General features: G+C 55.9%; 2 protein-coding genes across 9 annotated transcripts; one reads left to right on the top strand and one right to left on the bottom strand.

The window, feature by feature from the left end:
* Positions 1-365: 365 nt before the first annotated feature.
* On the bottom strand, positions 366-35,189 carry ABLIM3 (actin binding LIM protein family member 3). Of its 8 annotated transcripts, none has more exons than XM_029052967.2 (23): positions 34,836-35,189; positions 25,016-25,153; positions 22,310-22,493; positions 21,829-21,941; positions 19,495-19,621; positions 19,112-19,205; positions 17,420-17,507; positions 15,440-15,498; positions 14,730-14,801; positions 13,752-13,931; positions 13,080-13,109; positions 12,325-12,454; positions 11,570-11,668; positions 9,615-9,665; positions 8,507-8,626; positions 8,085-8,149; positions 7,134-7,281; positions 6,842-6,871; positions 6,148-6,206; positions 4,555-4,615; positions 4,036-4,043; positions 3,113-3,193; positions 366-1,619 (listed from the first exon to the last, which is right to left on the bottom strand). In XM_029052967.2, the coding sequence occupies exons 1-23, from the start codon at positions 34,846-34,848 to the stop codon at positions 1,506-1,508; spliced, it is 2,064 nt and encodes a 687-aa protein (XP_028908800.1). In that variant the 5' UTR covers positions 34,849-35,189; the 3' UTR covers positions 366-1,505. The 8 variants fall into 8 exon arrangements, with proteins under 8 accessions (XP_028908800.1, XP_028908802.1, XP_028908799.1 ...); XM_029052969.2 differs by lacking the exon at positions 34,836-35,189 and adding an exon at positions 34,668-34,761 and having other exon boundaries at positions 13,776-13,931; XM_029052966.2 differs by lacking the exon at positions 34,836-35,189 and adding an exon at positions 34,668-34,761.
* Positions 35,190-51,181: 15,992 nt separating this feature from the next.
* On the top strand, positions 51,182-66,715 carry SH3TC2 (SH3 domain and tetratricopeptide repeats 2). The gene is made up of 16 exons (XM_039910564.1): positions 51,182-51,310; positions 51,532-51,601; positions 51,832-51,990; positions 53,325-53,476; positions 54,257-54,362; positions 54,844-54,987; positions 55,929-56,130; positions 57,682-58,134; positions 58,285-58,862; positions 59,323-61,002; positions 61,465-61,645; positions 62,126-62,276; positions 62,765-62,887; positions 64,144-64,294; positions 64,924-65,120; positions 65,884-66,715. Exons 1-16 carry the CDS (start codon positions 51,182-51,184, stop codon positions 66,073-66,075), a joined length of 4,668 nt encoding a protein of 1,555 aa, XP_039766498.1. The 3' UTR covers positions 66,076-66,715.
* The last annotated feature ends 2,571 nt before the right edge of the window (positions 66,716-69,286 follow it).

Genomic DNA, 69,286 nt, shown 5'->3' on the forward strand with positions numbered 1-69,286 from the left:
GGGAAGCGGAAGGATCCAGCCAACAGATAATTTATCTGTGTCCTGCCCCCGCCCTGCGCCGCCCCCCAGGACCCTCCTCCCCTTCCCTGCGCCTTGTAACCAGGGTGACCCTCCCCCAGCTCCAGCCCAGCAGCCACCCTGGCTCCTTGGAGCCCGAGATACATCGTGAATTTGCGACCCGTCCCAACCTCGACGAGGCCACAGCCCAGCCTGGCCGGGCTCGCCAAGCTTCGCTGCCCCCGGGAAGCTTTCCAGTTTCCGCTCGGAGGCCCGAGGCGTCTCCCTGCCGCCCCCCACAACCGGAGAGACAGGGGGACCCTTCGAGATGCAGTCCCGCGATATGGTGAAAACCCAGGAATCAGGAGGACGTGGGTGGCTTTTTTTTTTTATTTTTCCAAAGCGCTTTTCACATGACACACATCGTCTGTTCTCCTCACAACAGCCTTGTAAGGTAGAGAGAGGTGGGTCCGAACATCCCAATTCTAAAGATGGGGAAACTGAGGCCCGGAGAGGGGAGGTGGCTGGCTGGGGGAGGAACCTGGCCTCAATCCGTGTTCCGAGCCCGAGGCTGTTTCCGCCACACCATGCTCCTTGTGAAATTCCGAGGGCGGAGGCCGGGGCCTAACCAGCAAAGGTAACAGTGACTGTTCCATCCGGGCCTCAGTTTCCCTGGCATCGGTCTTGTGGGGGTGGGGGCGGGAGCAGAGGGGGAGGGCTGAGTCGGCCCGCCCAGAGGCTGGACGGGAGGGCTGGTGGCCGGCCTGGACAGTGGCTTCGGCCCTTGGTGTTCTAGGCACGTAGGTCGGGCGTTGGGGGGTGGGCGACCCTCCTGGGGCGGGGAAGAGATGTGCCCGGGCCCGGGGGCCGGGGGCCGGGGGCAGGGCCAGGGGCCGGCAGTGGGGCTGGTTTGATTGCACTTGTGGTGGTGGGGGGAGGCCTACACCAGCCTGAAAACCCCAGCAGTTTGAGTCTGCTGGGACCTCAGGCAGGCTCTCCCCCATCTGGGTCCGGCCTGGGGGGGGGGGGCAGCAGCTAGGGGAGCCCCCTCTCCCACCCCCCTTCCCCGTTCCGGAGGGCTCCAGGGGGGGCGGGGAAAGTGGAGACGTCGGGGTTGGGGGACAGGCTCCCTTGAGAGGAAGAGACTGCTCATAGTAGACCCCAAGGAGGGGCGGGAGTAAGATTTGGTATAAAAAAAGACGCTCGTGCGGGGAGGGCGACTCCTAACCCTATCCCCCTCACCCCACCACCTCCCCCTTGCACTGGGCAAAGGGGGGAGGGAGGCGGGGGAGGCAGCGGGGGAGGGGTTCAGGTACCCCCCACCCTCTGCGGGCTGCGGCCCCTATTGCACATGAGAGTTCATTCAGGGCTTCAGGAGAGAGGTCCTTCTAGACTCTATAGGTTTGTAGGTAGCTCTCTCTCATACATATATTTATCTATCTAGCTATCTGTCTATAGATAGCATACTCTATTTCTATAACCTTCCAGGGGGCCAGAAGGCCGAGACTCTAGAACAGCCGGGCTTGTTTCTTCAATTCGTTCCTCTTCCAGAGAGCCAGCCGGTCAAACTCGGACATGGCCATGCCGAAGATGTGGCGGAATTCCTCCGGGGACAGGTGGCGCTGGAAGGCAGGGGGAGGGCAGGTTGAGGGCAGGTTGAGGAGAGCTGGAGGGCGAGGACCAGCAGGGGAAGAGGGAGAGGGAGGGAGGGGGGACTCAGGCCCTGGGAATGAGGTGGGGGCAGAGGGTCCAGCAAGAAGGCAGGGGATGTGGAAGGAGGGGGCGAGGGAGGAGCTCCATCTTGGGTCGGGGGTCCGTTCTCCAGGGCCGGGGATCATCATAATTTTCATCCCATCTTTGTCAACAGGGTTTATTGATAGCCCACTGGGTACAAAATCTACCCTCCGTGGTGTTTCCAAGTACGAAGGACTGTATATATATATATACAGGTGTATATATATATACCTAAGAGCCCCGGATCATACATATAGGAACCAGGGCTCTGTATATATACATATATGTGATCCAGAGTTTTGATTTGGGTACATATTTGGGACGGAACTCTGTAATAATAATAATGATGACAATAATAATACTTACTGAGACTGTGAGCCCCACTTGGGACAGGGACTGTGTCCAACTCGATCTGCTTTTATCCACCCCAGGGCTTAGAACACTTCCTGGCTCATAGTAAGCACTTAACAAGTACGATTATTCTTTGTCAACCCATACCACTAATAATAATGATAATAATTACGGTATTCGTTAAGTGCACACTCTGTGCCATGCACTGTAGTAAGCGCTGCAGTAGATTTAATATAGTCAGGTCGGACACGGTCCCCATCCCACATGATGTTGGTATTTGTTAAGCACTTACCATGTGCAGAGCACTGTTCTAAGCGCTGGGGGAGATACAGGGTAATCAGGCTGTCCCACGTGAGGCTCACAGTCTTAAGGGTTCACAGTCTACGGGAGAGGGACTTGCAGGTGTTTTATTTTTTACATTTCACAGATGAGGAAACTGAGGTACAGAAAAGTTAAGCTCTTTGCCCAGGCCGAACAGCGGACAGTGGAGCTGGGATTGGGATGCAAATCCTCTGGCTCCCAAACCCAGGCTCTTTCCACTGGGGAACACTGCTTCCATAGAGGGGACTTACTATGTAAAGAGCACTGGGCTGGGGTCCTGCTTTGTATAGACTATTTTGGGCACCTACTGTGGAGGAGCTCTGTACTGGGTGCCCTCCATGTATAGAATTTTCTGCTGGGCACCTACTTTGTGCAGCGTGCTGATCTGGACTCCTGCTGCTTGCAGGGCGCTGTACTGGACGCCTGCCGTGAGCAGGGCATTGTACTGGGTTTCTACTGTGCGCACTCTTCAGCATTTGGAAGAGTAGGCGCTGCCCCTAGATTTCCCTTCCCTCATTCCTCACTGCCCCTGGACCTTTCTCGGTTTAACTGCGGCCCTAGGGGTGGGCCGAGAGGCTGGGATAGAGGGGCCCTTGGGGGCTCTAAGTGGTCGCCCCCTCCTCCTCCTTTGACTTCAGCAGGGTCAGAAATGCCCCATCTCTTCCCCGGAACCCATGTGAAGGGGGAGAAATGCCCCTCGCCCTCTTACCTCCAACCGGGTCCGGTCCACGTCCTTGGGCAGCTGATTGCGTCCCCTGGTGGTCACCAGCAGCAGTTCGTAGGGGTAGATCTAAGGGGCAACGGGATCGTGGAAAGGGCCAGTAACGCTGGCGAAGGAGGCGGCAAGCCAGGGGGCGAGTGATTGGGAGCAAGGTCAGGGGTTGTGTATGGGGGGAGGAGGTGGGGGGGGGAAGAGGCTGAGCAGCAAGATCGAGGTGCCCGGCCCTCCCCTCCGACCCTCTCACCCTGGGGTACTCATCAGGGGTCCCTGCTAATAATAATAACGGTATTGGTTAAGCGCTTACTACGTTCCAGGCACTTCACTAAGGGCTGGGGTGGATACAAGCAAATTGGGCTGGACACAAGTCCTCGTCCCACGCGGGGCTCAGAGTCTCGATCCCCATTTTACAAAAGAGGTAACGGAGGCACAGAGAGGTGTAGTGACTTGCCCAAGGTCACAAAGTAGACAAGTGGCTGAGCCGGAATTAGAACCCGTGACCTTCTGATTCCCCGTCCTCTATCCACTATGTCAGGCTGCTTCATCATCACTATATAAGAGCTTGCTATTAAGGGGTAGGTACAAGATAATTAGGTCAAACACAGTCTCTGTCCCCAATGGGGCTCTCAATCTGAAGGAAGAGTCAGAGGGTGGAGGGTCCTGGACAAGAGCGGTTGAGATCCCCCCCCCCCCATCTGACCCCGTGAGTTGGCGTCCAAGGGGTTGGGGGAAGGGGTTTGGGTGGTCCCTGACAGGGTGACTCTGGATCAGCAGAGACTGGGGGCCACGGGACAGGGCTGGAGGAGGAGAGAGGGAGAGCGAGGGAAGGGGATGGAGGTGGAAGAGGAGGAAAGGGGAGGGAAGGGGAGAGGAAAGGGGAGAGAAGGGGAAGGGAGGAAGGGGTGGGATCTTACCTTGTACTCTAAGAGACGGCAGAGAGAAAGACAGACAGACACACACCACACACGTGAAGACCAATCAGTTGTGTTTCCTTTTTCCTCCCTTCACCTTCCCAAGCCTTGACCCCCTCCTCACGGGGTGCTGTTCCAGTGGCTTCTGTCCCTGGGAGGAGCTGCCCACCCGGGGCCTCCTCGGGGTCGAGAAAGGGGTGGGGGCAAACCGGTGGGTGGAGACCAACTCCCACCCTCCGACGTCCCCAGCAACTCAGAAGAGGGGTCCCGGAGTGGTGCGTGGGTGGAGTGGGAAAAGTGTAGACATTCCAAGCGCTTAGTTCAGTGCTCTGCACATAGTAAGCGCTCAATAAATACTACTGAATGAATGAATGTAGACGGCAAAGGGTAGGGAGTGTGGACAAGGCCGCCCCTCGATGACCGGTCCCCACCCTTTCCCACCGACTCCACCCCGACTACATACAAGAAGGTCCAGAGCTCTCGGGGGGAGAAGGGAGGAGTCTGTAGGAGACCCCCACTCACCACGCATGCCCCAGTTGACTGCGTTCATGCTGTCGTAGTGGAAGAGCTCCGAGCTGGGCGCCTGGAAAGGAGACGTATTTAGGATTTGAGAGCCCCCCTCTCCTCCCGCCCCTCCTAAACCTATGACCCTCCCCCGCACCTCCACTCTGGGCTGAAACAGGATTTCAACCTACCAGTGGGAGGAATTGGGGGAGGTGACTCGCTGAACCCCTTGAGGGGCTCACGGGCGATCATCATCATCATAATTATGGTATTTGTTAAACGCTTCCTACGTGCCAAGCATTCTTCTAAGCGTTAAGGTAGATACAAGGTAATCAGGTTGTTCCTCATGGGGCTCATCACTGTAGACAGCACCACCATCCTTCCCGTTTCACAAGTCCGTAACTTTGGCGTTATCCTTGACTCTTCTCTCTCCTTCGTACTCAATCTATCATTAAATCCTGTCGGTACAACTAATCACTGCATTGCTAAAATGCGTTCTTTCTTCCCCATCCAAACGGCTACCATGTTAATCCAAACATTTATCCTATCCCGCCTTGATTACCGTTTCTGCCTCCTCGCTGACCCGCCAGCCCTCCTGTCTCTCCCCACTCCAGTACACACTTCACTCTGCTGCTCGGATCATTTTTCTACAAAAACGTTCAGTACTTATTTCCCCACTCCTCAAGAACCTCCAGTGGTTGCCCATCCACCTCGGCATCAAACTGATGTTCCTTACCACCGGCTTTATAGCACTCAAATCATCTCGCCACCCCCCTCCTACCTCACCTCACTACTCTCCTCCCCTTCAACCCAGACCCTTCACTTTGCTGCTCTAATGCCAGCCTACTCGCTGTGCTTCGATCTGGTCTTTCTTGCCACTGACCTCTTGCCCACGTCCAGTCTGGCCTGGAACGCTCTCTCTTTTCATATCTGACAAACAATGACTCTCCCCACCTTCTCAAAGCCTTACTGAAGCCACGTCTGCTCCAAGAGGCCTTCCCTAAGCCCTCATTTCCTCTTTTCCCACTCCCTTCTGCGTCACCCTGACTTGCTCCCTATATTTATCACTAACCCCCAAAGCCCCCAGCACTTTCATGCATAGCTGTAGTTATTTATATTAATGTCTGCCTCCCCCTCTAGATTGTAAGCTCACTGTGGGCAGGGAATGTGTCTGTCATATTGTTGTGTTGTACTCTCCCAAGCGCTTAGTACAGTGCTCTACACATTAAGCGCTCAATAAATATGGTTGATTGATTGATTTCTCTCTATTCTGGATTTACTCTCCTACCCCTTAGAGTCGGCCTAGTGGCGGGAGCATGGGCTTGGGAGTCAGAGGACATGGGTTCTAATTGTAGCTCTGCCACATGCCTGCTGTGAGGCCTGGGACAAGTCACTTCACTTCTCTGTGCCTCAGTTACCTCATCTGTAAAATGGGGATTAACTGTGAGCCTCACGTGGGACAACCTGATTACCCTGTATCTACCCCAGCGCTTAGAACAGTGCTCTGCACACAGTAAGCGCTTAACAAATACCAACATTATTATTAGTAGTAGTATTGAATGAATGAATGAATGATGCGGAGAAACGTCGCCCCCTGGTGGCGACACTTACTCGGTGCAGCCCGTTCCTCCGGTAAGCAGGCAGGGAGGCGGATTTGGAGATGAAGGGATCTGGAGAAGAGGAGAAGCCGACGGCGTCACCGCGGGCCCCGAGACCGAGACCCCACTCGTCTGAGAGAGCGGCGAAGCCCTGGGCCGTGAGCGCCGAGGGGAGGAAGAGACCAAATCTTCTCCCTCCAGTGACTCAGCTGAGACCATCCCAAACCCCTGACTCTGTCCCAGGGACCCAGCACAAGACCACCCAACACCCCAGACTCTCCCTTCTCTCCCCAGGGGTCCAGTGTGGACCATTCAACACCCCCGACTCTGTCTTCTCCATCCCTGACTCCCAGTGGACCCAGCACGGACCATCCCACACCACTGACTCTCCCCTCTCCATCCCTGACTCTCCTTCAGTGTCCCAGGATGGACCATCCAACACCCCTGATTCTCTCCTCCCAGTGACGCAGAATGGACCATCCAACACTCCTAACTCTTTTTTCTCCATTCACGACTCTCCCCCAGTGACCCAGCTTGGCGAGCGGGGCCCCCAGAGAAAAGGGGTCCCGGGGGTGGGCGAGGATGGGGGGCTCTCCTGGTCCCGCGGACGTGCCGCCGACCGGCTCTCGGCCTCTGATGCCACGGGTGTTGGTGCGTGGTTTGGGGAGGGGGCTGGGCGGAGGGAGGGGCAGGGGAGACTCACGAACCGCTGTCCGCCAGGTAGTGAGATCGAGGCGCTGCGAAGAGACGGAGGTGGGGGCTCAGTGGGGGCAGCAGCGGCTGCTCAGAGCCCACCCAACGGGGCAGAGATTCTCGCTCTCTCCCTCGCCCCGTCTCCCCCATCCTTTCCTTGTCCAAATCGGAGTCCTCCGGCCGGCTCGCCCCAGGGAGGGTCCGTGGTGTCGCTGGTCGCACCGGGCTCTGTAACCATCCCGCCCCTCCTCCCCCCAAACTGGCCGAGGTCATCGGTGACCCCGCCGGCCTCCGGGGCGTCCTTACAGCCGTTGAGAGACGCCTCGTAGCTGGTCGGGTACAGGGCCTCTCGGCTGCTGGTGGAGCTGCGTGGCGGGGTCCAGGGGTCGGCGTACGAATGGGATCGCGCCTTCATCTCCTCCTTCAGGATCAACCGGCCAATTCCGCTCTGAATCTGGGTCACGGGCAATATCCCCCTTCAAATGCAAGGTCCTCGAGGCCGGGGCCCTCATTCTTCGTCCGCATGTTTCTGAGGGACTACCACCTCGCTTTGCACACCAGGGGCGCCCAGTACAGTGCTCTGCACGCAGCAGGCGCCCCGTGCATTCTGTGATGACGATAAGACAGATGATGGGGGAAGGGAAGGGGTCCGGACAGGGGGACCAGTGCAGGGAGGGGCTGGACCCTCGCCCGGCTGGAGGGTCTCCCTCCCTAGTAATAATGATGATATTTGTTAAGCGCTAACTACGTGCCCAGCATTGTTCTAAGCGCTGGGGTAATTATAATAATGTTGGTATTTGTTAAGCGCTTATTATGTGCAGAGCACTGTTCTAAGCGCTGGGGTAGATACAGGGTAATCAGGTTGTCCCACGTGAGGCTCACAGTTAACCCCATTTTACAGATGAGGTAACTGAGGCACAGAGACGTTAAGTGACTTGCCCACAGTCACACAGCTGACAGGTGGCAGAGTTGGGAGTCGAACCCACGTCCTCTGACTCCCAAGCCCGGGCTCTTGCCACTAGGCAATGCTGCTTCTCTTCGTCTCTAGACTGTGAGCTCGTTGTGGGCAGGAATTTGTTTGATGTTATATTCTTCTCTCCCAGGCGCTTAGTACAGTGCTTTGCGCACAGTAAGGGCTCAATAAATACAATTAATAATAATAATAATGATGATAGTAGAGTCTGTCTCCCGACCCTGCTGGGGGCTCTGAGAAGGCGGGGCCCGGGACGGGGTCTCGGCAGGCGCGGGGTCGCTCACTTTGTGCAGGCTCCGGTCGTAGTCGTCCTCTTCTCCCCCGGCAGAGAATCGCCGTGCCCGGGGCACTGCCAGGAGACAAGACCGCTCAGTCCCGGGGTGGGCAGAATGTAGAATATACTTGGTAACAGAGCTTTGGCACAGAAGATGCTGGTGACATTTGTGCGTTTGTGAGAATGCAGAGAGGTGATTTGGAAGGATTAGGATTGTGTTGTGTGGGCAGTGTGTGTGTGTGTGCATGTGAGATGCTGAGGGGTGATTCGGAGGGATTGTGATTGAGTTTGTGTGCACGGCATGGTGGTGTGTGTGTGTGTGTGTTTGTGTGTATCTCTCTGTATGTGTGTGTGTGTGCTTGTGTGCACGCGGGTGCGAGGAGCTGGAGCTGGGACAATCCCGCCTCCTCCCCTCCTTGGGACCCTCCTCACCTTTGGGCGACCCGTGGTGCGTCCAGAAGTCAGACTCGGAGTGGCAGTAGGGGTCGGGGGAACCGGCGGGGAGGAACTCGGAGGCCTGCCGGATGTCCTCGCTGGTTTTGCTCTTCGTGGCTGCGGGCGAGCGGGTGCCTGCAAGGGGCCCCCGGTGGCATTGGGAACAGAACTGCCCCCTCGTCCGCGGGCGATGACCGCTCCGTCCAGGCGACGGGACACCGGAGAGGCGCCCGGAGATTTGGAGGAGGGGAGCGGGAGGGGACGATGCCTTTTGGGTTCCCCTCCCGGCGACCCCCGGGGAGAAAATGCCATAGCAATTCCAGAACCCGGCGGGCCATAAGGACTTGGGGACCCCCATCTCCCGACCCCATCGTCCCTCGCAGCTGACACCTAGGACCACCCGCCTCATTTGTAAAATGGGGATCAAGATTGTGAGCCTCATGAGGAACATGAACTGTGTCCAATGTGATTACCTTATATCTACTCCAGCGCTTAGGACAGTGCCTGACACATAGTAAGCGCTTAACAAATACCACAGTTATTATCCCGCCTCTAGTACAGTGCCTGGCACATTGTAAGCGCTTAGCAAATACCATAATTATTATTACTTACGGGGATGCGCCGGGGAGGGCCGGCCGGGGCAGCGGGGACACCGCCAGAAAGAGAAAGGAGACACGAAGTTAGCTCGTCCCCAGGACATCAAGGCGTTTCTGCTCCCTTCCCTCGACCACCCTCTCTATTGGGGGAGGAGGGCGAGACAAGTGGTGGGGACCCCTCCCCCCGCCCCCACCGGTCCCCTCCCTCCTCCATTCCAGGGATCTCCCACCAAATTTGCTCCCTGGGTTTGGACAAACACCCTCTCCTACCTCCCATCAGCTCCCTAATCCTGGCATCTTGGCTAGAGTGCCAGAGTAGGCACTCGATCAATACTGATTGATTAACTGAGAGGCCGCACTGGCTTGCCCCTACACTACTCTGTGGACACCCAAAGAACCCCCCAAAAAAGGGGACAATCTGGGGGTCCTGCAGCCTCTTCCCTCGCCCCGATCCCCATAGACTTCAACAAGACCCCCTTCCTCCTCCCCCAGCCGCGGACCGCCCATACCATGCCGTTTGTAGATGGGAGGTCGCCGATAAATGCTACTCTCTCCTGCGGCTACCCGTGGGTCGGGCGGGGGAACGTGAGTGGCCAGAGCGAAGAGGTGGACAGTGGATAAAGTGAGAGGGTGGTCAGTTTCTTGGACCCCTACCGTCCCCCACCCATCACTTGGGCCGCCCGGTCCCTCTGTCTCAGACACCCAGCTGGCTTCTAATGAAACTTCCAAACTGGATCCCTCGAGGTTGCTGGGGGGCGGGCCGTCTCGGGGCCGGGGTGTGAAGTGAGCATGCTTAGCACATTCCCCAGGCAAAGATGGGGTTAGTATTGAAGCATGTGCCACCACAAGCTCGCCACAAGCTCTCTGAAGTGTCCCCAACCCCACCTGGCCCAGACTCCCAGAGAATGCTGAAGCCCCACTGAGGCCAGGTTCAGGGTTTGCCAGCTTTCCTGGCCCATCCCTCATTCATTTCAGACCCCTGGGCCCCTGAAGGGAGGTGGGAGCAGGGAACCACCAGAAGCAGCCCTGTACTTCCATAAACTGTAAGCTTGTTGTGGGCAGGGAGCGGGTCTACCCACTCAGTGGTGTTGGACTCTCCCAAGTGCTCTGCACACGGTAAGCACTCAATAAATTCCACCGATAGATTGATTGAACTTGGAGGTGTACTAAGTTCTTAGAAGAATACAATGCAACAGAATTGGCAGGCACATTCCCTGCCCATTAATGAACTTACTGTCTAGAAGGGGAGACAGACATTAATATGAATAATTTATAATATATAATCTAAAGATACAGACATAAGTGCTGTGGATGGTATCGATCTGCCTCCAGCTTGACAAGTGGGCAGACAAGGGGCTGGTTGTCTGAAGAACCGGGTTCTTGCCCCAGTTCTGCCACTGCCTTGCTGTGTGACCTTGGGGGAGGTACTTAACCTCACTGCATCGCTTTGAGCCCCACTTCCAGACTCTCCTAAGGCCATGGAAAGAAAATAAGCCCCAGGAAACCTGGGTCTACATCCCAACTCTGTCTCCATCCTCCTGTGTGATCTCGGGCAGGTGACTTAAGCTCTCTGAGCCTCAGTTTCTGAGCCTTGGTTTCCTCATCTGTAAAATGGGGAGGCTAACTCTTGGCTTCCGTTACTCCTCAGGGATATTGTGAAGATGAAATAGATGAGAAATCACATGGGGAAAAATGAAGAGTGCATTTCAGGGACGAACTCCTCAAGCCTTCAGCCCAGTGCTGCGTTAGCACTCGCTCACACGGAGGAGAAGGCAGAAAAGAAAGGGGGCAGGGGAGAGGGCAGGAAGGAAAAGGGGATGGGAACAGGGAAGAAGAGAAGGCACTGTGGTCCCCTGCCAGACCAATGATTCACTCTGGTTCCCCTTCCTGTCTCTGTCGCTGACGATCCCCCGTAGATCCCTAAAAGCAGGGAGCACGTCTCCTACCCCTACTTTACACTCTCCAAACAGCCTTGGAAAGTACTCTCCAAATAGTAGGTGCTCAACAATACTGTTACTACTAGGAGAAGCCCAATACGGTGCACTGCACACCATAGGCCCCCACCGTAGCGCTCCGCATACAGCGGGCGCTCAGTATAGTGCCCTGCAAAAAGGAGAGGCCCAGTACACTATTAGGACCTCAATCAATTGCGAGGATGGGGGTGGTGACGATGATGGGGGTTGGTGATGGAAATGCTTGCCTGACTTTCAGCCTGGGCTGTGGGGAGGGGCCGTCCCAGAGAAGCTGGGGCCTCCCACCCTCCCGGCAAAAAGCAGATGGGAGCAGGGAGGAACGCAGCAGCGAGATGCCTGGGACACGCGGGGCGGTCCACGCCCATGGACCTGTGCACGGGTGGACACTGAATGGGGTGGGGGGAGAGGGGAGGGGACGGTTCATGCCACAAACACTCGCATGCGGCGGCCGAGCGGCCCGGGGTTGGGGGCGAGGGGGGCGCGGAGCCTACCTGGGATGTGGAAGTGCTTGGGGGCCTGGTAGGCGGTGGGCGTGGGGGAGCGCACGTCCAACTGGCTATGGAAGGGGGAGCTCCTCCCACTCTCGGACCCTGCAGCGCGGACCAACAGGGGGGCGGGCCGGCAGGGGGGCAGGGTGGGGCGGGAGTGACATGAGAGAGACCAGGCGTGAAGGAGGAGGGGTGTGGGAGGAGAGGGACCAGGGCAGAGGGGCCGGGGTCAGGAGGGACCAGGAGCAGAAGGGGCGGGGCCGGGGCCGGGGGGCTAGGCCAGCAGGGGACAGGGGCAGAGGGCGCAGGGCCAGGAGGGGACAGGGGCAGAGGGGGCGAGGCGGGGGAGGGACCAGGGTCAGAAGCAGGGGCCGTTAGATGCCAGCTGGGGTTAGTGAGGCATCCAAGCAGCGGACTGAGCCGAAGATGAATTGGGAGCGGAAGAAAGGGGGTCCTGGGAGCTGGGGCTGAGTCAGGGCATCGTCCCCCGCCCAACAACCCCGGGGTGTCTATGGGGGTGGAAGCCCCTCTTCCGCCCCTCCCCGTGCATACTGCCGAGAAGAGCCACCTGCCAGAGGATTCCCTAGCGGTTCCCCACGTTGCTGGTTCCCTAGATCGGACCTCAGCTCAGCAAAGGGGCAGAGGTGAGGAGGAGGAGCAGGGCTTTGGTCTTGGGCCCTCGGAATGGCGGTGGCCAAGGCCTCGCCGCGGTCTCCCTCTGCTCCTCGGGGGGCCCATGGGGCTCCCGCTGTCCTCACCCGAGCGGTAGTAGTGGTGAGGCGAGCGGGGGGTGGTGGGGGACATTCCGTGCCGACTGTAAGTGGGGGAGTCGATGTAGCCTGGGCTGGAAGCGCGTCTCTGCCGCAGGTCCAAGCCCTCGTGAATGTCCTGCACCGGGAGGGCAGAGGAGGGGCGAAATCGGGGGGAGACGAGGGGCGGGTTGGGGGGGAGACGAGGGGCGGGATGGAGAAGAGGCGTGGGTTGGAAGGAGAAGAGGGGCGGGATGGAGAAAGAGGAGGGGCGAGATGGGGGGAGAGAAGGGGGTGAGAAGAGGGGTGAGATGTGGGGGGGAGTGAGAGAGGCGGGGCGAGATGGGGAGAGGAAGGGAGGATCGTGGAGATGAGGGGAGAGGAAGGGGAAGGAGAGGCAGGATGGGGGAGAGAGGAGAGAAGCGGAATGGGAAGGATAGGGGGTGGGATTAGAGGGGGAGGGAAGCTGCATCAGATGATGGCAGGGCCCGTGGCAGGGCCCTGCCGTCAGAATCTGGGAAATCTATTCCTGCAAGACCCTTCTCATTCGAGGGTACAGCGCTCACGGCGTAAGTGTCCAGTACAGTGCTCTGAGCCCAGTAGATGCCAAGTCCAGTGTTCTGCACACAGCCGTTGCCCCATACTGTGCTCTACACACCGTAGTTGTGCACTCAGTAAAGGATTTAGTGATTGACCCATGGTGGCATAAGGTAGAACAGATAACCCTCCCCATACACACACACAGGACGGAATATTCCCATTACCTGGGAATATGGAGACAGCGTTCCCAGCGACTGAAGAACCATGGAAAAGAGCAGACAGACAGAAACCAAGGCAGAGACAGAATCAGCGGCAGAGAGGAGTGGGAGAGCGAGATTATAAAATCAATGGGGAGAGGTGCATGGCGGAGCCCTGCCCTATATCACACTGCTGAATCTCTGGCACCCAACCCCCACCCACCTCAGCCCTCAGTCCCTCCCATTCCAGCTCATCTGAGCTATAGGCTGCCAATCAGAGAGAGGCCAGGGTTACTCGTCTGCAAGACTCAAAGTGCCAATGCCAGAAACTGCCAGTTATATATTGGCTAGAGCTATGAGATGTCAATCATAGATTGGCAGGAAAACCGCCAATCATAGAGGTGCCAGGGTTATAGCCTGGCAGGCCCAGAGGAGCTAGGCCTGTGGTCTGGTTAATCAAGAGGTGCTGGGGCAATGGCTTGATTTACCCGGAGGTGGCAAAAACAGGATCTGGCAGAACCAGAAGTGCCAGAGCTATGAACTGTCTGTTTCACAAGGCACCATGGTTCCAAGCCTATCAATTCCAGGCTAACAGCGGCAAGGCCTGGCACAAATAAAACACGGATCAAACTCCCAGTGGGCTCCCCAGCCTCCAGTGCCCACAGAGCAGAACCAGTTGCTGGCCTGCCCTGGGCAGACCTGTGCTCCCACTCCGCCTGGTACCTCCCCACAGCTCCAGCGGGCCAGCATCTCGTCTGAGGTGTAGCGAGGATAGGGCTCGTAGGAGGAGAGGTCGGGGTGCTGGACCTCGTAGAGGGCCTTGACCTTGGGCAGGGCCGCCAGGTCTCTGTAATTAAGGATCTCGTGGTCCACCTTAGCCTGAGGGGGGTGGGGCGGAGGCGGAGAAGCAGAGTGGGAAAGAGGGAAAGGACAGAGGGACGATGAGGCAGAGAAAGGCCCGCCCCCAGCCCCCCTCCCCTCCCCCCCAGAGGCAAAGTATCAGCCCAGAAAGGAAGGAAATAGCGTAAATCCGGGCAGTGGAGGGGCTAAATCGGTCAGAATCACTGAACTTGGGTTGCCTTTAGATAGGACATTAGGTGTCCACACTGTAGCTGACTTGGGGTGTTGCTGCACCCTCTGCATTTTGTGAGCTCCTTGAGGGCAGGGAGTATGTGACTTACCCTCCTGCTCCTCTATTGGTAAATCACTTTTGTTTGTGTCTCCCCCATTAAATTGTAAGCCCTTAGGGAGCAGGGAATACGTACTCTCTCAAATGCTTAACACAGTGCTTAGCACACTGTAGAGTCACAGTACAGCATTCTGAACACCTTAGGGGCCCAGCACAGAGCTGTGCACATGTTAGGCATGCAGCACAGAACTCTGACACATTAGGACCCTTGAAAAGAGCTCTGCATTCAGGAGGCACTTAGTACAGCACCCTGCACATAGGAAGCATTCAACAAATAACACTGTTTGATTGCACAGAGAAGGAACAGTTCTCCCCCCACCCCCTGCCCCTGGGCTGACTGGCAGAATGGAAGAAGAGGGGGATGGGGCCGATGAGATGGGGATCAGTTGACCTTCGCCTCACCCAAATTGACAGTCTGTGTCAAACACCCCAGAGCCCAGCACCTCCCTGAGCCGCCCCCACCCCTGGCCCTGAGCGGGAATACGTACACAGATGACACGGTTGGGAGAGCCAATGCTGGACCCTGGTGGGGAGATGGATGTCTCGGACATTCTCCTGAGCTGTGAGGAAAGAGGGAGGGAGAAGCAGAGTGGCTTGAGAAGCATCATGGTCTAGTGGAGAGAACAAGGACTTGGGAGTCAGAAGGACCTGGGTTCTAAATTTGGCGGCTGTGTGACCTCGGGCAAGTCGCTTCACTTAACCTGTGCCTCAGTTACCTCATCTGTAAAATGGGGATTAAGATGATGAGCCCCATATGGGACATGGATTGGGTCCAACCCAACTAGTACAGTGCCTGGCACATAGTTAATGCCTGGCACATAGTAAGCACTTAACAAATACCATTTTTTCTAAAAAAGCAGGCATCCAACGAACTTGCTTGACACCCCATGGCCGGGCTCCTGGTCGCAAAGTGACCCTCAAATGCTGTTGCTGCTATTTCTGCATGGTTGGTCACTGGACACCCCCCCCAGCTGGCCACATTAACTGAGGCATCCTTGAGTACAGGGATCATATACACCATAGCACTGTATTCTCCCAAGTGCATTACCATGCTTTGCACAGAGAAAGGACTGGATCAATAGAACTGATCGATTAATAGATTAATAGATAAAAGCTTGGGACTGCTTACTCCAGCCAACTCTGGCCCTCTGAATCTCCGGGGCCCCTGGCCTGGGGAGCCCCCAGAAGCCCTGCTCACCTTTAGCTTCTTCTCTGCCCGGGCAGCCTGCTTACAGGTAGGGTGCCAGACCTCGGAGCCTGAAAGCAAGAAAGAAGAGCAAAGAGTTGGAGAGCTCTGGCCCCTTCACCGAGCTCAAATCTGGATGGTTGGGGTGCGATAAGGACCCTGAGTCCTGCCCTGCCCATGTAGAGGGCAGCTGAATGCCAGGCCCAGCAGAAGGAGAGTAGAGCCAGGCCTCTCCAGGCTGCTACAGTGTCCATCCGATCCTAAGCGAAGGCCACAAGATCAGCTCTGGTCCCCGTCAACGACCAACCTCCAATGGAGGCATTAGGATACTGACAGGGACCGTTTGCCTCTGTCCTCCTCCACCCGCTCCAACCCTCATGGCTGGGGATGGACTATCCCACACCGCTGACTCTCCCCTCTCCATCCTCTACTCTCCCCCCGTGATCCAGCACAGACTATGCAACACACCCTACTCTCCCCTCTCCATCCCAGACTCTCACCCAGTCAACCAGGACTGTCCATGTAACAACACTGACTCTTTCCCAGTGACCCCAGCCTGGACCATCCTACACCCCTGATTCTCCCCCAGGGACCCATCAGGGACGCACTTCCTTGCCAAACTCCCCTGGAGCCGCTGGTGCTCCCGGGGCCACGGCTCCCTGTGGAAACAGATTCCTTGTGCTCGGCCCCGCTGGGGGAGGAAGTGTTTCCTGCTGTTTGTTCTGAGTCTGACCCATCATCCAGCCTCAGTGGGGCACCCCTCTCTTTGGAGGATGGGTCTGGGGGAAGAGGAGAATTTGGGGAATAGCAGTTCCATGATGAATGAAGGGTGAAATGCCCCCTCACGCCACTTCTCGTGTCTCTGGAGCCAGGATGGCTCCCGCTGGGGCCCGGGAACAGTGCCAAGGCTGGGGGCGGCCTGGCTCCTCCCCGTTAGAGCCATAACCCCGCGGGAGGAGCCCACCCTACCATCTGGCGGGCGCGGGCGGTGAGGAGGGGGCTCAGCCTGCAATTACATCCCCCTTCCCCGAGTAATTATAGCGGACGCAGGGTAGAGCCCTCCCTAATTACACGGGAGGGTGTGCTGGGAGTTGCTTTTCCCCCTGCGTCTCTGCCGGGAACGCACCACCTCCACGCAGCTCTCCCTGGTTAAGTGGGAGGGGGCGGGGGGGGGCGGCAAGGGCCGCAGCTTCTAATGCTCGCAGTGCTGTACCAAGTTGTCAACCTTCAAAACGCTTTAGATGTAGCAGGGCAGAGGATTGGGGCTGTTGGGGGAGTGGACGGGGCTGGCGTGATGGGCAGAGCTGTCAAGGAGGAGATGGAACGAGGAGGGGGGGAGGGGCTGACTGAATTCTCCAGAAGCCTCCTTTGTCCCTGACCTTGGAGTAGGGGTTCTGCTTATTAGCATCTCCTGCACCCCCGAGAAAGGCCTCCCAGAGCTGATACTGGGATGGCGATTTTGAGGCACCACGGTCTAGCAGTAACAGCTGCTAGAGAACTGAGAGCTGGGAACCTTGGGTTTCTAGGCCCAGCTCTGCCATGGATCTACTGTGTAACTTCAGGCAAGACACTTGGACGGTCTGGGCCCATTTCTTACTCTCTAAAACTGGGGTTAAATACCTCTTCTCTCCCCTTAATCTATGAGCCCCATGTGAAACAGGGAGTGTGTTCAACCTGATTAACCTGTATCTACTCCGGCGCTTCGTAAAGTGCTTGGGGACACAGTGAGACCTTAACCAATACTATTATTATTATTGTTATTATTCTAATTATTAACAAATAGCATCATCATTATTATCCCTGTTCTCCTCTCTTGGACAGTGGACCCCATGTGGCACAGGAACTGTGTCTGACCTGATTGTCCTATGTCTCTCCAAGCAATGAGCACATAATAAGCAGCTAGTAAATTTTAAAATTATGATTGTTCCGCTTCTGCCAGGATAGCCACCCTTTGATGTGGCTGAGTGACGTGGTCGTCCCTACCCCACCTACCTGTCAAGTACATTTCCTCGCCTTCGGTGAACATCTGCTGGCAGCGGACACATCTGGCACAGCCTGGGTGATAATGCTTCCCTCCAGCCTGGAAGGGGGAGAAAAGAGGTGACAGGATCATCGCCAGTCTGGCTGCGGGCCTAAACTACCACCTGCCACCCTACACTGTCCAGACATGGGGGCATCGCCAACTGGCTGGGTCGTGGGAGGAGCAGTGCCACAGGGCACTCAGTGGGTCCAGACACAGAACATCATCACAGGGCTCAGCGCTGAAAGCGGCAGAGAGGTGTGGGCGGGAGGGAAAAGGGTGAGCAGAGAAAGCAGAGGATGGGCAGGGTCACCCCTGGGGGTCAGCCCCATGGCCCTTCCGGCCCAGGACTCAATCAAGCAACCAATGGCATCGACTGAGTTCTTACTGTGTACAGAGCACTGCACTAACCACTTGGGAGAGGACGTTACAGTGGAGTTGGTAGATTAAATCCCTGCTCTCAGGAAATTTGGGAAGCATCACAGCTTAGCAGAAAGAGCACTTGCCTGGGAGTCAGGAACATGGGTTCTAATCCTGGCCAAGTAAGGTGCTCTGCACCCAGAGGCACTTTTCTTTCTAGGAATTGGCAAAGCGTCCTCGGGGGCACCCCGGGAGATCAAACCTTATGCTTCTAAGGCAGTTTTGAGTTTGCTCCTTGCGTGGCTCTTGCCCCTGCCCCCCGCCTCCGGCTCCCCCACGGAGAAATTCTCTTCAGCGCCGTCAGTCACGGACGGCCAAACTTTGAAAATAGCAACGTACTATTTTCCTCGGCGCGTGGGGGTTGGGAGCCGCACGTGCCGACCAGGGGAACAGGCTTAATTGAGGCCTTGTTTCCTCTCTGACGTCTGGGATCGTTTCGATTACAGACTCCCGTTCCGCAACCCGGGTCGGTGAGGCCAGGCAAAACTGAGTCCTGGCTCCCTGCCGCAAGCCAGTGTCGCTCCGGGGGCTTCCCGGCACCCCACTCCCTCCCACCTAGATGAATCCAGGGGTAGGCCGTGAGATAAGCAGGAGATAAGGTGGGACAGGGAAGGTCCTTCCTGGAATTTTCCCTGCCGGAGCCCGGGAAGGAGGGCGGGAGCTCCCCGGGCTCAGCCGGGCACCAGGGCGGAATCCGGGTAAGTCCGGGGTGGCAAGGCCACGCTTCCTCTTTCTGCGGCAACCGCAGGACCAGTAGTGCCGAGGGAAGCGTTGCCATGGTAACAAAAGGGAGGGGCGCGCGAAAGGAGGATGGACGGGGGTCACTGAGGCTGGAAGCATCCTAGCCGGGGGGGCCCGGGAGCCGGGGCGACACCGCTCGCGTGCCAGGGATCGGGGCTGGGTAGCGGGGAGGGGCTGGCACTAGTAATTATTATTATTATTGTAGCATTTGTTCAGCGCTTACTATGTGCCAAGCACTGTTCTAAGCACTGAGATAGATACAAGGTAATTAGGTTGTCCCACAGTCTTAACCCCCATTTTACAGATGACGTAACTGAGGCACAGAGAAGTTAAACTAGTCTTCACAGCAGACTAGTGGCGGAGCTGGGATTAGAACGCAGGTCTCCCGACTCCCAAACTCATGATCTTGCCACTAAACCACGCTGCTTCTCTATCTCACCCAATCTACCAACACTCGGGTCTCCAGCTCCCGACCCCCAGCCCCAACCCCGACCCCCACCCACCTCCAGGACGCGGCCGCTGATGTAACGGCTGCAGGTTTCGCACTTGATGCCGAACTGGGCGTGATAATCGGCCTCGCAGTAGGGGACGCCGTCCCTGCCGGGGTCGACCGTCAGTCCATCCGTCCGTCGGTCGGCTCCACGGTCAGTAGGGTAGCCGCCGAGCATCCCGGGGGTGAGGGGAGGGAGAACGCAGTGCTCAAAGCGTACACGTGCGCGTACACACCCACCGCCCCCTCCCCCGGGAAGGGGAGAAGAGCTTGGGCTCGGGGGGGTTGCTCTGGGAGGGGTCCTGGGGGAAGGCCTATCCGGAGGCGAGAGAGGCATGCCCCATCCCCCCAACTCCGGGACAGTGGGGGCTCCCGGGGTCGCACGAGGACCCTCACTTGCTGATGTATTCTCCGGTCAGGATGACCCCACAGGTCTGGCACTTGAAGCAGCTGACGTGCCATTGTTTGTCCAACGCCAGCAGGGACTGTCCGTGCTTGATTTCCTCCGAGCAACCGGCACAGTCTGGAGAGCCAAGAAGATGCCCCCCCATTGCTGAGCCAACGCCCCTCGCCACCCTCTCCCCCAAGATGGTGCAGTCCAGACAGCCAAGGAGACCCTCCTCCACCGCTGAACCAGCTCCCCGCCACAACTGGTGCAGTCCGGAGATCCAAGACCCCCCCCCCCAAAAAACAAACACTTCAGCCAGCTTCCCCCCACAACTAGAACGAGCTGGAGAGCCAAGGAGATGCCCCCCCACTGCTAAACCAGTTCCCTCCTAGTTGGTGCATTCTGGGGAGACCCCCCATGCCCACTACTGAGCCAGACCCCTCCCCCAACAGCCATGCAGTCTGGGGAGACAAGGGAACTCCCCCTAAACCCTTCCCATCTCCACTGCCCCCTCCAAACTCTAGACTGTTAACTCGTTGTGGGCAGGGAATGTGTCTCTTTACTGGTATTTTGTACTCTCCCAAGAGCTTGGTACAGTGCTCTACACACAGTAAGCACTCAATAAATAAGATTGAATGAACAGGTCAGGTACAGAAGCCCCCCAAGCCGGGGCTGTGGTCCCTGGCCCCGGATGGAAGGAGGGAAATCATATCTCTCTCAGGGGATTTGGGGAGGAGCGAGCAAGAGGCTGGGAGTCAGGAGATGGAAGTTCTACTCCTTGCTCTTTCCCAGTCCACCTCAGACAGGACACTTAAATCTCGCTGAGCCTCAGCCTCCACATCCGTATAATGGGGATAAGATTCCTGTCCTCCCTCCCTCTTAGATTGGGAGCCCCGTATGGGATAGGAACTGTGTCCAACCTATCTTGTCTCCACCTAATGCTCAGCACAGTGCTTGCCACATTGTAAACTGAATCAATAGCACAGCTATTAATAGAATCTATCGAGTCCCTACAATCTGCAGAACCTTGTACTGAACGCTTGGGAGAGTACAAGAGAGTTAGTATTAGTGGACACGATTCCTGCTCTCAAGGAATTTACAATATAGTGGGGCAAACAGACACTAAAATAAATTACAGATCGGAGGAAGCAAGAGGATATAAAGATATATACGTCAGTACTACTGAGGTGTTGGGGAGGGAAAGGAGGGTAATGCAAAATTACTGAAAGACATTTTGGGGGAAAATAGGGTGGGGAGGGAGAGATTAATCAGGGAAGGTATCCTGGAGGAGATGTGATTTTAGTAGGGCTTTCAAGACGTGGAGATCAGTGTTCTACGGAGATGTGAAGGGGGAAGGAATTCCAAGCAGTGGAGAGCAGGTGAAACAGAGATAGGAGTCAGGAGAACGAGGCACGGTGAGTAGACTGGATTTAAGAGTGTAAGCTGGGGGGTAATGATATATGAACGTGGAAAAGTAGGACTGGCTAAATAGCACTTTATATACTATTTGCATTTGTGCCCATCTTTATACTTATGGGTGCATTCAATTATGGTTTTTTCTGATTCCTCGCCTGGTAAATAATCCTATGTCAGTCGCTCCAGTGGGGAGGGAACCGATCTGGACTTTCTGATGTAGATTCCCAAGAGTCCACTACATTGCACCTCCGCCAGGGGGCGCTCAGGATACACCACTGGCGTTACTAGTGGAGTGGGGCAAGTCTCCGACCCCCTTGAGAAGCAGCGTGGCACAGTGGCAAGAGCACGGGCCTGGGTGTCAGAAGGTCATGGGTCCTAATCCTTCCTGCACTACTTATCTGCTGTCTGACCTTGGTCAAGTCTCTTGACTTATCTGTGCCTCAGTTATCTCATGTGTAAAATGGGGATCGAGACGGTGAGCCTCTCATGCTTGCATCCACTTGGAAGCAGCGTGGCTCAGGAAAGAGCCCGGGCTTGGGAGTCAGAGGTCAGGGGTTCGAATTCCTGCTCTGCCACTTGTCGGCTGTGTGACTGTGGGCAAGTCACTTCACTTCCTCTGCGCCTCAGTTACCTCATCTGTAAAAGGGGGATTAAGACTTTGAGCCTCACGTGGGACTTCCTGATTACCCTGTCTACCCCAGTGCTTAGAACAGTGTTCTGCACATAGTAAGCACTTAAATACCAACATTATTATTATTATTGTATCCAGCCCAGTGCTCAGTACAGTGCCTGGCACATAGTAAGCGCTTAACAAATACCGTTACTATTATAGGAGCCAATGTGGGCGGCCGAGGGGTGTTGGGGGTGGGGGAGGACGGCCCACGGAATGAGGGGAAGTGGACGGGAAGGGGGGAGGGTGGACGTACGGCTGGGCCCGTGGACCTTGACGGGTTTGGCGCTGACCAGTGAGAGGCTGCAGGTCTGGCAGACGCACTCCTTTCCCCGGAACGTCACCTTGTCTCCGATGGGGAAGGGTTGCCTGGAGCCGGAGACAGAGGAAGTGGTGGGGGACGTTGAAGGAAGGCCGGGGTCTCGGCCTAGCTTCCCCGAGATGAACTTAAACCATGGTTGGATGGTGAGTTTGATCGTGAGGTTTCCAAATCCCTTATCGCTCCCACATTCTGTCCTCTCCCCATGCTGGAGAGCCAGGCCTGTTCTTCCCAGAGAGAGGCAGCGATGTCCATTCCTTCCCTAGTAGCCCAGCACGGACTGTCTCCGTCTCTGGCTCTTCCCGCAGAGGTCCAAGCATGGAGCATCTGACTCCTCTGACTGTTCCTCCAGTTCCTCCCACACCCCCTTCCACCGCTCCATCCTCTCTCGTCCCGCCCTCCCCCGGCCCCCGCTGACCGGCACACGGTGCACACAAAGCACTTGGGATGATAGGTCCGGCCGAGGGCGGAGATGACCTCCCCGGTGATGAAGTCACGGCAGCTGTCGCACCGGGTGCCGTAGAGCTGCTGGTAGTCTTGGGTGCAGATATATTCCCGGTTCTTGAAGAAGAAACCCGACTGGGCCAGGTCACAGCCGCACACTGTGGGCGGGAGAAGGGGACAGGGTCAGCACTGGGGGTCTGGGGAGGGGGTCGGGGAAATCTCCCTGAGTATTCTGCGTTTTTATCATCATGAAGAGCAGCAGGGGCTAGAGGAAAGAGCATGGACCTGACAGTCAGAGAACCTGGGTTCTAATCCCTGCTCTGCTGTGTGATCTTGTTCAAGGCACTTAACTTCTCTGTGCCTCGGTTCCTATTTTCAATACCTTTTTTTTCCTCCTACTTAGACTGTGAGCCCCAAGTGAAACAGGGACTATGTCCAGGCTAACTTGTATCTACCTCAGCACTTAGAATAGTGCTTGACACATAGTAAGCATTTAATAAATGCCAGTAGAAAAAGTATCAGCCTCCATATCTCTTCTTTCCACCTTTCTATACTGGGAAGCTACTTTTTTTAATAGTATTTGTTAAGCGCTTTCTATATGACAAGCACTGTTCTAAGCACTGGAGAACACACAAGTTAATCTGTCTGGACACAGTCCAACAGTTGGACACTGTGGGTGGAACCCTGGGTGCCTACTGAGGAACAGAGGAGGAGGAGGAGGGGGAGAGGAAGAAGAAAACAGCAGCATAGAAACATTGGTCTAGCGGATAGAGTATGGCCCTAGGAGCCAGAAGGACCTGGGTCTAATCCCCATTCCATGACAAGTCTGCTTTGTGACCTTGGGGAAGTCACTTGACTTCTCTGGGCCTCAGTTACCTTATCTGGAAAATGGGGATTAAGAGTGTGAGCCCTGTGTGGGACAGGGACTTTGTCCAACCTGATTAACTTGTGTTTAGAACAGTGCTGGGCACACAGTAAGTGCTTAACAAATACCATAGTAAGCTTATTGTGGGCAGGGAATGTGTATGTTTTATTATTATACTGTCCTCTCCCAAGCGCTCAGTACGGTGCTCTGCACACAGTAAGCATTCAAAAAAGTTTGAAAGAATGAATGAATTAGTTTTTACCTAATCAGTGTTTAGTACAGTGCCTGGCACATAAATAGTGTTTAGCAAATACTGCTTATATATAGAATAATAATGGTGGTATTCGTTAAGCGCTTACTATGTGCCGAGCACTGTTCTAAGCGCTGGGGTAGACACAGGGGAATCGGGTTGTCCCACGTGGGCCTCACAGTCTTAATCCCCATTTTCCAGATGAGGTAACTGAGGCACTGAGAAGTTAAGTGACTTGCCCCAAGTCACCCAGCTGACAAGTGGCCGAGCGGGGATTTGAACCCATGACCTCTGACTCCAAAGCCCGTGCTCTTTCCACTGAGCCACGCTGCTTCTCATATATATATATATATACATATAAAGAGAGAGACAGTTTGCAGTGGTAGTGGCTGCTTTCCTTGCCTATGAGGGAAGTTTTGTGTTGTGGTCTTTTCCCCATTTTCTAGGGATTTTTCCTGCCCCTGGGGGTAACCAGGATGCCCCAACTGTCAGCACCTCCTGTCACCCACGCCGTTGCCTTTTCCTGTCCGCCCCACTGTAGCTGGCAGAGCTGCGGAGGGGGAGTCCCAAGGGGGACCCCTCCCCTAGCTCCCCCTGCCCCCCACAACTACCTGCAATCACCGGCTCTGCCGACCAGGGATTGGGGAGGACAGAATTGCTGCTGTCCCTCCCTCCCGTTCCCCGCAGTTTCCCCCTCCCCTCCTTCTCCCCTCTGCCCCCCTGCCCCCAGCCCAGCCACCGGACTCCGGGAACGGCCTGTACTCTTCTTATCAGGGTCAGGCGTTGGCCACCACCGCCGATCAACCCCGCAGGCGTCCACTGAGAGCCTCCCTGGGATGGACTGGGGGGTGGGGGATTGGCTGTTAACTCACTGTCCGGAATCTGCTCCCCCTCCCCCTCGCCCGGCCTAGGGAGACCTGCAGTGGTCCCCTCCACCCTGCGCCCGGCCTGGCGCCGGACCACAGCAGCAAGGAGTAAGGACTACGGGTCAGCTCATTACACTGGTCCTGGGGACCAAAGGCATCCACTCTGTGGGGTTAGTAGGAGGAGGGGTGTGGGGTGACGCTATTGTCTTCCCCAGAGCTGCTTAGGCTGGACTCTGGTCTTGCTTCTCCCGGAGAATTGCCCAGATTAGAGTGATCCCAAATTCCAGCGTGCTCCCTACTTCCTCACACCCCTAATATCCTCCCCAGCTGTTAGTGGATAGCAAAGCCATTCAAGGCCGGGTTCTCACTTCCCGGGAGGGAAAGGGAGTCCAGGCTGAGGCCCTGTGGTCCTGGAAGTGGTTGGGGCTCCTTATGGGCAGGGAACGTATCTGCTACTTCTGTTGTCTTGTCCTCTCCCAAGCACTTAGTTCGGTGCTCTGCACACAGTAAGTGCTCGGTAAAAATAATTGATTGATTCATTCCGGGGCAAAGGCAAGAGCAGGCAGGGATTCTCCGGGGCTGGACCCTCATCTGCACGGTGTTGGGGTAGCGAGTCTTGGATTAGATGTTTCCGGGGTCCCGAGGGGAGTGAGGCTGGGAGCCCCCCCGCCGCCCCCCCGGAGCGCAAGTGTCCACTACCTTGGCAGGTGAAGCAGCGGATGTGGAAGTGGTTGTTCTGGACTCGCACGACCTCGCCCTTACAGGTGTCTCCGCAGCGATAGCATTGGATGGCCGGGGACCCGCTGCCGGGGTTGTACAGGTTCTGTTGGTAGGGGGCTGCAGGGAGGCGAGGGGGAGAGAGAGGGAGGGAGGGAGAGAGAGAGAGAAGTAGAGAGATAGATGAAGGGGTGGGAACTATGAAGGGGAGTGAGCTTCAGGGAGCGGCTGGCCCAGAACGTGGGAGGAAGGGATATTGCTGGGAACTTTCGCACTGGCCCACAGGGAGTGGCACACGCCTGCAGACATGGATACAGGTGAGCATAGGGGCACACGTTCATTTCCATTGTGCATACGCCACGTCCATGGACACGTATGCATATACATGCAAATGCACGCATTCATTCTCACGTACACTACACACACATGCACATGTACGCAAGCTCACACTCAGTGCTCACACCACACACATGCGTGTGTACACAAAAACACACAAGTACCCACATCCATTCCCACCATGCCCACACCACACACATGGATGAGACGTGCACACACATTTTAGTCCCAGGGCTCATCCTCACAAAAATGGCGAAATCAATAGGTTTTGGAGGCTTTGACCTCTCCTGCTGGACCACAGATATCTCGGGAAGGCCACGGACCACTGAAGCAGGAAAGGCTCTAAGCCCCTGCCCCAGGGCCTTGCTGAGGTTCTGGGAAAGGAACACCCAAGATTGGGCCAGGGTGGGGGGCAGGTCTCATGGGGTCCTCACCCCACAGGCCTCGGGATCCAGTCCCAGTTCTCTCCAACCTCCATTCCGGCTCCTAGTCCTGGCCAGGCTGGAGAGGGTGTGAAAGGTCACTTCTGGGCATCTCTGTGGGCTCGGCAGGACAGCCAGGCTACGTGGCTCGCTCACGGCTCTTTCCCGGATTTCCAACAGGAAGACCCGGCCCTGGAAGACCCGGCTCGGGCCAGATACCGCGGAGGTGGTTGGCCTTGCTGGGACGTCTGGACCCTCCCCCACCTCCTCCCCTTCCCCTCACGCACCCTTGGGGGCCCAGTTTAATGTGCAAACTTGTACTTTTCCCAATGTTTAGTACACTTCTGTGCATGCAATAGGCGCTCAAGAGACATTATTGCTAATACTAGAGTTAGAGTAGGCCTTCACTCCCATCATCCCCCGGGACCTCCTCCACCTCAAGGCCCCCTCTAACTCATGAGAAGCAGCTGGATTAGTGGATAGAGCACGGGCCTGGGAGTCAGAAAGACTTGGATTCTAATTCCAGCTGTGGCATATGTCTTCTGGGTGACACTGGGCAAGGCACTTCACTTTTCTGGGCCTCAGTTACCTCATCTGTAAAATGGAGATTAGAGTGTGAGCCCCATGTTGGATAGGGACTGTGTCCAACCTGATTACTGTGTATCTACCCCAGCACTTAGAACAGGGCTTGGCACATGATAAGTGCTTTACAAATACCATAATGATTATTATTATAGGTCCTAACGTGCGAAGGGAATGGACATGGAAATCCTCCCCCCACTTCAGGGCGAGGAGTCCCCACTGGGGCTGGACAGGGCAGGTTCAGAACTAACAGCAGGAAAGACTTCTTCCCCCAATCTGGGGTGAACATGGGAATTGGGTCCCCCAGAGAGCTGTGCAGCTGGGAATACCAGCAGATCCAGAGGGATTTGACCCATCCATGGACAGACTTTCATGCTGGATCACTGGGAGAGAGTCAGGGAAGGAGAGGAGAGAGTCAGGTGTGTGGGATGGCCCATGCTAGATCACTGGGGGGACAGTCAGGGATGGAGGGGGAGAGTCAGGGGTGTGGGATGGTCGGTGCTGGGTCCGTGAAGGAGAGTCAAGAATGGAGAAGGGAGAAAGCTCTACTGGGCACCTATTGTGTTTAGAGCACTATACTGGGCGCCTGCTGGATGGACCCCGCACTGTTCAGCTCAGGCCCGCAAGCTCCCACGGGACTTTTCACCATCAGTAGCGTCTCCTGTGAGCACACGTGAGAGCTCGGTGTACACACGTGTGCAAGGCCGGGCCCAGTAAAGCAGTCCTGTATGCAAAAGGCCCCGGCAGAGGCCTGGAGCGGGCTATTGTCTCCGCCGCCCCCTCCCGCACCCAGGGACAACCCAGACAAACAGGAAGAGGCAGTGGTCCCTCTGTTTAGTGGTTGCCGTGGCGACCGGCCTCGTTGAACAGGATTGACAAACTCTGGCCGCATCCGCCTGAGATCTTGGAGGGATGGGGGCGGGGCCGTCATACTATCCATAACTGGTTGATTTACATTTATTTACGTTCATGTCTTGCTCCCCCTCTAGACTGTAAACTCCTCGGGAGCAGGGACCTCATCTACCAGAGAATCAGCGTGGCTTAGTGGCAAAAGCCAGGGCGTGGGAGTTGGAGAACGTGGGTTCTAATCCCAGCTCCACCACTTCTCTGATTTGTGACCTTGAGCAAGTCACTTCACTTCTCTGTGCCTCAGTTACCTCATCTGTAAAAAGGGGGTTGAGACCGTGAGCCCCATGTGGGACAAGGGACTATGTCCAACCCCTGTTGCCTCTATCCACCCCTGTGCTTAGTACATCGCCTGGCACATAGTAAGCACTTAACAGATATCATTATTATTATTATTACTCTCAACAGTCTAGAGCAGCACTCTGCAAGCAGCAGGCACCCAGCACAGTACTCTACACGCAGCAGGAGCCCAGGACAGCGCTCTGCACCCAGCAGGTGCCCAGCACTGCGCTTTGCATCCAGCAGGTGCCCAGGATAGTACTCTGCACACAGCAGGAGCCCAGCACAGCGCTCTGCACCCAGCAGGCACCCAGCACCGCGCTCTGCCCGCAGCAGGCACCCAGCACAGTGCTCTGAACACACAAAGCCTTAAAGTCGGTCATCAGCTCCTATTTCTGGCAAGAAACAGCGAGGAGTTGGGGGACCGAGTCTCACCAGAGTGGGGTTCATTTCCTAAGCCAGAAACTGTCCCCAAGCCCCCCTCCCCACGGAATGCGTGCCTGGCCCAGGCCAGACCAAACCGATGTCCTCCCGGCTCGGGCCGGGGTCCCGTCAGGGCAACGGCAAGGTCGCATCCTCAGAGAATCGATCTTTTATTCTCAAGACAGCCACCGCCTCCCCTCCCCTGATTCCCGGGGCTGCTCTCATTAGCAATAATTAATTGTCCGGGCTCAGGCTTTGATTTCTCGCCAGAACGCAGGCCCCGAGTAACAAGCAGAGGAGGGGGGCAAAGGAAGGAGACCCCAGCACTGTGCAGAACACTGATCCTGCTGATTGCTGTGTGCAGAGCACTGTAATAATAACAATTATGGTATTTAAGCGCTTACAATATGCCAATCGCTGTTCTAAGCGCTGGGGTAGATCCAAGGTAATCAGGTTGTCCCATGTGGGGCTCACTGTTTTAATCCCCATTTTACAGATGAGGTAACTGAGACACAGAGAAGTTAAGTGACTTGCTCAAGGTAACACAGCAGACAAGTGCAGAGTGGAACCCAGTGCCACTGTGTTCAGAGCACTGTACTGTGCCCCTCCGGGTACAGAGTACAGGACCAGATGCCCCTTTCGTGCAGAGCACGCTGTGCTGGATCCTAGTGGCAAGAGCACGGGCTTGGGAATCAGAGGTCCTGGGTTCTAAACCCGGCTCCGCCACCTGTCTGTTGTGTGATCTTGGGCAAGTCACTTCACTTCTCTCTGTCTCAGTTACCTCATCTGTAAAATGGAGATTAAGAGTGTGAGACTCACGTGGGACAGGGGCTGTGTCCGACCTGATTACCTTGTATCTACCCCGGAGCTTAGAACAGTGCTTGGCACATACTAAGTGCTTAACAAATACCATTATTATTATTATCAGGGCACCTGCTGGGTGCCTACTCTGTGTTAAATGTTTCAAAGAGTGACCCCTGTTTGCAGAGTACTGTATTGGGTGTTACTATATGCAGAGTACTTTCCTGGATGACTGATGTGTGCAGAGCACTGTACTGGGCACTTAAAAAGCCTCTAAGAGAAGATAAAGCTACAGTCCCTAGGGAAGACAGGAAGAAATCAATTCACGACGCATCAGTCACTGAAAAAATGGGAACATATGGGCCTCAGTTTCTCCATTTGTAAAATAGGGAGCACATTCCTGCTGGTCTTCACTCTGACCTATCAGCCATGAGGCCATGCTGTCACTTTGATTCCTAGAGCAGGCTAAGGCAAAGGTGTAGTGATCTAAAATGCTAAACTCTGCTACTTTAAAAAGAAAAAAAGGGTTAAGCTCTTACTACGTGCCAGGCACTGTACTAATTGCTCAGGTAGACACAAGAGCTTGATCTAGTGGATAAAGCATGGACCTGGGGGTCCGAAGGACCTGGGTTCTAATCCCAGATCCATCATTTGTATGCTGGGTGACCTTGGACAAGGTATTAACCTTCTCTATGCCTCAGTTTACCTCATCTATAAAATGGGGAGATTGTGAGCCTCATGTAGGATATGGGCTGTGTCCAACGTAAATACTTTTTATCTACCCAAGCATTTAGTACAGTGCCTGGCACCTAGTGAGTCCTTTACAAGTACCATTAAAACAGCGTGAGAGGTGAGCATGAGCATGGCAAGAAGAAATACCTGGACCAAGAGTGTGAGCACTGGACATGATAAGGAGAAGAATCTGGACCAGGAGTGTGAGCCCTATGACAAGAAGTCTGAGCATTGGGTGTAATGAGGAGGAGCACCTACACTAGAAGTTGGATCACAGGGCATGACATGAAGTCCCCCGATTAGACTGTAAGCCCATCATTTGGGCAGGGATTGTCTCTATCTGTAGCCGAATTGTACATTCCAAGCGCTTAGGACGGTGCTCTGCACATAGTAAGTGCTCAATAAATACTACTGAATGAATGAATGAATGAAAGAGAATCTGGATTGGGAGTGTGAGCACAATGCGTGATGAGGAGCAGCCCCTGGGCTGGGGGGTGAGTGCTGGGCATGAGGAGGAGGAGGAGAACGACCATCATATTGAGCGTGATGAAGAAGAAATTCCATACTCTGTGAGCACTGGGCAGGATGAGGAGAGCAACCAGACTGTGAGAGGCCAAGGAAGAAGTCCCCTTCTAGCCCCTTTCTAGACTGTAAGCTCCTTGTAGACTGAGAACACGTCTACCAACTCCTGTGTTTCTCCTGGTGCTTGATATAGTGCTCTGCACATGGTAGGCACTCAATAAATAGCACTGATTGATTGTTCCATCGATCGGGAGGTTAATTACCGCAGCTCATCACAGGACAAATACGGATCCTTTGAGGTCGAGTCTCAGATGTTGGGGCCCGACCGGGAGTCGATAGCAGTGGACAGAAGGGTCAGCCTGGCAGGCAGCCAGCCATCGGAAATGGGGCGGGCCTCTCAGAACTGCGACTTCAGGAAGAGAGGGATACCGAGAGGCAGAAACGAAAACGGTGCCAGGAACAGCAGGGTGCAAAGGCAGGCAAAAAGGGACCACCTAGATCAGGACTGTGAGCACGGGGCATGACAAGGAGGAGCACGTGGACCGGGAGTGTGAGCACTGGGCATGACAAGGAGGTGAATCTAGACCGGAAGTCCGAGCAGTTGGCACTGACAAGGGGTAGAATCTAGACTGAGAGTGTTAGCATGGGACGTGACAAGGAGAAGTTCTTAGACTGGCTGAGTTGTCAGTGTGTACGTGGTGAAAGGGGCTGTCAGTTCCACCTCGTCCTGAGCAGTCAACTCAAACCCTTCCCCCGCAGCCTTGTCCTACATACAGTCCCCTCCCCAAGGGCCAGCTCGGAACCCCGAGCACAGAAACTCAGGACCAGCTACGTCACACACACTCCTTCCTCATACCCAACAGCGACTCTCCCCAACTTTAAAGCCTCATTGAAGGTACATCTCCTCCAAGAGGCCTTCCCTGATTAAGCCCTCCTTTCCTCTTCTCCCATTCCTTTCTGTATCACCTGACTTGCTTCCTTAATTCATTCCCCCGCCCCCAGCCCCACAACACTTATGTCCACATCTGTCATTTATTGATATTAATGTCTATCTCCACTCCTCTAGACTGGGAGCTTGTTGTGGGCAGGGAATGTGTCTGTTATACTGTACTCTCCCAGGCACTCAGTACAGTGTTCTGCACACAGTAAGTGCTCAATACATATGATTGAATGACTGAGTGAATGAACTTAGTACAATGTTCTGCACACAGTAAGTTCTCAATAAATGTGATTGACTGACTAACCTAAAACTCCGCTGCTCTCAATCTCCCCAAGAAGGGTCATCCAAATATCCGGCAACTTGTCAACACAACCACTGTTAGTAGTCACCCCTTCCTAATCCCCAGGCCAAAACCTAACCCTCTAACACTCTCTGGCATCCTGAAAAGATTAATCAATCAATCAATCAGTGGTATTTAGTAAGTGCTTAGGGTGTGCAGAGCACTGTCCTGGGCACCTAGTGGGTGTCTACACTGGATCCCAATGGAGTGTCTATACTGGGTATCTACTACCTGCTGCGGAGTGCTGTACTGGGTGCCTACTGTGTTCAGACCAGTGTACTGAACACCTATGTCCAGAGTACTACTTGGCATCTATGGGAAGCAGCATGGCCTAATGGAAAGAGCAGGGGCCTGAGAGTCAGAGGACCTGGGTTTTCATCCTTTCAATCGTATTGGAGTGCAGAGTACTCAGGAGAGTACAATACAACAACGAAAACTGTCCACAGTGAGGTTTTATCGGCCACCTGTCTGCTGTGTGTCCTTGGACAAGTCACTTAACTTCTCTGTGCCCCCATTTTCTTATCTGTAAAATGAGGATTAAAACCTATTCCCTCCTACTTAGGCTGTGAGCCTCATGTGGGACGGGGACTGCGTCCAAACTGATTTGCACAGTAGTACAGTGCTTGGCACACAGTAAGCACTTAAATACCGTAACTATTATTATGACTGGGTTTAGAGTGCTCTCCTGGGCATCTACTGGGTGCAGAACAGCTGGGTGCCGTCTATGTGCAGAACACTGTGTTTAGGGGAGTATCCCAGAAGCATTGCTAATTCCCACCCCACTTCACCTCATCCCAACAGCTGTCCTCAGCATTTCTGTCTCTATCAAATCACATTCTCTACTTATTTATTATTTATTTATTCATTTGCTCATTTTTCCATTCTCTAGTTGACGCTAGTTATAACTACATACTGTCTACTGCTTCCGCTGCTCAGAAATCATTTCTATCTGCCCGACTCTCCCATTAAACCAGGATGCTTGAGGGCAGTCTCCGTGTTTTATATTAGACCCTCCCAAGTGTCTAATACAGTGCTGTACCTGCAGGAGGCCCTCAATAAATCCCATAGTATGAACGACTAATAATATAAAAATAACGGTGGTATATTCATCATCATCTTTGGCATTTACTGAGCTGTTACGATGTGCAGAGCACTGTACGAAGCACTTGGGAGAGTACAATGCAACCAAGTCAACAGACACATTTCCTTCCCACAACGAGCTTACAGTCTAAAGGGGGAGAGAGACATTAATATAAATAACTTATAATGCACCATTTAAAGATACATACATATGTGCTGTGGGCTTACTAATGGGCTCATTAAGGGCTCATTAAGTCCAAGCGCTGTGCTGAGCACTGGGGTAGATCCGATGACCAGATCAGACACAGGCCCTGCCCGGAGGGGTCCCAGTCTAAGGGGAAGGGGGAACAAGAACATGAGAATGATAAGGTGGAGAGGGGTTGGCGGGTGGAGAGGTTCCTCAGATGGAGAGACCAGAAGCGCATGGGCTCTACAGGATGGACAGATACAGACTAAGGGGACAGGGCTGGAGTTTTTAGAACCAGGAAGGGGATGAATACAGAAATGCCATTCCCCAAATTAAGTTCCCAAGAGCCAGGGGGCTTCAACGAGGGTTTGAAGGGAGGGGGATCAAAAATAAGCAGCAGGAAACTTCTTCCCCCAGTGCGGGTGAGCACAGGGAATCCCTTCCCACAGAAAACTGGGCAGCCAGGAACTCTAGCAGGTCCAGAGAGGTTTGGACAGATACATGGACGACCGTCCATGCTGCGGAACTGGGGGGAGAGTGTCGGGGATGAAGAGGGGGAGAGTCAGGGGTGTGGGATGGTCCATGCTGGGTCACTGGGAAGAGGCAGGGATGGAGAAGGGGCAGTGTCAAGGGGTTTTGGATGGTCCATGCTGTGTCACCGGGGACAGTCAGTGGTGTGGGATGGTCCAACTCTAATCATGAGGGCAAGTGTCCGGGGGAGTGGCCAGAACTTGGCTCCTCACAGGTTCCTGGTGTCAGAGTCAGAGCCCTGATCTGGCTGGGCCAGTCTATGCTCTGCTGGAAGGTGCCAGCGGGCCGGGCTGAAGTCCCTGGGCGAAGGATGCCCTGCTGCCACCGGGGCCGCCAACTCGATGGGTAGGTGGGCGATTCGGATCCTGCGTGGGCACAACGAACCCAGGCCGGGAGGCCCCTGGAGATGGCAGAACTGTTGGGACCGCTGCGGCCACCGCTCGGCCCCTGACCCCAGGGACTTTGCCCCCACAGCCCGGCGGCTGGACTCCGCCCCCACGGAGGCTGCGCAGGGGCAGCTGGGGGAGGGTCATCGCGCTTGGGCACACACACTCTCCTCCCTCCCCTTTCCCCCAGGACCCTTGGGTGGGGTGTGCATTTCCAAATGAGCCACCTAAGTGTCGCCCACCTTTCCACGGGAGATCCCTTGACCTGTCCAACCTGGGACAATCTCTGACATCTTGGGGGAAGCGGGTGTTGGTTAGGGATGGCCCATCCCGCACTCCCTGACTCTCCCTGTGTGACCTTAGCAGGGACCATCCCACACCCCTGATTCTTCCCTTTTCTTTCCTTGACTCTCCCCCAGTGACCCAGCACGGTCCATCCCACACCTCTGACTGTCCCCTCTCTTTCCCTGACTCACCTACGGTGATCTAGAACGGACCAATTCAACACCCCGAATTATTTCCTCCCCACCCCACCAGAACCCCTCCCCGTCCAAGTGTAAGTTCCATACGATCGGACAGGCCTAGGTAATCCCAGCAAGGCGGACAGTCCAGGATTTATTTCGGCCCGAGGGATCGGGGGATCCCCTTGGAAAGAGAGAGGAATTGGGAGCCGAGGAAAGGCTTTCCATCCCCAAGCCGCAGAATCCAGGCCTGGCAGCAACTGGGGGAGCCGGTCCTCCTCCTGACCCCTTGTAAGGCCGCTTCTCCAACCCCGCGCCGGGTCCGTGCTAGAGCCAGGCGATAATTTGGGTGAGGGGCAATGGGTGGGTTCGGCCCCGACCTGTTTTGGGCAGGGAATGTGTCTGCTAATTCTGTTTTGGTGTACTCTCTCAAGCGCTTAGTACAGTACTCTGCACATAGTAAGCGCTCAATACATCCGATTGATCGATTGACCGCCCCCGCCCCGGGATTCGGCGAGGAAAGAAGCGTCCGGGTCCACGGCGGCAAGACGTCGGGGGGAAGCTGGGGGTTACCTGTCTGCCTCCTCTCTCCCCGCCCATCCTGCCTCCTGTCTGGACCTGGGGTCCCCCCCCTCACCCGCCGCCAACCTCCCCTCTCCCTGCAGCCCCCCGATTCTAGGCCCCCGAGCCCGACCTCCCCTCTCACCATCTCTTCCCTCCGGTGGGCGAGAAGGCATGATCTCCCCGGACGCCAGGCTCCGGTGCGGGCACCAGGGCAAGGATGGGCAGAGCCGGCCGGTCGCCCGTGACCGACCGTTTGGGGGAAGAAAAGCCCCCACCCCCGCCGTCCCTCGAGGCTCGGACGTGGACTTACCCCTGGTGCTCATGGCTTCGCCGCCCTGCCTCCGGGGCCCGCCGCCAACGCCGGGAGGGAAGCGGGAGGGGCGGTCAGTCGGACCGTCCAGTGCCCTCCCGCCCGGGTGCCGCCCCCTCCCTCGGCTCGCTGGGGCGGAATATTTCCGAGGAGGAGGAGGAGGAAGAGGAGGCCTTGGGATGGGCGAGGCTGGAGGCCGGGGCAGGGGGGATGGGGAGGAGAGGGGCGGGGGTCCCTTCTTGGTCCCAGGCCCCGAGTGTCCGGGCAGCAGCCTACGGGCGGGCGGGGGCGGCCGGCGATGGAGCAATGCAGCAGCGGCCGGTCCGGCCGAGCTGCTCTTATAGCTCCGGGGGTGTGGACCACGAAGGGGAGGGGGCGGCGGGGAGGGAGCCGGTTTATCCCAACCCGAGGCTCTCCCCGCCTCCCACGCCCCGGGGTCCTGGGGGGCCGGGGGGGGGGGCTGGGCTGCCGGGGCGGGGAGGGGGGCGGTCGGGGCCGGGAAGGGGACCCCCCCCCCCAGGGTGGTCGAGAGGCCGGGGGAGGGGATGGGGGGCGCGATGGGGGGTTTGGAGGGAGGGAGGGAGGGAGGGAAGAGGCGGGGGCGTCGTTTGATTGGCTCCTCCGTGCTGGTGGGAACCGGGATCCTGCGGCCGTGCGCCCCCTGCCGGACACGCCGGGCTCGGAGCGCTGCAGACAATGCGGCCGCCGGACAGAGCCCCGCGGGGAGGGATTAATAATGTGGCGATCCGTTGAGCGCTTACTACGTGCACAGCGCTGTTCTGAGCGCGAGGGTAGATACCAGGTAATCAGGCTGTCCCACGTGAGGCTCACGGTCTTCATCCCCATTTTCCAGATGAGGGAACTGAGGCCCAGAGAAGTGAAGGGACCCGCCCACAGTCACACAGCTGACGCGTGGCAGAGCCGGGATTGGAACCCATGACCTCTGACTCCCAAGCCCGTGCTCTTTCCACTGAGCCACGCTGCTTATTAGCGGCCGGAGGGAGGGGGTCATATCCCGGCCCTAATTCCTTCCCCTCGGGAACACCTCCTCCCCCCGCCCCCCCCCCCCCCCCCAGCATCCATCCCCAAGCAAGCTCTACTAGAGGGAAGCAGCGTGGCTCAGTGGAAAGAGCCCGGGCTTGGGAGTCAGAGGCCATGGGTTCGAATCCCGCCTCTGCCACTTGTCGGCTGGGTGACCGTGGGCGAGTCACTTCACTTCTCTGTGCCTCAGGGACTTCGTCTGTAAAAGGGGGATTAACTGTGAGCCTCGCGTGGGACAAACTGATTACCCTGTATCTATCCCAGCGCTTAGAACAGTGCTCTGCACATAGTAAGCGTTTAACACCATTATTATTAATCACTAATAATAATAACAATGGCATTTGTTAAGCGTTTACTATGTGCAGAGCACTGTTCTAAGAGCTGGGAAGGATACAAGGTGGTTGTCCCACGAGGGGCTCACAGTCTTCATCCCCATTTTACAGATGGGGTAACTGAGGCCCAGAGAAGCTAAGTGACTCGCTCACAGTCACCCAGCCGACAGGTGGCTGAGCCGGAATTTGAACCCGTGACCTCTGTCTCCCAAGCCCGGGCTCTTTCCACCGAGCCACGCTGCATCACGGTGACATTTTTAAGCGCTTACTACTTGCCAAGCGCAGGGGCAGATACTGGATCATCGGGTCGGACGTAGTCCCTGCCCCGCACGGGATTCACGGGGGAGGAGTGGATAATCCCCTTTTTACAGAGAAGGAAATCGAGGCACAGAGAAGTCAAGCACGAGATCACACAGCGGGCAGGTGGCGGAGCTGGGATTAGAACCCAGGTCTTCTGACTCCCAGGCCTTGTGATCTTTCCACTAAACCAGGCTGGTTCTCCAGTGATTCATTGTCAGATTTATCCCCTGTCCATAAAACCTGTTCTCCCTCCTAATTAGACGATTAGCCCCATGAAGGACAGGGACTGTGTCCAACCTAAGTAGCTCATCTCTACCCCATCACTTAGACCAGTGTTCGACACGTAGTAAACGCTTAATGAATACCATAAAAAATCCTTCCTCTTGTAATCCCGCTTTATTAGTCATGGTAATGGTTAAGTGTGTGTCAAGCACTGTTCTAAGCACCGGGATAAGCACAAATGAATCAGGTCAGTCGGGTCACAATTTTTATGTAGGAGGAAGGACAGGTATTGCATCCCCATTTTACAGTTGAGGAAACTGAGGCACAGAAAAATTAAGCGACTTGCCCATGGTCATCCAGCAGGCAAGTGGCCAAGCCGGGTTTAGAATCCAGGTCCTGTGACTCCCAGGTCCGTGCTCTTTCCACTCAGAAACACGGCTTTGACTTTATCTTTTCCCCTCCTCCTCCTCTTTCCACCCACAGGTCAAGTGAACCTCTCTGAGCCTCAAGGGTCTTACCTGTAAAATGGGGGAAAATAACCCTCGCCTCCCAGGTTGCGTGGTGAGAGTAAAGCGGGAAAACGGATGTAAAAGCACTTTCAGAATATAGAGTGTTCCATCAATTCCGAGGAGTGTCTTAACAGCACCGACACAGAGAGCAAAGATACAGATTGCCCCTTCTAGTGTCTATCACCCCTGCTAGATTGAAGCTCCTTGAGTGCAGCGATCGTGTCTACTAACTCTGTTGGACTTTCCCAAACCTTCAGTACCATGCTCTATACACAGCGTACGTAGACTGCAAGCTCCTCAAGGGAAGAGAGAAGGCCTACCGATTATCGTTCTTTGCCAAGTGCTTAATACGTCACTCTGCACACTATAGGGGCTCAATCAACATGACTGATTGATTAATCACTAAATTATCGATAAAGTGGGTCTCCCTTGCTGCTTCCCACAAAGCCCTATGAATGTCCCATCTCCCTGGCTCCCTTTCCCTCCCTCTCCCAGTCTGTTTTCCAGGCCCAGGGTTTGTTTTTTTTTTTTTTTGCAGGGCAGGGGGCAGGGGATAGCTAGGGATGTCCCCCACCCTCTCCAGTCTCTGCTGTGGGCCTGTTCCTGGAGTTCCTGGGGTCCAGAGGAAGAATTTCCCGGAAGCCCCCACTGCAGGCATCCAGTCAATGCAGCCCACCCCACCCCAGAGGCGCAGCTGTTTCACCCAATATCCCCCTAGGTCCTTAGGGGAGTTAGATTCCAACCCACCCGATTGAAGAATCGGGGGCGGGTGGAGACTTGGAGCTCTCTGCCAAGATCTGCCTGTGAACACTGCCGTGATCCTTGCCCTCTTCCTTCTGCCCGGCCTCTGGGGTTCCTCTGGGTGACTGTGGGGGATAGGAAGGGTAAACTAGGGCTTCCCCACCCCCCACCCACTAACTCACTAAGGGGGTCAGAGTTTGGGGAATGGGGTGGGTCCCCACACCACCAGAGAGGCAAGAGTGGAGGACGAGTTCTTGTCAGAGGAACTGTGTCTGACCTAATTAACTGTACCTACCCCAGTGCTTAGAAGAGTGTTTGACACATAGTAAGCACTTACATACCATAAAAAGGAGGGAGTCCCTGGCCCCAGTCCACATAGGCCTCAGACCACTGTATCTCCTCTACTTTGGTCCCCAAGGACACCGTACTGCCTCAGAAACAGAGAAAGGAACATGGCCTGGCCTGGATCATCCTGCACCCCCTGACTCTGCCCTCTCCATTCCCAATTCTCCCCATGTGATCTTAGCACAGACCATCCCACATCTCTGACCCTCCCCTTTCCTTCCTTGACTCTCCCCCAGTGACCCAGCACGGACCATCCCACATCCCTAACTCTCCCCTCTCTTTCTCTGACTCACCTACGGTGACCTGTCTCTGCCCTCGAAGAGCCCACAGTCTAGCCGAAGTTGTGGGGCGAGGGATCGGGGGGGCCGAGAAATGGGACGACAAGAGGGTGGGCCTACCAGTAGCAAACAGCTGGGGAGCTCTTCCTGCACGAGCTAAGGAGAGGCCGGCCTGCATCCTGAGGGTCAACGGCCGGACTGGTCTAGTCGAACAGACCACCTGATCTGGACCCCCCAAAGGGTAGGACAGGGCAATGGGTCGGCAGAGAGGACTGGGCAGGGGCCCACCGAGGCAGAAAATGCCTCCTCAAAAGCAGAGGACAAAGGGGTTGAGGGCTAATTCATTTATTTATATTAATGACTATCTCCCAATCTAGACTCTAAGCACATTGTGGGCAGGGAATGAGACTGTTATATTGCTACATTGTACTCTCCCAAGCGCTTAGTACAGCGCTCTGCACACAATAAATATGATTGACTCAGGGAATGTGTCTGTTTCTTATTATATTGAACTATCCCAAGCATTTAGTACAGCGCTCTGCATGCAGTTGAGTGCTCAATAAATATGACTGAATGAGAGAATGAATCACTAAGATATTAACAAAGACTGAGGCCCAGACAGGGTAGGAAACTTGCCCAAGGTCACACAGCAGGCCCGGGGCAGAGCTGGGTGGGAACCCCGATATCGCAACCCCAAGCCCTTCCCTGCAACTTGGCCCTGGAGTTTCTGCCCTGATTTGGGCAGGAACCCTCCACTGCCTGGAAGAAGTAGCATGACCAGTGGATAGAGCCTGGGCCTGGGAGTCAGAAGGACCTGGGTTCTAATCCCAGCTCTGCCATTTCATTCGTTCATTTAATCGCACTTATTGAGTACCTACTGTGTGCAGAGCCCTGAACTAAGTGCTTGGGAGAGTACACTATAACAGTAAACAGACACATTCCCTACCCACAGTGAGCTTGCAGTCTAGAGTAGGGGAGAACCATTTGTTGGCTGAGTGACCTTAGGCAAGTCACTTCACTTCTCTGTGCCTCAGTTACCTCATCTGTAAAATGGAGATTAAGACTGTGAGCCCTATGCCTGATAGGGACTGGGTCCAACCTAATTTGTATCTATCCCAGCACTTAGTACTGTGCCTGGCACATGGTAAGCACTTAAATACCACAAACATAAAAAAAGATCAGAAGCCAAGGTCTCCCAGGCCCACAGAGTTCTCAGACCCCGGCCCTGCCACCAGAGAGAGTCCCACCGCCATCCCCCTCACCCTCTGGCCGGCAACCCCGCTCCCCTCCGACACAATTCAGTGCTCGCCGAGGGTTTTTTCCTGTGCTTTGTACGCACTGTGCCTTGTCCAGCTCACATCCTGTGCTGTGGCTCAGCCGTTCCAAGCTCCATCCCTGTTCGGCTCAGACACAGCACGGCTCCCACTCTGTACCACATTTGCTCAGTGGCCAGGGGCTTTGGGTTGAAGGAGCTCATTCCATCCATTCCCCCACCTCTGGGCAGACCCGCCCTTCACCGCCCTTGTGGAACCCAGGACCCTGCAGCCCGTAGGGTCATTTCTCTCCCTTTGCTCAATGGACAGAGCGGGCAGAGGCTCAGCTCGCTCTGGGCCAGGGGAGGAACCAAAGCGTCTGGGCCAGATGGGCAGAGGCTGGGAAGTGTCTCTTTGCATGGGCTCTTGGACTCCACCATGACTTTAGCCAAAAAGCCTTTCTTCAAGACCCTCCAGAGACTGTCCTCCTCTTTGCCATCTCCGTTCTCTAGCAACTCTCTGCACCCACCCTACCCCAGTTTGCACTCTTCCCCTCTCCCTATCCCACCTCTTCACCATGCCTCCCTCTGGCCTCTCCCACCCCAACCCAGAAGTCTGGAACTCCCTCCCCTGCAAATTGTTGGAACGTCTTAAAAGCCCACCTCCTCCAGGAGGCCTTCCCTGAACCCCTGGTCCTGGCTTCCCTTGTCCACCTCCTCTAGAAGGCCTTCGCTGAACGCCCTCCCCACCCCCGGTCCTGGCTTCACTCGGCCACTCTAAATCAGTTTATTTTTTCCCATTTTCTAGTTGATTTGTTCAGTTGTGGGAGACTTCTGTTGTGACCAGTCATACTTATTCCTTCCCTTTCATTCCCACTAATGGATATCAGTCAATCAATCAATGGTATTTATTGAGCACTTACTGTGCGCAGAGCATTGTACTGAGCACTTGGGGAGAATATAGCTGAGTTAGTAGACACATTCCCTGCCCACAACGAGTTTATATGATTAACATTTGCTGGATTGTATCCGCCCATTAGTTTGGAAGCTTTTCACGAGCCAGGACCATTTTTCCTACTTGCATGGTACTCTCCAGAGCTCCCAACCCAGTGCTGTATCCACGGTAGGCATCCGGTATAACACTCAGCAAACAGCTGGTGCCCAGTACAGTGCTCTGCATGTGCAAGGCATTCAGCACAGCTCCCTGCATGCAATAGGTGTCCAGTACAGCTCTCTGCATACAGTAAGCGTACCAGGGAGGAGCCCGGTATAGTATCTTCACGCATTAGTCCTGTAATACAGCACTCTACACAGCAATTACCGAGTACTTTCCAGCTCAATATTCCGCACCAGACACCCCAGCTCAATGCTCAGCACAGAGTACACACCAGTGCAGGGGGTCTCTGCTCTCTTTAACCTCCTTAAAGCACCATCATTGCCAAGCAAAATACCGAGCTGCCCCCCAGGCCTCAGATAGAGAAGGAGGCCTAGTGAGAGGAGGGTGGGCGGGAGTTAGGGGGGCTTCAGAGGAGGCCAGAAGGCACTGGGAGGTCTGAGCTTGGCCTAGGAAAGGGGGTTTTTGAGGAGGCTGGGGTGTGGGGTTTAGGGAGGACATGGAGCTCAGTCATTGATAAAGGGCTCCAGAAGAGGCTGGGGTGGGGGGGGGGGGGAAAGCTAAGGGAGAGCCTGGAATTTGGGTGGGAGCTAAGGCAAATGGGGAAGGTGGGGGGGGGGGGTGGGAGGGCACTGAGGGGGCTGTGGGGTTGGGGAGAGGGTCGAAGATGCCAGGGTGGTCTGGAGGGGCTGGGGGCAGAGGAAACTAGCAGGCACTGGGATGAGTGTGTGCTGGGCGCTGGGCTTGGGCTGGGGGCTGGTAGGCACAGGGTGGGGGGCTTAAGGGAGGCTGTGCGGGTCTGGGAGGACTGGGATTGGGAGGGAAAAGGAGTGGGAGGGGCTATGGGGCATTGAGACGGTTTAACCCTTGGGGCTGTAGTGTAGGGGGAGTTGGGGGGGAGCGCTCAGGGAGCTGGAGGGTGATAGAGAAGCAGCTTGGCTTAATAGAAAGAGCCCAGGCTTGGGAGTCAGAGGACATGGGTTCTAATCCCGGCTCTGCCACTTGTCTGTTGTGTGACCTTGGGCAGGCCACTTCACTTCTCTGTGCCTCAGTTACGTCATCTGTAAAATGGGGATTAAGACCGTGAGCCCCACCGACAACTTGACTACCTTGTATCAATCCCGACGCTTAGAACAGTGGTTGACACATAGTAAGAGCTTGACAAATACCATTATTATTATTAATAAATAAGGACTGGGGGGTGCTGGGGGGCCCTGGGGCCGCTAGGGGAGGGAAAGAGCTGGAAGACGGGGGGAGTGGGAATGATGAGGGGCTTCTGGGGGAGAAGAAAGGCTGAGTGAGGGGGAAAGTGAAGGGGAAAGCTGAGGGTCACAGGGCAGGTGGGGACGCGGAGGGGAGGGAGGCGGGGGGCTAGGCTCAGAACAATCCCCGGTGGCGGTGACGACGGCTCTGCCGGGGCAGGAAGCCTGGGGAGGGACGCCCGGGCCTGCGGAATCCATCAGAGCCGCGGGGACCGGACTTTAACGGCGGGAAGCGGCGCTGAGCTCCGGGGGGCCGGACACGGGCAAGGTCGGAGAGAGGAGCCCCCCTCTCCGTCTCACCCGGAGCCGAGGTCACCAGTGGGTCTGGGGGGCGGGAGGGGATGGGGGAGACCCGGCCCTAAACGCCTTTAAGTCTGGGATCCTTCTCCCCCTGGTCCAGGGCTTGGGAGTTAGAGGTCGTGGGTTCTAATCCCCACTCCTCCACTTGTCAGCTGGGTGACCGTGGGCAAGTCACTTAACTTCTCTGTGCATCAGTTACACATGGGGATTAAGACTGCGAGCCCCAAGTGGGACAACTGACTACTGGGATAACGGACTACCTTATATCTGTGCAAGCGCTTAGACTAGTGCTCGGGACATAGTAAGGGCTTAACAAATACCAGGATTATTATCATCGATATTACTATTATACCAAGCCCCAGAGAGGGTCATCGACTTGCCTTGGGTCGCACAGCCAGCTGGCAGTAGAAGCGGGGCCCTTGTCTTCGGACTCTCTGCTCCAGGCGTGTCCCACCGGAACGGGACGGCTCAGAACCACGGGATAGGGACTGTGTCCTCCCTCATGAACCTCTACTTACCTCAGGGTTTAGAACAGTGCCTGATGCACAAACTAACGCTTATCCAGTTCCATTAAACACTCCCTCCTCTTCAGGACCAGTGGGCGGGGGAGGTGGGAAGGGCCGGAGACGGGGACAGCTTCTATCTCTGAGAGGCAGCGTGACTTAGTGGAAAGAGCACGGGTTTGGGAGTCAGAGGTCGTGGGTTCTAATCCCAGCTCCTCCACCTGTCAGCTGTGTGACTTTGGGCAAACCACTTTACTTCTCTCCGCCTCAGTTACTCATGGGGTCACGTGGGACCACCTGATTACCTTGTACCTACCCCAGCGCTTAGCACAGTGCTTGGCACATAGTAAGCACTTAACCAAATACCATCCTCATTATTATTATTAGAAGGACCGGCTGCGTCTCCGAGGCGGGGACGAGGAGCTATTTGAAGAGGGACGCGGATTTTGGCCGGCATCGGGGACAGGGCTGACGGGGGTCCGGATTCCAAAGCAGGGAGGGTCCCCCACCCACCCACGGACTGTTCTGGCCGGGACGGAGACCCGGCTCTCCCTGTCCCGACCCCAGTCCGGCCCCGCCCCACCCCAAGGGTGCAGCCAGCGAAAGCCATTAGGCCTGGAAGCGTTTCTGGCCGCAGCCCTGTTTATCCGCTACCTCCGTCTTCCTCCTGTTCCTCACATTGTTCTGTGAGAACCTCAAGCCCGGACCAGAATCAGAGGGGTTCCTGTGGGCGGGACCAGCCTCGGGGGCGGGATAGGGTGGGAAGAGCCCACGGCTCTATTATTTCTTTATCTATTTATTTATTTCTCCTAATGCCTGCCTCCCCTCTCAAGACCGTGAGCTCGTTGGGGGCAGGGATGTGTCTGTTTCTTGCTTTGTTGTACTGTCCCAAGCGCTTACTACAGTGTTTTGCACCCAGGAGGAGTTCAATAAATACGACCGGATGCTTGAATGAATGGGAGCGGGGTTAGCCGCAGGGTCGGGGGGTGGGGGAGAGCTGTGGAGGGGCTAGGAGAGGGGGAAGAGTGTGGGATAAAGTGGGAGGAATGGGAAGGATTTGTGGGCGGTGCTGACTGGGGGTGGGGAGGTAAATAAATAAAGAAATAGTGGGATTTGTTAAGCGCTTACTATGTGCAAAGCCCTGTTCTAAGCGCTGGGGGATACAAGGTGATCAGGTTGTCCCACGTGGGGCTCACAGTTTTCATCCCCATTTTACAGATGAGGTAACTGAGGCACCGAGAAGTTAAGTGACTTGCCCCAAGTCACACAGCTGGGTAGGATGGGATGAGGATGATGATGGTGTTTGTTAAACGCTTACTATGTGCTGAGCACTGTTCTAAGCGCTGGGGTAAATACAAGGTAATCAAGTTGTCCCACGTGGGACTCAGTTTTCATCCCTAGGTTTTTTTTTTACAGATGAGGTAACTGAGGCCCAGAGAAGTTAACTGACTTGGCCAAAGTCACACAGCTGATAACACGGCTCAGTGGAAAGAGCCTGGGCTTGGGAGTCATAGCTCATGGGTTCGAATCCCGGCTCCGACGCTTGTCAGCTGTGTGACCTTGGGTAAGTCACTTAACTTCTCTGGGCCTCAGTTACCTCATCTGTAAAATGGGGATTAAGATTGTGAGCCTCATGTGGGACAACCCGATGACCCTGTACTCCCCCAGAGCTTAGAACAGTGCTTTGCACATAGTAAGCGTTTAACAAATACCAACATTATTAACATTATTATGATAAGTGGCAGAGTCGGGATTAGAACCCACGACCTCTGACTCCCAAGCCCGGGCTCTTTACACTGAGCCATCCTGCTTCTCAGGGATGGGAGGGGGGGAGCGTTGTGGGTGGGGCTAGCATCTGTGGTCGGGACTAACAGGGGGGTGGGGTGGAATGGGAGGAGGTGGGGGGAGAGTCAGGAAGACCTGAGGGTGGGGCTAACCAGCAGGAATGGATGGGGGGAGGTGGGCGAGGGGTGGGGAGAGCAGGGGCAGTGTAAGGCTGGGTGAGAGGAGCCGGTGATGCTGGGAGTGCAGGGTCTCATTGGATGGTGGATAGGGTGGGGGCGGTGGTTACTTGTTTATTATCATTATTAGTATTACTAGCTGATAATAGTATTATTATTAGCGGCGTGGATAGGGCACGGGCCTGGGAGTCAGAAGGTCACGGGCGCTAATTCCGGCCCCGCCATCTGTCTGCTGTGCGATCTTGGGCAAGTCACTTCACTTCTCTGCGCCTCAGTTATCTCATCTGTAAAATGGGGATTGAGACTGGGAGGCCCCCCCCCCGGACAGGGACTGCGACCAACCCGATTTGCTTGTGTCTACCCCAGTGCTTAGTAAACATAATAAACGTTTAACAAATACCATAATTATTATTATTAGCTAGTGGTGGCACTCCCCGTTGACCTGCCGCATCCCTTTTCCATCCCTCGGCAGGGGTCATGACTGAGATCCCTCTTCGCGGACACCAGCGTCCCAAGGTTCTCCCCGGCGGGGGCTGCGTCCGTCCACATTGCGGCACAGGTCCCCCTCTTTCCCCCTTCCTAGGCAGCCTCTGATCCATCTCCCTCTGCGACCCTGGTTCTCATCTCCCTCCTGGCCTTCAGAAGCGGCATGGCCTGGTGGATAGAGGTCAGGTCTGGTAGTCAGAAAGACCTGGGTTCCAATCCTGGCTCTGCCACTTGTCTGCCGGGTGACCTTAGGCAAGTCACTTCACTTCTCTATGCCTCAGTTACCTCATCTGTAAAGTGGGGATTAAGACTGTGAGCTCCATATAGGATATGGATTGTGTCCTACTTGATTAGCTGATATCTACCACAGTGCCTGGTACATAGCGAGTGCTTAACAATACCACAGTTATCATTATTATTATTGCAGGACCCTATCGTTCCTGTACACACGGTAGGTGCCCAGCTCAGTGCTTTGCACAGAGTAGAAGCCCAGTACAGCGCCCGATCCATATTGATGAGGATGACAGTGATCCACCAAGTCGATCATAGGCCAAACCTCAAGGTGCAGTGCAAATTTTGGATCTGAGGTCTCAGGCCCCACCAGCCCTGTCAGGATGACATGTGACCCGATGTGGCACATGACCAAGGCTCGAAGCTCCTGTTTCACTCCCACTTCCCCGTCCTTTCTGGTGAGCTGCCCCGCCTCGACTCCCGTGGACCCGGTGGGCAGGAATCACGGGTCTGGGGGCCAACAGATCCGAGGTCCCTGGTCTGCAGAGAGGTCCCTGGTCTGCAGAGCCCGGGCAGACGGCCCCATCCCGTCACCGGGCCGGGCGGCCCCAATGATGGGTGAGTAGCTGAGCGCTCCTGTTCTATGGGACTTGTCACCTTGGAGTCACTTCTGTCTCTGCCGGCCTATAGTGCTGGGAAACCTGGGCCATCTTAGGGGCTGGTGCCTTCCTCCAGGAACTCATCCAGGACCATCCAACACTCCTGACTCTCTCTTCTCCATCTCTGATTCTCCCCAGTGACCCAGCAAGGACCATCCAACACCCCTGACTCTCCCCTCTCCATCCCTGACTTTCCCTAGTGGCCCAGTACGGACCATCCAAAACCCCTGATTCTCCCTTCTCCATCCCTGACCCTGAGCTCTTCCGGGGCCCAACCTTGATCTCTGGCCCCCGACTCGCTCTCCACAAGCCCTCTTGGAGCTCGATAAAGCAACCTTCAGCGAGGGGCCCTGCCCTTCCTGCCTCGGAACCCCGCGATGTTGTTAGCAGCGTGGCTCAGGGGCAAGAGCCCGGGCTTGGGAGTCAGAGGTCATGGGTTCGAATCCCAGCTCCGCCACTTGTCAGCTGGGTGATTGTGGGCAAGTCACTTCACTTCTCTGTGCCTCAGTAACCTCATCTGGAAAATGGGGATGAAGACCGGGAGCCTCACGTGGGACAACCTGATTACCTTGTATCTATCCCAGCGCTTAGAACAGTGCTCTGCACATAGTAAGCGCTTAACAAATACCAATATTATTATTATTAGCAGGGTGGACGCTCCTTTCTTTCTCCCGAGGAGTCGGCCGGGTCTAGGCCCTTCAGGGGCCCCGCCGCCCCCTGGCGGCCACAAACAGCGGCAAAGAGATCAAAGGGATCAATGTGTTTTATTATTATTATTAATAATAATAATAATAGTATTTGTTAAGCGCTTACTATTTGCTAAGCACTGTTCTAAGCGCTGGGGTAGATACAAGGTAATCAGGTGTCCTACATGGGGCTCACAGTCTTAATCCCCATTTTACAGATGAGGTAACGGGCACAAAGAAGTTAATGGCTTGGTGATGGGGACGTGGGATGCAGCCGCCCTCCGGTCTCGAGGTCGGGCTCCAGCACTCCAAAACGGCGGGTGGTTCGTGTGCGGAGGATGGACGTGGAACGTCAGATGCTGGGGGAGGCCAAGGGGGAACAGAAAGAAGAACAACCTGGCTTCAAGGAACCGATTCAGTCCCCTCCGCCACAGCCTTAGCCAGAGACCAGACACGGATAGACTGAGGGACAGAGATTGAGTCAGAGAGAGAGGCAAAGACAGACCGAGGAACAGAGACGGTGTCAGAGAGAGTAGAGATAGAGATCCCGAGGGACAAAGACAGAGTCGGAGAGAGAGCAGAGACAGAGATCCCGAGGGACAGAGCTGGAGTAGATACCGAGAGAGGCAGAGACAGGGATACCCAACTACAGAGTCAGAGAGGGAGAGAGCAGAGATGGAAATACCAAGGAGCGGAGAAGAAGTCAGAGAGAGAAAGAAACAGAGAGGATGAGGAACAGAGAAAGGCAGACACAAAGAGACCAGAAGACGGACAGAAACTGAGAATGAGACAGAGACAGAAACATACAGAAATATAGACAGACTCATAGAAAGACTGAGAGAAAAACAGATCTAGAGACAGGCCCAAAAAGAGAGATAGGGAGACCCAAAGAAACTCTAGCAGAGAGACCCGAGACAGAATTAGAGACCCAAAGACAGAATGGAGTGATTTATATCTCCCCCTCCCCTCCAATGCTCACCCCCAGTCTCTGCTGCAGTTGGTAATGGGGAGTGGGGAAAGAGGCAGTCCTAATAATGTTGGTATTTGTTGGTATTTATTAAGCGCTTACTATGTGCCGAGAACTGTTCTAAGCGCTGGGGTAGACACGGGAATCAGGTTGTCCCACGTGGGGCTCACAGTCTTCATCCCCATTTTACGGATGAGGGAACTGAGGCCCAGAGAAGTTAAGTGACTTGCCCACAGTCACACAGCTGACAGGTGGCAGAGCTGGGATTCCAACTCATGAGCCCTGACTCCAAAGCCCTTGCTCTTTCCACTGAGCCACGCTGCTTCTGGCCTGAGGTATTTGGTGAGGGGAAGGGAGAGGTAGGGAGGACAAAGGGAGAGGGCCAGCTTCAGCCAGAATCCCTCCCCTAGGAAATTTCCCACCCTGGCTGGGAGGCCCTGAGAAATTGTGGATGCCCCTTATGAAACCATCCTCCCCACCGTCTCGGGGGGGGGGGGTGGGCGGACCTCTAGGGCCTGAAATTTGAGAACAAGGACAATTGCCCCCCCCCCCATCCCCACCCTCCGGAGTGAGGGGGTGGGGTGGTGGGGTGGGGGAAAGTAGAGGGAGAGAGATGGGGGATGGCCAGGCCCCCAAACTGCCCTTGTTAGTTGGGGTGGAGTCCCTCCCCTCCCTTGCCCACCTTCCTCTCCCCCCTCCTCCTGTGATAAGGGCAGAGCAGAGTTCCCTTGCTACTTAGGAACTGTAAAGCACGATAATAATAATAATGATAATAATCATAATAATGGTATTTGTTAAACACTTGCTACATATTAAGCATTACGCTCAGGGCAGGGGTGAACACAGGATAATCCAATCAGACAGAATCCCTCTCCCACATAGGGCTCATAGTCTTAAGGCAGAGAGAGAACAGGTATTGAATTCCCATTTTACTGTAAGCTCTCCTTCTAGCCTTGTGGGCAGGGATCGTGTCTACCAACACTACTGGACTCGCCCAAGCACTTAGTACAGTGCTCTGCACACAGTAAGCGCTCAGTCAATACCACTGATTGATTGGCTGACTGGGGCACAGAGAATTTAACTGACTTGCCCAAGGTCACACAGCAGGGAAGAGATGTAGCAGGGTTTGGAACCCAAGCCCATCTGACTCCCAGGTCCGAGCGCATTCCATTAGGGTACAGTGAAGCCTTTCAGGCATTTTCTTTCCCCAGGAGCAGATTCTCCAGGCCTCGGTTGTAAGTGGTAATCAGATGTAGCTGTGTCCTGGCTTTTTGATTTTTGCTCACACCCTGGGTCACACTTCCTGCCTTTGAGCTCCAGACATCCAAGTAGAGATGTCCCGAAGGCAACAGGAAATGCAAGACTACAGAGAAGGAGGTCAGGGCTGGACCTGTAATAATAATAATAATGGTATTTGTTAAGCACTTAATATGTGGCAAGCACTGTTCTAAGGGTTGGGGTAAATACAAGGTAATCAGGTTGTCCCGTGTGGGGCTCATAGTCTCGATCCCCATTTTATAGATGAAGTAACTGAGGCTCAGAGAAGTTAAGTGGCTTGCCCAAGGTCACACAGCAGACAAGTGGCAGAGCCGACTTTAGAACCCACAGCCTCTGACTCCTAAATCCATGCTCTTTCCACTAAGCCAAGTTGCTTCTGTAGATTTGGGAGTCTTCCACGAACAGATGGGAATTGAAGCCATGGGAGGCAAATGAGTTCTCCAAGGGAGTGGGATGAAGATGGAGACTTAGAAGGGGATCCAGAACTGAGCCTTGAGGGACTTCCAAAGTTAGGGGGTGGGAGGCAGAGGAGGAGCCTGAGCAGAGACTGAGAAGGAGCAGCCAGAAAGATAGGAGGGAGAACCAGGAGAAGACAGTGTCACTGAAGCAAGCTGAGGTTGGATAATGTTTCCAGGAGAAGGGAACTTCCAGGGGTTGCCCGTTCACCTCCACATCCAACAGAAACTCCTTACCGCTGATTTTAATGCTCTTAAAGTCAGTCAGCTCTCTCCTTCTACTTCACTGATTTCCTACGAAATACTACCCAGCCCTGACACTTCACTCCTCTAATTCCTCTATCTCTTCCCTGACCCCTTACCTATGTTGTCCCTCTGGCCTGGAACTCCCTCCCCCTTCTTATCTGACAGTCTCCCCATCTTCAAAGCCCCCTAAAATTACATCTCCTCCAAGAGGCCTTCCCTGGCTAAGCCTTCTTCTCCCCTACTCCCTCTCCCTTCTGTGTCACCTGTGGACACGTATCTGGACCCTTTAAGCACTTGATATTCACCCCATTCCCAGCCCCTCAGCACTTATGTCCATATCTGAATGTATTTTAACGTCTGTCTCCCAGTGGCAAGAGCTGGGGCTTGGGAGTCAGAGGAAGTGGGTTCTAATCCCCGCTAGGCCACTTGTCTGCTGTGTGACCTTGGGCAAGCCACTTCACTTCTCTGCGCCTCAGTTACCTCATCTGGAAAGTGGGGATTAAGATTGTGAGCCCACTCGGGACAACCTGATTACTTTTTATCCACCCCAGCGTTTAGAACAGCGCTTGGCACTTAGTAAGCGTTAAACAAATGCCAACATTATTACTGTAACGTCCTTGGGGGCAGGGATCAAGTCTACCAACGCTGTTACATTGTTCACACCCAAGCGTTTGCTACAGTACTCTGCACACATTAAGCACTCACTAAATACTATTGCTTGATCGATTGACTGGAGGCAGAGAGGGGAGATCGTTCTCCCCATCGTACGGATGAGATAACTGAGGCCCAGGAGTCACGTGTGTGCGTGTGTGGGCCAGGGCTGCTGGGGGGGGCGGATAGAGGACTGATTCACTTGCTTTCCCGCTGCCTCCCTCCCCCGGGCACGGGTGGGTCGTCTTGCCCAACGCCCAGAATGCGAAGAATGTGTCTCCGCTGGCGAGCCCAGCGAGTAATCCAGCGATCGGGTGGGCAGCGATGCTGGGCCTCAAACACGGCCGGTCGGCAATGGGCAGGGGCCTCCCCAGGCCCTCGGGGGCCCCTTCCCCGGTCCCGCCCCCGATGCCGGACATCAAAGGGACCATTGTGTCCGGCCGGCTCAGAGTCCCCGGCCGGGGTGGAGAGAGCTGGGGCAGCGGGGGGACGGGAGGGGCTGCAGTTCGGGAAGACTCGGGGGATCCATGGGTTGCTGCTTCTGCGTGCCCCGGCCGAGGAAGCTGTGCAAGTGCTCGGGTGAGTATCCCCCGAGACCCCTAGTAGGTGGCAATGCCCCGCCCAGCGTGGCTGTTCGGCCAGCAGAGGTTCAGGAGGTGAGGAGGTCGGCGGGGTTCCGGAGGTCTCTTCTGGAGAGACCTGGGCCTGGCTTAGACGGGGCAGGGATCGGAGAGTGAGGCCAAGAGGATAAAACCAGCTTTAGCTTGGATTCAGGGGTTCCTGGGGTTGAAGCTGATTTGGGGGGTGCTGAGGTTTGCCACAGATTCTTGGGGTCGGTCCCCAAGGTCCACCCAGCCCAGGACTCTGTCTCCGACAGGGCGACCAGGAGTACCAGGTTGGTGGAGGGGCCCATGTGCTGGTCACCCTCCTGATCACCCATCCTCAAGGTTAGGATAGACCACCCAATACCCCTGACCCTCCCCTCTCCATCCCTTGACTCTCCCTCGGTGATCCAGTATGGACCATCGGTCACCCTGACTCTCTTCTCTCCATCCCTAATCACGAGGGCCTATTTCCAGGAGGGCGACCAAGTGCTCGGAGATAGAGCCCCAGTCTGGGCCGGCTGGGCTCCCCCTCCCCCTCTGAGAGGGTGTCTCTCAGGGGTTATCGTCCTCAGATGGCAGCTGGTTAGTCAATTCCAGTCCTGCCCCTCCTAATCTGCTCTCCTTATACTGCACCCATTTAGGTAAAGACCCGCCTTCCAGTGTCCCCGCGTCCACGGCCGAAGCCCCAGGACAATGCATCCCGCCGCTGACTTCGCCCACCATGGTGTCAGGTAACGGGCATCCAGGGCTGCCCGTGGTGTGACATGCCCCAACCACGTCCGATTCCCCATCCTGTCACCTCCACCTCTCTCCCTGCTGGAGGCGGGAGTTTGTTCCAGTAAAGTCCATCCGCTCTGACCCCTTGGGTAGCGCCCGGTGTCCAGCTCTCCCCAACCCCCCAGCCAAGGGGTGCAAGTGAGGAGTCAGGGTCTTGACCCCATCGGTGACGGGTGAGGGGGTCACTGCCATGCCCCTTCCGGGCAGTCACCCCAGGGGGGCCAAACATCTCCCAGGAGTTGCTCGCTCACCGAGGGCCTGATCTGTGGCAGGATGGAGGGGAGTATCTCCTGCTCAGTGGGATGGTGGTGGAACACCCCCTGCTGGGATGGATGAAAGAGCACATCTCCTGCTCGCAGGGACGATGGTGGAGTAGCCCTTGCTGGACTGGATGGAGGGGTGTATCTCATGATTACAGGGATGGTGGTGGAGGACCCTGTGCCGGGGTGAATGGGGTGACACATCTCTTGCTTGTGGGAATGGTGGTGGAGACCCCGAGGGTGATGCTCCCTGGGTTATCCGGGGATTGGGCCCTGGCCTCTGAATTTCATCTTGGACCCAGGTTCCGGACCAGAAGTCGACCATTGCTCTCCCACTCGCTTCTTCCAGTCTTCCAGGGGCAGGGGTGAAGGAACCAGAGTCAGTCATGGGGCTTCCTGGCAGTGCTCAAGCTCTGGGACGTGGGGGAATGCCCCAGGCCAAATGCCCACACAACAGTGACTACACAAGAGGCGAAACAGACGCATATTACCACAATACACCAGCACAACCCCCTTAGCTACACAACAACAGCACAGAGGATAGGACATTCAGCATGGCTTCAGAGTTTTGGCCAGATTGGCAGGATGACCCCACAACAGGCCCCTCTCCTGAATTTTAAGGCTCGCCCTGCTGATTGACTCTCTTTCCCAGAGCATTCTGGGAACCATTATCCTCCAGCCTCTGGATAATGTAGTTCCTGGGCAGCAATCCAGCAAGAATAAGTTTCCTACACCCCCTTCTGGTTCCGCTGGACTTCAGATCCCCCTCTGGAACCCCGTATCTCTAACTTCTCAAGGGTAGAAGCCAGGTAGGGGAGGCCAAGAAGGGGAGAGCTGGGCGAGGGGCTTGATTCACTTAGCTTCCCCCAGATACATGCTCCCCTATTAGCTGAGGTCTCTGCTTCTTCTCTAGACTGTATGTTTATTATGGGCAGGGGACATATCGCTAATTCTGTTGTATTGTAACTGTCCCAAGTGCTTAGTACAGTGCTCTGCATTTTAAGCCCTCAATAAATACCACTGATTGATTCACCGATTGATTCTTTCTGGAGGAGTGGCCCTGGGCTTTTCAGTGGAGAGCCGCTCGACTGGCCGAGTCAACGACAAGTTGCAGGCGGTGGCGAGGACTCGCCTGTGGTCCCTGGAGAATGACAGCCAAGAGGTGGAAACCCTGTTCAAGGTGAGTTCCCTGTCCGTGCAGCTCTGGGGTGGAGAGGTCAGGGAGCAAAAAGATCACTCCATCACATCGGCTTCCTTCTGGGTTCCTCCTTTCTTCCACCACCCTCTGGACCCCATTCAACAAACTTGTCCCCCGTTGGCTCTAACAATGGTACAGGCATTTTAAAATAGTATTTGTTAAGGGCTTACTATGTGCTAAGCACTGTTCTAAGATCTGGGGTAGATACAAGCTAATCAGATTGGGCACAGTCCCTGTCCTACATGGGGCTCACAGTCTTAATCCCCATTTTATCAATCAATCATTCTTATGGAGTGCTTAAGATATGTAGAGCAATGCAGTGCAACAGAAGTAGCAGACACATCTCCTGCCCATAATGAGTTTACAGTCTAGAGGGGGGAGATGAACATTAGCATGAATAAATATATAATTTAAAGATAAGTACATAAGTAACGTATAATTTAAAGCTATGTACATTTTACAGATGAGGTAACTGAGGCATAGAGAAGTGACTAGCCAGAGGTCACTTCAGCAGACAAGTGGCAGGGCCAAGATTAGAACTCAGGTCCTTCTGACTCCGAAGACTGTACACTTTCGAGTAGGCCACACTGCTTCTCATCTTCTGACCTTCTTTGCAGCCTCGTCTTTCTGCATGTCTCTCTCTTTAACTCCCTCTGTCTCTGTCGGCCTCTCTCTCTCTCTACTCCTGTCCACTCTTCCCCAGAACTTTTCTTAACACCTGTCCCTCCTCCCGGCCTCCTCCTCCTCCTCCTCCTCCTCCAGGAGCTCTCCGCCCGGTTGCTGTCCATCCAGACCAAGAAGGACCAGTTTCTCATCACTTTCAAGACTGTTGATGAAATATGGAAGTTCTCCACCTACTTGAATTTGGGTAGATACCTGGAGGGGGGAGGAAAATGGCATATGGGTGGAAGGAGGAGGAGGAAGAAAGGAGAGGAGAAAAGGAGAAGTATTTGAAGGAGGAGGAGGAAGAGGAAGAGGAACAGGAGGGGAGGAGAGGAGAAGGGGAGGAAGAGAAGGATGATGAGGAGGAGGAGGAAGAGAAGGAGTAGAGGAGGAGGAGAAGGATAAGGAGGAAGAGAAGGAGTAGAGGAGAAGGAGGAAGAGGATGAAGAGAAAGAGAAGAGGAGGAGGGGGAGGAAAGAGAGAAGAGGAGAAGGAAGAGGAGGAGGAGGAGGGGGAAGAAGGAGAGGAAAAGGGAGGAGGAGAAGGAGGATGAGAGGAGAAGGAGAGGAGAAGGGGATGAGGAGAAGGATGATAATAAGGAAGAGAAAGATGAGGAAGAGGAGTAGAAGAGATGGAGGAGGAGGAGGAGGAGGTGGGTGCCCAATGTCACCAAAATTCTATTTTAGGGCTCGTGGCCTCCTGCCTGCAGCACCTGCTCCTGGATGGGTCATTCTGGCTGGACAGTGCCTTGGTGGATGACACCGAGGTGCGGGTGGAAGTGGGGGAGGCGGAGCTGGCGGCCATGTACCTGGACCTCCTGCTGCAGGAGGGTGAGTGATGGTGAATCCCCCAACCCAACTCCCATCCCCCTGGGGAGGGGCTCAGGATGGTGGTTGGGTTCAAACCTTCTCTCCCCACTCTCCCAGGCCCTTTCCCCAAGACCCCCACCCTCTCCCTTCACCTCTCTAATCCTCTAATCCTTCACCACCTCTAATTCATGAGAAACAGCGTGGTTTAGTGAAAAAAGCCCGATCTTGGGAGTCAGAGGACAAGGGTTCCAATCCTAATGCTCTGCCACTTGCCTGCTGTGTGACCTTGGGAAAGCCACTTCGATTCTCTGTGCCTCAGTTACCTCATTTGTAAAATGGGGATGAAGACTGGGATTACCTTGATTACCTTGTATCTACCCCAGAGTTTAGACCAATGCTTGGCACATAGTAAGCACTTAAATACCATGATTATTATCATTTCCAACCCCCTGTACCTCTTGTCTTAGGCTCTTTCCCTAACTCCCTATCTTGAGAAGCAGCATGGCCTAGTGGAAAGAGCATGGGCCTGGGAGACAGAGGACCTGGGTTTTAATCCCAGCTCCACCACTGTCTGATGTGAGACTTTGGGAAAGTCACTGAACTTCTATATGCTTCAGTTTCCTCATCTGTAAAAGGGGGATTAAATCCTACGCCCTCCTACCTAGACTGTGAGCCTCATATGTGACAGGGACTAACCTGACAACTTGTAGCTATCTCAGTGTTCAGAATAGTGCATGGCACATAGTAAGCACTTTACAAATACAAATAGTAGTATTATTGTGATCTCCCACATGCCCCAGACCCTTCCCCCACCTGCCCCCCTCCCAGGATCTCTGCCCACCTCTCAGGACCTCTCTCCTCCTCCTGGGATCCTCCAAAAGTCTTCTCTCCCCATCCACACCCTTCATGGGAAGTCAACCGGGTCCCTAGGCAGGGATGCCCATTTTGCTCTCCATCCACAGGTCATTTCTTTGCCAGAGCACTGGGCCCCATTCGCCCGGCCGCCGGGGAGGAGGCGGAGGGTCTGGAGCTCCACTCGGGGGAGATGGTCTCTGTACAGAGCCCGGGGACTGGGCCGACGTGGGAGGTGGTGTCCTTGTCCACAGGGCGGCGGGGCCTGGTGCCCAGGAGCGCGGTCCGGCCCCTGCCCCACCCATTTCAGCAGTGAGTAGCCATGGGGAAGGAGAGGGGCAGGGGAAAGTCCCATGGGTCGGGGGTGAGGCCGGGCCAGATACAGAATTCAGAGCAATCAAGCCCTTCTGCTTTGAGAGTAGAGAGCACATGCATACGGGGAGCTGGGGAGACATTGTGGTGGATGCAGGGGAATGTTTGGTCCTCCCTCTGCACCCTGGCTCACACTCTCCCTGTCCCACCTTGTCACTGCTTGCATCCTTAATTCCCCTGCCTCCAGCTCCTTGCTTCTGCTGGGGTTGGTGGGGGCAGCAGTTCCCACATGGTCTGAGCTGGAACCCCGGCCTCGTCCGCCCCAGCTCTCTGACCACACTTGAGAGTCTCCAAGTCCAGCATGGCGGCCCTCTGGACTTGGGCGCTCTCTGAAGCCTGACCCCATCTCCCCGCCCCTAAAATCCCTGCCCCCTTCCCAGCCCTGTACTCACAGTGAAAAGCTCTCACCTCTGTCCAGCTGTGCTCTGGGGTGTGCCGGATCAGTGCTCTGAACTCAGTTCTCTGAAGCAGCATGGCGTGGTAAATAGCGCCTGGGGCTGGGAGTCAGAAGGTCATGGGTTCTAATCCTCGCTCCACCACTTGTTTGCTGGGTGACCTTAGGCAAATCACTTCGCTTCTCTGGGCCTCAGTTACCTCATCTGAAAAATGAGGATTGAGACTGTGAGCCCCGCGTGGGACAGGGACTGTGTCCTACCCGATTTTGCTTGTATCCACCCCTGCGCTTAGAACAGTGCCTGGCACATAGTAAGCGCTTAACAAATACCATAATTATAATTATCGTTATTAATATTAGTAACTCAGTGGACACTCGATAAATACACTGGCCGATCGGTTGATTGACATTGAGGTAAAGAAGTCCTGCAGTGATTGGCCCATTGCTGTCTTCTCCCGAACCCCGTCGGCAGGAAGTGGGAGTCATTACTCGTTATGCTCTTTAATGAGCACTCACTGGGTGCAGTGCACTTCCTGAGCAGGATCAAGAGACTGTCCAATCTGATTATCTTGTATCTACCACAGTGCTTAGTACAATACCTGGCACATCGTAAGCGCTTAACAACTACCATAAAAAAGAGGTACTTTCCCACAAGCAGCATCCACTGTGACGGTTCCCGCACTGCTCTTTCCCTGATAGTTGCCTCGAGTTGCCCCTGCCCCCACCTCCAGGAGAGCCCTGTGTGACATTGCGCTGTGCCAGCAGGTGGTTTCTGAGGACCCACCCAGTGAGCTGTCAAGTCGCCTGGCACGGTGGGCCTGTGGGGCCCCAACAGATCCGTGAGTGACAGTCCCGGGGGGAGCGTATACAACCCTGCCCCCCGGACCACCCCCCGTTTCTCGGCCGCCTGAGCCTTGGCGTCGGTCGGAATCCCAAAGGGCAGAGGGACCAGACAAAACCCCCCAGTGACGTCTGTCCTGAGTCCACCCAGTCCAACAGTCTGTTTCACAGGGGTGAACAGCCTCCTCGGGGCCCCGGTCTCTGCCACGGTCCGTCTCACTTGTCCCTATCTCTCCAACCAAATGTCTCTGACTGGGTTTCTGCCTTTCTCTGTCATTGTGTCTCTGCTGCTGTATCTGTCCCCAGGGGTCTCTCTCTTTGGGCATCTCTCTGTCTCAGGGTCTCTCTCCGTGTGTCTCTGTCTTTTGGTGTCTGAGTCTTGGGGTCTGTAGGTATCTCTGTGTCTCGCTGTCCCTGCAGTTTTGTCTTTTGGTGTCTCTAATTATCTCAGTGACTCTATCTTGGTGTCTCTGGGTGTATCTCTGGGCACGTCTCAGTTTACCTGTGTCCACAGGGAGCGGGCAGTGCCGGGCCGTGGACGATTGCCCAGGGGAGGGTCCGGATGAGCTGAGCTTTCGCCAGGGAGACACCATCCAGGTCATTGGCCTGCTCGTTCCTGGGCTGCAGTGGTTTCTGGGAAAATCCAACCTCACCGGGGACGTGGGCTTCGTCCGCACAGAGCACGTGGACCCCAGCTCCTGCAAACCTCTGTAGGCACACGGGCGACCCGCGGTCCGCACAAGGATGGGGTTGGGGGGTGGGCATGGACAGGCATTGGGGGCTCTGAGGAGGGGAGGGCTTGGGGGAGGGAGTGGGGAGGCTGGGTCTTGGGGTGACCAACTCTCTCTGGCTTGGTTCAGGGGTCAGCTCTCCACTCTTCTTGGTGAGGATGAACCCCTCTTCCCAGGGGTCAGAGAGGATGATGGGAACGCTTACCTGAGCGCTCTCACCCACACTGACATCACCACCGTCTACCGGCTCAGCGACGGCCCCCCGGACCCTTTCTCGGCCCGGAGGCCCCAGATACAGAGACCCCAGTGCCAGAGACCCGAGAGCTGGAGCAGGAGATCCTGGAGCCAAAGCTCCCAGAGCCAGAGCTCCCAGAGGCTGAGACCCCGGAGACGGAAACCCCGGAGCAGGAGACCCCGGCGCCGGAGACCCCGGAGTCGGAGCCAGAGATCTTGGAGCCAGAGCTCTCAGACCCAGAGTTCGCAGAGCCTGAGACCCCAGAGCCCAAGACCTGAGAGCCGAAGCCCCCAAAGCAGGAGACCTCAGAGTCAGACAACCCAGACCCAGAGTCCAACCTCCCAGACCCAGAGACCCCGGAGCCAGAGCTCCCAAAGCCGGGGGTCCCGGAGTCACAGACCTCAGAATCAGAGACTCCGGAGTCAGAGTCCAAGCTCCCCGAGGCCAAGATCTCAGAGTTCCATTCTGGACGGTGAGGGTTTTCACTGGACCGAGGAGAGATATTGGCAGCCCAGGGCTCCAGCCAGGTCGAGGAGCAGGGGGTGGGGGGACCCCGGCGGGTTCGAGGTGGGGGGGGGGGTCCCTGGATGAGTTGAGAAGGGAGGAGGTGGGGGGCCCCGGGTGGGTCGAGGAGGGAAGGAAAGGGGTAGAGGGGCCCTAAATGGTTTATGGAGGGAAGGTGGAGGAGCACATCCAGGTTGAGGAGGGGATGGGAGGTTGGTTTCAGGGTTGGGGCTGGACTGGGGAGGGGGATTGAGGGGCCGGGGGTCACAGACTGTGGGGGTCAGGGACTCTTAAAGCTTGTGGGGACTTAGACTTGGGGAGGGGGTGGACACACTAAATGGGGTGTGGGCAATGGGCTCGGGGAACTGGGGAAATCAAGTTTGTTTTCTCTGTCTCACACCTGACCTGTCCCCTGCCCACCTACCCAGCTCCAGGGTCCAGCGACAGCCTCCTCGGGGGAGCTCTGGATGAAGACCCTGCCCTCACCTCCAGCAGGTCTGGCTCCTCGGACACAACCAGCCTAGCGGGGGAGCGACACCGCCCGACCAGTCTACCCTTACCTGAAGACTTCGGTGAGGTGGATGCGGGGGTGACCCGCGTGGTGCCAGCAGCCAGCTCCCTTGACCCGGTCTTGACCTTCCTGAACCAGGACAGGGGCCCAGACCCCTTCCGGGCCCTGTACGGCCTTGCGGCCCGCTCCCTCCCGGCCGCCTTCCCTGGGGCCTCGGACGAGGTTGAGCTGACCACCGCCCTGGAGGCCGCCCGGGCCGGAGCCACCCGCCACCGCCTGCCCTGGGCTCGTGCCCGGCTCTGTTTCCTGCTGGGCCGGCTCAGCCGTAGCAGGCTCAAGCTGTCCCAGGCCCGGGTGTATTTTGAGGAGGCCCTGAGAGCGCTGCCCCCTGGCTTCGCGGACCTCCCCCTCGCTGCCGCGCTCCACACCCACCTGGCTGCCGTCTACCTGTGCCAGAAGGTGGGGCCCAGGGGCGCCACCCTGCTGGGGAAGGCGGCCGCCCTGCTGGTGGGGCAGCCGGTCTGTGGGGGCCCCGGAGCTGAGGACGAGCTGGCAGTCGTCACCTATGCCCTGCGGGAGGGCATTGTGGCGGGCAGCGCCCCCCTGGAGAGCCGCGCTTGCTTCCTGGCCGCCCGGCTCCTCACGCGGCTGGGCCGAGGGGACGAGGCCTTGCCCTTCGTGGAGCGGCTGCGGCTGCTTACCCCTGCCCCCGGCCCGCCCCCTGTCCCTGCTCCTGCCCCCGGTGACCCCACTGCCACAGTCCTGCCTCTCCTCTATGACAGAAAGTACCTGCCACGCCTGGCACTGGCCGCTGCCCAGTCCCGGGCCCCCACTGTGGCACCCCTGCCTGGCTGGGGGCTTGGCCTGGTTCTCCGCAGTACCACCAGGCTGTCTGCCCCCCGTGGGGCCCCTGGCTGGGGCCACATCTCCCCCCTGGCCTGCCCCGCCCTCCGGGGGGCTTTGGCAGATGCCCGGGCCCGGGAGGACATAGGGCAGCAGCGGAGACTGTGCCTGGCGCTGGCCCGGGCTCACCTCCAGCACGGCCGTTCATCCGATGCCATCCGCTGCCTGTCTCAGGCTATGGCGCTGGCCCAGCGGCTGGGCGAAGCGGAAGCGTTTGAGTGCTCACTGTGCCTGGGCTGGGCCTGTGTGATGGCTGGGCAGGCAGGGCAGGCCCTGGACGTCCTCGGGCCCCTCGTGCGGTCACCGCAGGGGGCTGGCAGCCACATCCAGCATGGGACGACACTCAACCTGCTGGCATTGGCCCTGCAGCAGGCCGGGCAGGTGCAGGCAGCGGGCCGTCACTTCGCCCTGGCCCTGCGCGTAGCCCAGGAGGCTGGACACGGAGGTAACCAGGCGGTGGCCCTGGCCAACCTCGGCCACCTGGCACTGACCAGAAGGGCCCCGGGCTTGGCCACCCGCTTTCTTCTGCGAGCTGCCCGGGGATTCCTCGGGCTCCCGGGCGGGCCCGGGCCAGAGGGAGGGCGGGTCCTGTTGTGGCTGGGCCGGGCCCTCGTGGACTGCCATCGGCTGGCCTCCGGCCGGATATGGTATGAGATGGCGCTGCTCCTGGGCCTGGAGTCGGACCACCTGGAGAGTGAGTGGGGTGGGCCGGAGGGGGTGGGGGTGGGGCTGGAGAGGACAGAGGCAGTTGGGGGAGTAGAAGTGGGCCTGCAGAAGGTGGGGCTGGGAGGGCAGAAGAATGACCAGGGAGGGTGTAAATCTGGCCAGGGAAGGCGGTGGCACAGCCGGGAGGGTGTAGGTGGGGTGAGGACTGGGGAAGGTCAAAGCGGGGCCAGGAAAGGTGGCGGCAGGAACGGGGAGAGTGTAGACTTGGCCAGGGAAGGTGGAGACAGGACTGGGGCAAGTGGATGTGTGGTCAGAGTAGGTGGTGGCGGGTGGGGAACACATTGCCAGGGCTGTGGAGGGTGCAGGTGTCATTGGGGAAAGTGGTGGCAATGCCAGGAAGGGCGGGGCTAGGGCCTGGGCCTGGAAAAGCGGGCCCAGGGAAGGGACTTTGGACCCCCAGCCCCGTCCATCTTCTTCTCCCGCACCCTAGCCCAGCTCCTGGCGGTGGAATCCCTCTGTGAGATGCCTGATGCCACAAGTCCCAGCCCCAGCGCCCCCACCGTCTACCATGAGCACCGTTTGGTGGTGGCCCGGCGGCTCGGGGACCGGGGGCTGGAGGCGGAGGTCCTCGGGACCCTGAGTCGGCTGTACCAGAGCCGGGGCTCCCCCAGGTGAGGCCCAGTCCCTGCCACCCTGGCCAGTCGCCCCTGGAAGGGTTGGCGGGAAGGCAGGAAGCCAAGGGTGAGGGTCCCTGTGTCCTCGGGGTCCTCCGTCCCTCTCACACATCCTCCTCCTCTCTCCTGTGGGGTCCTAGCCTTTACCTCCCCATTTTTCACCCAGGCAGAGGAGGAACCTAAGGTTCAGAGAGGTTCAGTGACTCACCCCAACTCACACAGGGGGACTGTTGTGGAGCCAGGACTAGAATCCAGATCTTATGGCTGCCAAGCCTGGGTTTGTTCCACCAGTCTGAGCTGTACTGCCCATCAGTCGTGAGGAAAGGGGTGGCTAGTGCCCGACCCCAGTGGGCATCAGTTCAGAATCCCCTGGGCCTGGATGCACTCAGTTTAGGGAGGATGGGGAGCTGGGACAGATGAGTGCTCGGGGCTCCTCCCACTCGGGTGTCCCCACCGTCCCCTTCCACCATCCCCCAGGGCCCTGCAGCTCGCACTGGGGTTCACAAAGCAGCGCCTCAAAATCCTCATCGACCTGGAGGACCGGGCCGGGGCGGCCCGAGCCTGGCTAGCGGCCGGCCGGCTCCACTACCTCCTGCACCATGACGAGCTGGTCGACCTGTACCTGCAGGTAGGAGCCGGCCGAGTCCCCTGACCAGCCTGCCACTCCTCCCCACCCCCTCTGTCCACCTCCCCAGGGACACCCCCACCCCAGATTCTTCCCCTTGCTCCCCTCAACTCCAAGCTCTTCCCTTGGGGACACTGCCCCCCACTGCTGACCTCTTCCTCCCCTTTCCCTGAAGACTGTCTCCCCCACTTCCCTTGGGGACAACCCCTCTCGCTGTTACGGGTTCAGGAGGAGGGAGAGACCGCCCACTTCTTCCCCCCCCAATGGATCAATACAGTGATCCAATGCTTAGTATAGTGCTCTGCACTTAGTTAGTGCTCAATAACCAGTGATGATGATAATGATTATCAGACCCAGATCAGGCCTGGGTCCTGGGGCTTCTCCCTGGGGTGGGGGTCACCAGGAACACAGGCTCTGCCCTCCAGGACTGGCCCCCTCCCCTGCCCCGTCTTGCCTGCTCCACCCCTCCCTGCCCTTCCCCCCTCCACCAGGCTGCCATCCGCACAGCACTGACCACTGAGGAGCCCGGCCTGGTCCTGAGCCTCTACGAGGAGGCCGGAGACGTCTTCTTCGATGGGAGTCACCACCGGCACCGAGCGGCAGAGTTCTATCGGGTAACCGCCGGATCCATCCTGCTCTCTCAGCGGCACAGGCCGAGTGCCTGCTATGCGCGGGACACTGTACCGGGTGTCTGCTGTGTGCAGAGCATTGTATTGGGTGCCTGTTGTGTGCTGAGTGCTAGATTGGATGCCTGCTGTGTGTAAAGCTCTGTACTGAGTACCTGTTTTTGTCCTGAGCACTGTACTGGGTGGTCTCTGGGGTAAACAGTGTGGCTTAGTGGAGAGAGCAGGGGCTTGGGAGCCAGAGGACGTGGGTTCTAATCCCAGCTCTACAACTTGTCAGCTTTGTGACTTTGGACAAGTTACTTAACTTCTCTGTGCCTCATTTACCTCATCTGGAAAATGGGGATGAAGACTGTGAACCCCACGTGGGACAACCTGATTACCCTGTATCTCCCCCAGTACTTAGAACAGTGCTTGGCACATAGTATAAGCACGTAACAAATACCGTTATTATTATTATTATTAAAACACGGTAAGGGGGCCTGCTATATACAGAGCGCCTTACCTTCTGTTTGCAGAACACTGTGCTGGGTGCCTTCTGCATGCCAGACCTGTGCAGAAGATATAAGGTGGAAGGACACTCTGTATCAGTAAAACATGACTCATTAAAATTTCATTTTCTTGCTGGAGGAGGGAAGAGGACATCAAAAGGAACCAGCATGAGGATAATCCACTGTAGGAACAGAAAAGCAGTTCTTCCTCAGGAAGAAGTTGAAAGGGTTAGCGCCAGTCACAAGGCATTTTCTAGGTCTTTCTAAACACCATCTCGGAGACTCAAGTCACGTATGTGCCACACCATCGACAAAAACCTACAGGTGACCAATCCGAAACCCTAAAGGGCTAATTGACAGGGTAAAAGAGGTCACTAAAGGGATAAAATCATTCCATTAATTATTTTAGTGCCTCTCTTCCCCAGAAGACTATTAGATCCTTGATGGTAAGGATCGGGCCTACTAATGCTATTGGGCTTTTCCAAGCACTTAGTACAGTGTTCCGCACACAGGAAGCACTCAATAAATACTACTGATTGTTTTTACCAGGGGAGCTCCTCGGAGTGTGGAAAACTGGAAAAACCATGTTGGGGCCAGCCAAGCGTAATCAGGAAATTGGGCAAGGCCAGAGAGGAGCTGCAAAGCACTTGGCAAGGATACTAATCCACTGAAGCCAGAAGCTGGCTAGGGTAGTGGTGGAACTTTCAGGGCAACGGTGGGGGTAAGGGCACTCAGATGCCCGTGGTCTCCTTTCAGGAAGGGGCAGTACCCCTAGCCCGCCGGGCTAAGGCCACCAACACCGAACTCCGGCTCTTCAACAAGCTGACGGAGCTACAGATCAGCCTCGGGGCCTTCGAGAAGGCGCTGGAGGTTGCCACCCTGGCTGCCAGGCTCAGCACCATCGTAGGTGAGTGAGGGGACCTGGTGTGATGGCCACGAGACGGATGGAAGTTGGGGGAAAACAACTCCATAGAGAGGATGGGGCGAATGGGCGACCAGTCCAGTGTGGGCTCCAAGATGCTCAACCCGAAGGGGGCTCCGTGACACCCAATCTACTGGGGGTTCCGTGACACCCAACCCATAGAGAAGCAGCAAGGCCTAGTGGAAAGAGCACGGGCCTGAGAATCAGAGGACCTGGGTTCTAATCGCGGCTCCAACACAGGTCTGATGTGTGACCCTGAGCAAGTCACTTCACTTCTCTGTATCTCAGTTCCCTCATCTGTGGTGGGGATTAAGACCGTGAGCTCCGTGTGGGACATGGACTGTGCCCAACTGATTATTTTGTATCTAACTCAGTCCTTAGTACAGTGCCAGGCACATATTAAGCATCAAATAAATACCATTAAAAAAAACTCAGTGGAGGTTCCCTGACACCCAAACCCAAATTGGGGGGTGGGTTCTGTGATTCCCAATCCTTCCCTCTCCATGTGCCCACACAACGTCCTCCTGTATCCGGAAGAGATGGGAGGCACTGGGGGGGAGTTCCAGGGTGTCTGCCCACAGCCCTCACGTCACTGTTGGCCCTTCCTTCCCTAGGGGACCAGCGACAGGAGTTGGTGGCCTTCCACCGCCTGGCTACAGTGTACTATTTCCTGCAGATGTATGAGCTGGCCGAGGATTGCTACCTGAAAACTCTGGCCCTCTGCCCCCCAACCCTGCAGGGTGCCCAAGGGGCCATGTTCTACACCAAAGTGTACTGCCGCCTGGGGGTGCTGACCTTTCACCAGCTGAAGGTACAGAGCTTGCCCCCTACTCCCCATGCCCCCGGGGTGGGGGTGGGGGGGTGACTGGCCCTTGTGGGTGGAGATTTGAACAGATGGGGAAAGGGGTGGCCCTAGGGGCAGCATCCTCTAGACCGTAAACTCGCTGCGGGCAGGGAACGTGTCTACAGATTCTGTTGTACTGACCTCTTCCAAGCGCTTACTACAGTGCTCTGCACACGGTAAGCGCTCAAATCCCATCGACTGGTTTCCCCCCATTCAAGTCCCCACCTTCAAGGAACAGGCTGAACCCCAAATGTAAGAAGTTTAATCCCCAAACAAACCGCCCTCCCCAGGGAAGAGAGAATGCAAAGGGCAGGGGTGATGAGAGAGACAACACCCCCTTTCCCCTCCAGATAGCCCCCAAAAGATTTCAAGACCCTCGATGTCAATAGGGAGAGTTGGGGTCTTGTGCCAGCTGCCAGCAGTGGGCTCTGGGGGCCCTGGAGTCTGTGGTTCCCTCATTCCCTGGGCTTTGTGCTTTAGGGTAAGAAGACAACTCCATTGTCACACGCTGACCTCCTCTCCTTCCCTTCCCTTTGGCGGTGGGCCAAAGGCCCTCCTCCCTTCCCCCACACTGTGTTTCCTGGGCCTCAGGCCCCACGTTTCTGCCAAGACCAGCCCACTGCCTCCCCTTCCTCGCCCTAACTAGCTCAGCCTAGGAACGTTCCCCTGCTTCCCACCCCGGAAGACCAAGGATAACTCTTGTCCCTCTTTGTTCCCGTCTCCTGGTCAGGATGCCCACGATGCTGCCGGCTACTTCTGGTTGGCCCTGGCCGCCGCCATAGAGCTGGGGGACGTGGAGCTGCAGGCGGCCATCCGGGCCAGGCTGGGGGCCATCCAGAGATCTCCGCTGTGGGGAGAGGCTTCCCGTGGACGCTCAGCCGAGCGGGCCAGGTGGCTGAGCCAGGGAGGACATGCGATCTGAGCCAGGGAGTCACCGGGACCTGGGGTGTTCCCGGCATTCACCAACCCTTCCTCGCGACAGATTCCCCCTCCTGGCCAGACACCCCCACCAGAACGGACACCACCATGCCTTCCGGTCTCCAGGAGCCACCGTTCTCCCCCATCCCTGACTCCGTATCGGTGTGAACGTCAGTTCAGGGTGGGGGTCCCCAGGCTCCAGCCACCACGCATCCCCGAGGAAGCCAGGTCCGGACCCGGCCACCTCCGGACCAAGTCAAAGGAGTGAAGGAAGCTGGATCATCCCCCTGCCTCTTAGCCCTGGCCACAAAAGCCCCTCTGAGTCCTCTCCTCATAACCCAAGATGGGCAGGATCACTGGGGTAGGCCAGCAACTCCCCACCCTACTGGTAATAGTAGCAGGCAGCAGCATCAATAGCAGTAGCATGAAGTGTCTACTTGGTATGGTGCACTGTACTAGGCATTTGGAAAGTACAGAATAACCAAGTGACTCATTCCCTTTGCATGCAAAGCGCCAAGGGTAGATACGACACAGTCTAAAAGGGAAGACAGGCATGAAAATGCTTATGGTTTGAGTTGTAAATTGAGCTGACACATACCCTCTCCTTAGCTCTGGTGTGTTTTAAGAATGTGGTTTGGGGTTGCTGGGAGATTAGACGGGGCGGGGGGGCCGGGGACGGGGTGGGGGGGTGTTGGGGGAGAGTTCATTGGAGGAGGTGGGAGGCCAGGGGCCCTGAAGGAAGCTGGGTGGTGGGGCCACGTTCTAGCGAATCCAAACACGGCCCTCTTTCTTAATCTGAGATCATTCAACTCTCCGAGAGGAGGGAATCATGTAAAGATTTAAAAACGAGCAACTCGACAAGACATGTCTGGAAAATATAACCCGTCTCTCTCCATTGTCTGTGTTTCACGTGTTTTGAGCCCCCTGGGAACGGTGCCGTGACGAGCGAACCACTGGGTCAGCGGGGAGGAAACCCAAGGGGACTAGTGTACTGGTTGCCCTCTAGCACTCAATCACCTGGAAGTACCGTGGCCTAGTGGAAAGGGCACACGGCTGAGAATCAGGAGAACCAGGAGGAGTTCCGGGTCTGCCACTGGCTTGCTGTGTGACTTTGGGCAAGTCACTTCTTTAGGTTTCAGTCTCCTTGCCTGTACAATGAGGATAAATCAGATTGTGAACCCCGAGAGGGATTGGGACCGTGTCCAATCTCATAATATCTATTTTAGAAAATAGAAAGAATTTAATAAATGCCACTGGAAATATGACACAGGATAGGCTATCCAAAACACTCTGAACCTCCCCCAGTGACCCAGCACAGACTACCCCACATCTCTGACTGCCCTCTCTATCTTTGACTCTCCTCCAGTGATCCGGCACTGGCCATCCCACACCCCGACTCTCCCCAGTGACCGAACATGGACCACCCAACACACCAACTTTTTGTTAACGGTATTTGTTTTGCACTTACTATGTGTCAGGATATTGTACTAAGCACCGGGGTAGATATAAACTAATCTCGTTGGACACGGTCCCTGTCGCACGTGGGGCTCACAGTCTCTGTCCCCATTTTACAGATGAGGTAACTGAGGCGCAGAGAAGTTAAGCATCTTGCCCTAAGTCATACAGCAGATAGTAAGAAGAAGGATTAAGCACTTACTATGTGTCAAGCACTGTACTAAACTCTGGATTATCAGGTCCCACATGGGGCTCACAGCCTAAGTAAAAGGGTGAATGGGTACTGAATCCCCATTTTGCAGAGGAAGGAGCTGAGGCCCAGAGAAATGAAGTGATTTGCCCAAAGTCGCACAGCAGAGAAGTGGCAGAGCGGGATAGAGAAGCAGCGTGGCTCATTGGAAAGAGCACAGGCTTTGGAGTCAGAGGTCATGGGTTCAAATCCCAGCTCGGCCACTTGTCAGCTGTGTGACTTTGGGCAAGTCACTTCACTTCTCGGTGCCTCAGTTCCCTCATCTGTAAAATGGGGATTAAGACTGTGAGCCCCACGTGGGACAACCTGATTCCCCTGTGTCTACCCCAGCGCTTAGAACAGTGCTCGGCACATAGTAAGCGCTTAACAAATGCCAACATTATTAGAGAAGCAGCGTGGCTCAGTGGAAAGAGCACGAGCTTTGGAGTCAGAGGTCATGAGTTCGAATCCCAGCTCTGCCGCTTGTCAGCTGTGTGACTGTGGGCGAGTCACTTCACTTCTCGGGGCCTCAGTTCCCTCATCTGTAAAATGGGGATGAAGACTGTGAGCCCCACGTGGGACAACCTGATTCCCCTGTGTCAACCCCAGCGCTTAGAACAGTGCTCGGCACGTAGTAAGCGCTTAACAAATGCCAACATTATTATTAGAACCCAAGGCCCAACCACCCCCTTCGCCGTTCAGTATCTCCAGCCCTGCCCCCTCTCCCCGCTAGAGGGCAGTGAAGGATAGTGAGCGGCTTTTAGCGTAAGCTTGGTGTCCAGCTCAGCGCTCTGCACACAGTCATAATAATGTTGGTATTTGTTAAGCGCTTACTATGTGCAGAGCACTGTTCTAAGCGCTGGGGTAGACACAGGGGAATCAGGTCGTCCCACGTGGGGCTCACAGTCTTCATCCCCATTTTACAGCTGAGGTCACTGAGGCGCGGAGAAGTGAAGTGACTTGCCCACAGTCACCCAGCTGACAAGTGGCCGAGCCGGGATTCGAACCCATGACCTCTGACTCCAAAGCCCGTGCTCTTTCCACTGAGCCACACACAGGGGGCTGGCACAGCGCTTTGCGCCCCGTGGTGACTCAATAGGTTCTATTGAAGAGGATGATGAGGGCAACGTCTTGTCCCTGGAGATACCAACTCTGTTGCTTTGTAATAATAATGCTGGTATTTGTTAAGCGCTTACTATGCGCAGAGCACTGTTCTAAGCGCTGGGGTAGATACAGGGTCATCAGGTTGCCCCACGTGAGGCTCCCAGTTAATCCCCATTTGACAGATGAGGTAACTGAGGCACAGAGAAGTTAAGTAACTTGCCCACGGTCACACAGCTGACTAGTGGCGGAGCTGCGATTCGAACTCACGACCTCTGACTCCCGAGCCCGTGCTCTTTCCACTGAGCCGCGCTGCTTCTCTTTGTCCTCTCTCAAGTGCTTGGGTCAGTACACTGCACACAACTAGCGTTCAATAAATGGGATTGATTGATATGGGGTGGGATTTTCCTCCAGCTGCTGGGACCGTCAG

This window comes from Ornithorhynchus anatinus, chromosome X2, assembly GCF_004115215.2.
Source record: "Ornithorhynchus anatinus isolate Pmale09 chromosome X2, mOrnAna1.pri.v4, whole genome shotgun sequence".
Lineage (NCBI taxonomy): Eukaryota > Metazoa > Chordata > Mammalia > Monotremata > Ornithorhynchidae > Ornithorhynchus > Ornithorhynchus anatinus.

What these genes read in the sequence shown, in the direction of transcription:
- ABLIM3 (XM_029052966.2), bottom strand. Translation starts at nt 34,698, where the DNA reads ATGCCTTCTCGCCCACCGGAGGGAAGAGATG. An exon ending in CCGCTGCTTCACCTGCCAAG is followed by an intron (nt 22,494 to 25,015) that starts GTAGTGGACACT and finishes TCCCGCCCACAG; the next exon opens with TGTGCGGCTGTGACCTGGCC. An exon ending in ACGACCGGAGCCTGCACAAA is followed by an intron (nt 7,282 to 8,084) that starts GTGAGCGACCCC and finishes CCCGTGACCCAG; the next exon opens with ATTCAGAGCGGAATTGGCCG.
- SH3TC2 (XM_039910564.1), top strand. Translation starts at nt 51,182, where the DNA reads ATGGGTTGCTGCTTCTGCGTGCCCCGGCCGAGGAAGCTGTGCAAGTGC. An exon ending in TGGTCGACCTGTACCTGCAG is followed by an intron (nt 62,277 to 62,764) that starts GTAGGAGCCGGC and finishes CCCCTCCACCAG; the next exon opens with GCTGCCATCCGCACAGCACT. An exon ending in GAGCGGCAGAGTTCTATCGG is followed by an intron (nt 62,888 to 64,143) that starts GTAACCGCCGGA and finishes GTCTCCTTTCAG; the next exon opens with GAAGGGGCAGTACCCCTAGC.